Consider the following 72,089-nt stretch of genomic DNA (forward strand, 5'->3'; position numbering starts at 1 on the left):
TTTAAAAAGGTTGTTACTAGGACTTGGTTATAATTAAGTATCAACATTCATGAAACGTATTTTTCAAGTTTATTCAAGTATCTTTTAGTTATGCGTCTTTTCACACATATTTTTTTTAATTGTAAGTATATTTTTATAGTACGATATACTAAAAATTTACTTTTTTTTAAAATGTTAAATTCAACGTTACCCTCTTAATTCATATGATAGAAGCTTTTCCCGAATTTATCCTCATAATTATTTCTTAAAAGTTCACGTACATAAAAGGAGTATTTGTATACATATATAAGGTGCATTCACTTCCCACACGTTTTTTGAAGGGGCATATTAAGGTTCCAAAGAGATTTAATATAGAAAAACAATTCCAAAGAAAAATATCTATCATCAAATATTCATCTCCTGTACGTGTTTGGTTTTCTGCAATCGGTTTTCGCAAAAAAAAAAAAAAAACAACGGTGAAAGTCAAGGTTTGTGTGTTCTTCAGAATCTGAATACTAGATATCTTTTTTTTTCCGTTATAAGATAGTTTGCCGCATGATACTATGGAACAGCGCTCTCAGTTTTTTTTTTCCTCATTTTGGCATTCTTTGACATGTTCTTCTGACCTTTATAACCAGTAATGAAGCTTCAAGTTATTTGCAGGTTCATATTAGTAAGAGATGATGGTGGAAACTAATAATATCCAACGGTGGTTTAGAATGGCGTTGCTTCTCAGCTTAATCTTCTTCGGTGCCTGCTCTGACACTGCTGAGAGTGTCTCGTTTAGGTTCTCCCTACTCTTGTTTTTCTTCATTATAGTCAGCAATGTTGCTTTTTCTCTATGCTTATCTTTGTGTGACTGAAAAAACGAAAAAGGAAACATAAGATGAGAAAACGCAACTCAGAAGGAAGACATCATGAAAAACTAACTACTTATCGGCAGTCATGTTAGTGTATGGTTTCTCTGTGACATGGTGCTTTTCACTTGCATCCTTTACTTCATGGTAGAAAAAGAACATGTTTCAAGTTAGCCATGAAAAAGAGTTTCCATGCATTCTTTGACTATCTCAAATGCCTCGTTTATGTTTTCCTTTGTGTGATATTGAGTCTACACATAGATGGCCTGCATTTAATGACGCAAAATTTGATGAAAATGCAATTCACTATAACTTCTTTTAAGTCTCACCAAATGCATTATTCAAAAAGACACTTGATCATAATAGTATAGGCTGATGGTCTACCTCACAAACAACCGAATCTTCCTTTCAAAACATAACAACAATTTAAAGTTCTCGCACCTAAAATTGAAGTCTGTCATTTTTCTCATTTATATATGTCTTACTTTGCATGTTTATATCTCCATCTTCATCGCTTTTCACTCATCAATATTCTATTTTCTCTCTCTCTCTCTTTTCATCTACATTTTATATACTAAAGATGGGATGTACATAAAATAGACATGGTAACGTTTAAATTACTGTTTTTCCTCCTCTCTTTCTCCACCAAGAAACCTTATTAATTTTAATCCTATACTTAAATATAAATAGTTTGAAAAAGAACTAGATTTTAAATAAAGCTATGTTAATTATATATATTGCGATGAATTGTTTTTTTACCTGTACTCCATATAACTGAATAGATATACGTGTGTGGGGACTCGGGCAGTTTTACATTAATTGATGCGCATAGATAGGTGAAAGTAAATCATTTTTCAAAACTGAACAACTTAAGTTGCCAAAATGTCTAATAGTAACTGCCCTTGACATTAAATGTCATCTTTCTCCTCCTCCAGAACATAATGTGGCAAAAGTTTAATTAAAATTTGAATTTATTTTACTATTTAATTCATATATGAAAAAATAATGATTTTTTTAAGAATATTTTTTCAATAATTATATATATTATAATATCAATATGAAAACTTATATTATAGCGTATTAATTTTAAACTCGTTATATTATATTTACTTTTGTTTTGTTATTATAAAGATAAAAAGGAGTGTGGGAGTTTTTATTAGTTTTTCCTCGCAAATTAATATGCGAAGTTACTTTTTCTATATTTCATTCTGTTTGGAAGTAAAAGGAATGCGAGGGGAGGTTTTTAAAAATGGAAAATAAGTGAGTTTTATCCTTTTTTGCAGTTTTATTAAAAATATAAAAATAAAATAAAATGAAGATATTATTTTAAAACGAATATAAACAAAAAGTTATTATTCTTATCTGAAAAATCATATCTTCTCTTCAGTTTTTCGAGCAAGGAAGAGAAATGAAAACATTTTTAGGTGAGTTCAAATGTTCTTTTTCCCCCTATTAATCCACTCTTATTGATGTTTCAACCAATGGGCAACGTCTTCTATCCGTTTTCTTTTTAAATCAAATGATGAAAGCGATTGTGTTTTGTTTCCAATTCCAATATTTAGGTTTCCAAAAACGTTCTTTTTCATGAATTACAATCATCACTAAGCATAACATACAGGTTTTGGAAAAGGGAAAAACAATAAACCTTTTTGTATAACTAAATATCAAATTATATTATTATTATTACTATAATGTACATTTTTACATTGCTTATTTTATATATATATATATATATATAACCTTTTTATATCAATTTTTCTTTTTTAAGTTACTCATTATTTTATCATTTTCTAATAAAATAATCATAGAAAGTATTGTAAAACTATGCATTCAGTTTAGTCTCAACTCGTTCACACGGACATCTTAATTTTGTCCTTATCTATTACACATTCATTTCTTTTTATCTTTCTTCCTATCATATCACATCATTTATAAATATATCATTTTTCATTTCTCTTTGAATGTTACTAGGTGTAATTATACCCTTTTATCCTCTCTTTGAATTTTAACTTTCTTCTTTCCCTGCGATACTCCCATTTGCAGAAGAGGTTTGAAGACTACTCCTGCTGCTGTCAAGCTGAATAAATATGAAGACCAGGTGATAAATGTTCTTTTTAATGATAGAATTCTTCAGGATATTGAAAAAAAGAAGAAGGAAATAACCATTAATTGACCTGAATTTTGTGGTCAAATACTTAGGTTTTAACAGTTGAAGTCTTGAGATGATTTTCAGGTAGTGATTGAAAACGGAATAGTTTCCCTCAATTTGTCAAATCCCGAAGGTTATATTATTGGACTATACTATGACGGAACTCAGAATATACTTAATCAAAAAAATGAAGAATTTGATAGAGGGTATGTGCATATCTTACAACATTATGGTAAATAAATTACATCCCAGTTACCATCGATTTTCTTAAAATGTAAATTATGGAAAAAAAAGTTAATTTGATCCACATTAAGTCACGGCTAGTTTTAAACATATAAATAACCTGACTTACATATTTATAGGTACTTGGACGTTGTTTGGAACGAAGCAGGAAAACCTGGGATCTTTGAGAGGTATAATATTTGTATTATTTTACAAAACATTCATTGATTTTCTCTTGTATCTACAAATTTGATCAACCTCCATTCTTGTATCTTCTTAGTTATATGATATATTAATAATAAAAGAGAATATCGAACTTAAATTCACTCATTGTCACTAGTGCTCAGTCACTATTATTTGCTAGATAGCAAAAGTAATACTAAAGTAACGTATGCATGCATGCAGAATCAATGGGGCAGATTTCTCAGTAATTGAAGCAAGTGATACTGTGGTGGAGGTTTCCTTTCTAAGAACATGGAAAGCTTCCATGCAAGGCTCAAGTGTCCCCATAAACATAGACTTAAGGTATATATTGCGAAGTGGTGATTCTGGGTTTTATTCATACGCAGTATTTACTCGTCCACCAGGATTACCTGCAGTCACGGTTTATCAAATCAGAATAGTTTACAAACTCGACGAAGACAGGTAACTAGCAAACTTTTACTGTCAAACAAGTTAAAAAACATTTGCCTTTGATTTTGGAAAAATTAATTTTAGTAATTTTCATTGACTCGTAAAATACAATGTTTGATTAGTTTGAAGTTAGTATCATTTTAAAAGTGGAAGAGTAAAAAGCAATGCGTAACTTATTAACAACCAAACCAATGATGCAGGTTCCACTACATGGCCATATCTGATACAAGGCAAAGGAAGATGCCAACTGCAGAAGACAGAAAAACGGGCAAGGTGCTTTCATATCCTGAAGCTGTTCTCTTAACCCATGCAACTGACCCACAAATTCGAGGAGAGGTGATTCTTTCTTTGGTTATGCCTCTGGTTGAATTGACATTGATTTTTTCTATTTTTCTTTTTGTTTCCTATAATGTGTGTGAATCGAAGACGTGTTTGTTGGGTTTAGGTTGATGATAAATATCAATACTCGACAGAGAACAAAGATAACTCTGTTCATGGGTGGATTGCAGAGGATGATTCAGCACCAGTGGGTTTCTGGGTGATAACTCCCAGTAATGAGTTCCGCAATGCTGGGCCCGTTAAACAAGAACTCACTTCTCATGTTGGCCCAACTTCTCTTTCCGTAAGACCTGACAAATCCCTGAATCCATCAACAATTCCTTATTAGAGTTTCCTCTTGTATTAAACATGTTACAGAAAATTATAATACTATGTTAAACATGTATAATACTTATGTACTTCTGTTTTCGTTGTTGTTGTTGTTCTAACTTTGTTATTGTTTGTGTGTGCAGATGTTTACTAGCACTCATTATGCTGGCAAGAAGGTAATCATAGCATTTGATGAAGGGGAGACTTATGAAAAGGTTTTTGGGCCAACTTTTGTTTACCTTAACTCTGCTCCAAGCAAAACTCAGTTTAAGTCTCTGTGGTCAGATGCTGTAGAACAGGTCATTGTTATTACCTTTAACACTCACATATGATCATTCATTGTACGTTATTCGAGTGAAGTATTGACACAACATATTGTTGCTATTCGGTAAATTAGTTATCCAATGAAGAAAGAAAATGGCCTTATGATTTCATCGGATCAAAAGATTTCATTCCACCCAGTCAACGGGGAAAGGTGTCAGGAAAACTTCAAGTTAAAGATGGGTATATGATAATACTTTATTTGCCTTCATTTTATTGTTTGATTACATATAAACAACTTATATAGGTGAGCTGAATTCCTAATTGCTTTTTCTAATTCATCAGGGGAGGGACGGCTCAACCAGCTAAAAGTTCTTACGTTGGTCTAGCTCTACCTGGAGATGCAGGATCATGGCAAATAGAAAGCAAGGTACAATTGGTATAGGAGTCAATCAGTTTTAATTTCTTGAACTTTGAATGGCTAGTGAAACATTCAGCTGAAAAGTGACCTGTACATGATATTCACAGGGTTATCAATTCTGGACTCAAACTGACAAAGATGGAAGCTTCTCAATTACAAATATTGTACCTGGGAAGTACGCCTTGTATGCATGGGTCCCTGGTTTCATAGGAGATTACAAATATTCAATTAATGTTGGTATCACACCAGGTAACATATCTTCTTCTCTCAAGTATGCTAAGCATAGAATAATTATGCTTTTATCCAAAGATATAGACCGCAATTGATTCATGGCATGGCATTAGAATGTTGTTCACTTTTGTTGTCTTAATAAAAAGTTAGTTTTCAGTTGAAGGTACAGTAAACCTGTGCTGAGTTAATCCTTCAAGCTTTAATTGTTTAAATGTAAATTCGTTTGTGTAATTTTACATATTCACTTAATAATTTAAACTTTTGAGATGTTATGATACCTATATTAATTATAACTTTATGTAAAATGTGCTGTAGGAGACAACATCAACTTGGGTTCACTCGTATACAAACCTCCAAGAAATGGTCCTACTTTATGGGAAATTGGGATACCAGATAGGTCAGCTGCAGAGTTCTTTGTAGCAGACTATTACCCAGAGCTTGTGAACAAATTGTACCTAAAGGATAGCAAAAATGGGTTAGCCCAATACTCATTGTCAACAACAAATTTTGACACTCTATTTTCAGTTTTTCTGAAAGAATTTCTACCGTGACAGGTTTAGGCAATACGGCTTGTGGGAACGTTACACTGATTTATATCCAACAAAAGATCTTATTTTCACAGTCGGTGTTTCTGACTATCATAAGGACTGGTTTTATGCTCAAGTTACCAGGTAAATTTTTTTAACATAGAAATTTTATGGTTGTCATCATCAGTTTTCTCTTGTAAATTACACACTAATGCATGCAGGAGCACAAAAACGAGCAAATTCATGCCAACCACTTGGCTGATTCAATTCCAGCTTGAGAATATCATAAAGGGAGGAAACTACACACTGCAATTGGCCTTGGCATCGGCCACTAATTCTAAATTGGAGGTAGCAAAATTTACTTTGTCCATAATCGATCTTTGTTTTCTGCTGTGACTATGGTGTCTAACATGCTTTGAGATGGATGATCAGGTTAGGTTCAACAAGCCGAATTCAAACCCTCCAGACTTCGCAACAGAACGGCTAATTGGCGATGACAATGCCATAGCAAGGCACGGCATCCATGGATTGCATGAATTGTATAGTGTAGGTGTAGATAGTAATCAATTGGTAAGAGGAAAAAATACCATCTATTTGACACAGTCAAATGCCAAAACTCCATTTGAAGGAATTATGTATGATTATATTCGTTTGGAAAGTCCTACAACTAAAAAATAAACCTAATTGTGCCTTGACTTGTAGTTGAGCAATCTGCATTAGGATTCTCTCATCTTGTAATTTGCTGACAAGCATGCATCAATAACATCAGCTTTTACTATCGTATAGGAATCATGAAATTATAGGCAAAGAATAAAACCAGTATTTTCGTTTAATATATATATATATATATATATATATATATATATATATATATATATATATATATATATATATATATATATATATCTTTTCTTGCTTGTTGTATTTCTACGATGAAGAATATTGATATTGTAACAATTTCAAAAGGAAAATGGTATGTGGACATAAAAATTTTGACAACGATTTCACAACGCCCAGGTGTCTTCCATGCATTGGATAATTAAATTGAAAGTAAAAAAGGAAAAGGTTATGAGACGAGGGGTATTTGTGGGATTTTCATTTTAAAATTTTAACAAATGGGTTTGGCGGTTTAGGGTGGGCAATACGTGCGTTCAACCCTTCCATCTTCTCTCTAGCTCTGTCCTCCATCTTCTCCCTTTCATCTTCTATGTCGCTCTCTCCTCCATCTTAACGGTCGCTCTCTCCTCCATCTTCTCTGTCGCTCTCTCCTCCATCTTCTCTGTCGCTCTCTCCTCCATCTTCTCTGTCGCTGTCTCCTCCATTTTGAAGCGTATTGCTTGTGTATTTCCCGTCTGGTGGAGGAGGCCGTGGAGCATAGTTATTCGTCTTTGTTGGTGTAAGTAAAAATGGCCGAGCCCTGACATTGTCTTTTACATTGTGTTTTTGGTGTTTCATTAAGCTTATTGATATGACAAGTGTGGAATGTTATCTTTTTAGGTCCGTTTCAATGGAAGGGAAAAAACCAAGTGTAAGAAAAATTTAAATTTTGTGTTTATATATTATTTGATTATCGTATCAATTGTAGTTATTAATAAATTGATCATTATTTTATTGTAGTGGCGGCTTCTTATCTCGATGGAGTCATCAATCATTATTGAAATGAATCGTTTACTACGAAAGTGTCATGTGGAGCGGATTAGGATGACTCCATTTATTTGGTGTTTGAATATTGAAAGCCCTGTGGAGGTGAATTTAAAATTATTGAAGGTTATGGTTTGCAAGTGGGTAGGGCATGATCATAGTTTTAGAGTAAGTCAACAGTTGGTGCCGTTTTCAGTTATTGATGTGTTCATGAGCATAGGTTTAGAGATAGGTGGTTTAGAGATTCCATTTGATGAATCAGTAGTTGGATTGGTTGGTGAAATGTTTAATTCAAAAATCATCAGTTTGAAGGATTTGACGGACATGTTTAATGTGATTGTGCATGATAAAACCATTGAGGTTGATGTAGTATGTAGGTTATATATATTAGTCTGTTTGGTTGTTTTTTATTTTCCTAGGAAGTCAAGACATGTTTGTAACATGCCTTTTGTAGTGTTAGATGACTTAGACAGTTTGTGTCTATACGATTGGTGCACCAGTGTACATAAACATATTGTATAGAATTTAAATAAATGTAAGAAGAAAATTATGAGAGGAGGTATCTCGCAGTCACTCACTCTTAGTGGCAATGTGGCAGTGTTGCAGGTAACATGATTTGTAGTTTATTATTTTGATGTACTGTAGAACATTGTAGATTAGGTTTGATGAAATAATATTATGATATTGTAGGCTTGGGCGGTTGAAAGACTTTCTTTGCATGGTCATGCTTCACACAAGTTTTTCCCGTGCATAATGCGATGGTTCCCGTATAAATCAAGGACCGAAAAAATTGAACATGTATTCAAGACCGGAGATGTAAGTGTTTTGATATTCGTTATTTTTTATTTAAAAATGGATTGTCTTTTTTGTCAAAATTTGTTGTGTGATATTGGTGCAATTAAATATGGAGTGGTATGTACGAAAGGAAGACCGTCATCGGCCGAAAATCCGTGCAGCTTTCAACATGGATGACGGAGGGATGAGTGAAGGATCCTTGGCTGAAGGATCCAAGGTTGAGAAAGATGATGACGAAAGCTCTGATGACGGGACATGGGAAGCAGGTGCCGAGGAGAGATTGAGGAAAAACAATGAAGATATCAGAGCATTGAATGCTAAGATTGGAGTTCTTACTAGGGAGTTATTCGAAATTTGTCAAACTCCAATCTTTACTGAAGAAGATGCATGTGGCACTGATGAAGAGGTTGGTGGTGGAGTTGATGAAGCAACTGCAGTTGGAGGTGACGAGAAGCCTGAAGTTGGGGTTGATGAAGAGGCTGAAGTTGGTCGTGATTGTGGATTTGAAGAAGAAGGTGATGGTAATGCAGTTCATGACCCCCTAGGTGCATATATTGAACTAAGAGGGGAGGATAAAACCGCACATGAAGATGAGATAGTTTCAAAAACTGTTGATAACATTGTTTGTATTGAAATCGATGATGATGGTGATGAAGAAGAACGGGAGGTCGTACCATTGGTTATCCCCCCATTGCGCAGTTTTGTTGGTGATCCAAGCACCACTGTTGATGTAGACCAATTGTACAGAGCAGTTAGCGTCAGAGAGATGACCATATACAGGTATATGCTGTGAATTGTAGTTGGGGTTGACGAATCTCTATTGTTTGTGATTGACTAATATTTTTATGTTTAGGGTTGTAAGCGAGATAATTGGGCAAACCTTGAGCACGACTTCATTTTACACTTTGGCCCCGATGAAATACGTTGATAACATGGTTAGTATTGTGACATTTGTTTGTGTTTCATGTTGTAGTTTACGTTAGTAATGTGATAATTTTTTATTGTGTAGGTGGTGTTATTTGCTTGTACGATGTTTATGTACTTTGAGAAAAGAATGTGCGGTGTTGTTAAGAGGATTCATTTTAGTCCGTTATACTCGGTAAATAAAATTTCATATGGTATGATATATTTGATTGAAGAAATGAATTTTGATTGATTTTTGATTGATGATTTTGAAATTGTCCACAACACCATATTCTTACTGATTATAGGAAACGTCCACAGAATCGTCATGTTTGGACGCTTCATAACTATAACAGTTATCTGCGTTGCGATAAGTTTGGACTTGGAGACCTTGCCACAGCTGACTTTGTGAGTAACCTTTAATTTCCAATTTTTGTCCACTTTTGGTTGTAAACGTTTAACTGATATTTCTTATATTGTTTGTAGTTGTTTATGCCATTTGTCCATGATGATCATTGGTGGTGTTATTCAGTGAAATTGAGTTCATTAGAGATTTTTGTGATTGACTCATTGGGTAAGGGGATCAGAGACTGGAAAAGGATAGACACAGCAGTTGTAAGATTCCACATATTTCACATCTTTCATTGTTGATGACCGTGTGATTATGAGATAACCCTGTATTGTTTAACAATTTTTTTTTATTTGTTAAATGCTAGGCTGAAAATATGGCCCGTTTTTTCTGCATCTTGATGAATAGACCGGAAGGTAGTATTGGTCCTTTGAGTGTTAAACAAGCAAAAATCTCATCCCAACCAAACTTGTAAGTTTCTTGAATTGTATTGCTGGATTATATTGTGTTGTGATGAATACACGGGCAAAAGTAATTTGATGTGGTGGGTATATTATTTCAGACATGATTGTGGAGTCATAATGTTGAAAGCAATGGAAATTTAGGATGGAGACGACAAATACAACAGAAAAAGCATGCCTCAATATACAACTGTAAGTTGGAACTTTGTGTTTGTTAAAATTATTCAATGTGTTTGTTTGTAATGGGAAAAATGTTGGTTTCAGGAGGAGCTGCTTGGGATCAGAAAGAAATACGTATGTGATTGGATTACCACATCCTTTTTTCAACACTCTTAGTCATCCCTTGCACAACTTGTTCCCCCCACTCATGAGAGGTCACTCCACACTCCTTAGCCTTACATCAACAAACACCATCTCCCACCACTGAAACACAAGGAGCAGCCTAAGACAAGTGCAAAAGTGCCTAAAAGTCACTTTTTTTTGACAATGGTCACCTTTGTCACCCTCACTGACTACCTTAGTCGGACTTTCTGTACAAAACCTCATTTTCTCTCAGGTAATCGTTTACTAGGAGTCCGTAAACGATTACCACATCCTTTTTTCAACACTCTCAGTCATCCGTTGCACAACTTGCTCGCCCAACTCATGAGGGGTCACTCCACACTCCTTGGCCTCACATCACATCACCAACCACCATCTCCCACCACTGAAACACCAGGAGCAGCCTAAGACAAGTGCAAAAGTGCCTAAAAGTCACTCTTTTTGACAATGGTCACCTTTGTCACCCTCACTGACTACCTCAGTTGGACTTTCTGTACAAAACCTCATTTTCTCTCGAGTAATCGTTTACCAGGAGTCCGTAAACGATTACCACATCCTTTTTTCAACACTCTCAGTCATCCATTGCACAACTTGCTCGCCCAACTCATGAGGGGTCACTCCACACTCCTTGGCCTCACATCACATCACCAACCACCATCTCCCACCACTAAAACACCAGGAGCAGCCTAAGACAAGTGCAAAAGTGCCTAAAAGTCACTTTTTTTGACAATGGTCACCCCTGTCACACTGACTGACTACCTCAGTTGGACTTTCTGTACAAAACCTCATTTTCTCTCGGGTAATCGTTTATGAGGAGTCCGTAAACGATTACCACATCCTTTTTTCAACACTCTCAGTCATCCCTTGCACAACTTGCTCCCCCAACTCTTGAGGGGTCACTCCACACTCCTTGGCCTCACATCACATCACCAAGCACCATCTCCCACCATTGAAACACCAGGAGCAGCCTAAGACAAGTGCAAAAGTGCCTAAAAGTCACTTTTTTTGACAATGGTCACCCGTGTCACCCTGACTGACTACCTCAGTTGCACTTTCTGTACAAAACCTCATTTTCTCTCGGGTAATCGTTTACCAAGAGTCCGTAAACGATTACCATAGCCTTTTTTGAACACTCTCAGTCATCCCTTGCACAACTTGTTCCCCCACTCATGAGGGATCACTCCACACTCCTTAGCCTCACATCATATCACCAAACACCATTTCCCACCACTGAAACACAAGGAGCAGCCTAAGACAAGTGCAAAAGTGCCTAAAAGTCACTTTTTTTGACAATGGTCACCCTTGTCACCCTGACTGACTACCTTAGTCGGACTTTCTGTACAAAACCTCATTTTCTCTCGGGTAATCGTTTACCAGGAGTCCGTAAACGATTACCACATCCTTTTTTCAACACTCTCAGTCATCCGTTGCACAAGTTGCTCGCCCAACTCATGAGGGGTCACTCCACACTCGTTGGCCTTACATCACATCTCCAACCACCATCTCCCACCACTGAAACACCAGGAGCAGCCTAAGACAAGTGCAAAAGTGCCTAAAAGTCACTTTTTTTTACAATGGTCACCCCTGTCACACTGACTGACTACCTCAGTTGGACTTTCTGTACAAAACCTCATTTTCTCTCGGGTAATCGTTTACCAAGAGTCCGTAAACGATTACCACATCTTTTTTCAACACTCTCAGTCATCTGTTGCACAACTTGCTCGCCCAACTCATGAGGGGTCACTCCACACTCCTTGGCCTCACATCACATCACCAACCACCATCTCCCACCACTGAAACACCAGGAGCAGCCTAAGACAAGTGCAAAAGTGCCTAAAAGTCACTTTTTTTGACAATGGTCACCCCTGTCACCCTGACTGACTACCTCAGTTGGACTTTCTGTACAAAACCTCATTTTCTCTCGGATAATTGTTTACCAGGAGTCCGTAAACGATTACCACAGCCTTTTTTCAACACTCTCAGTCATCCCTTGCACAACTTTTCTCCCCCCACTCATGAGGGGTCACTCCACACTCCTTGGCCTCACATCACATCACCCCCACTCAAATTGTGATTCAAATGAACTGGTTTTGACATTGGTCACCCATGTTACCCAGAATGACCACTCAAAGACCAACATCTTACAAACAAGCCTGCAACTTAGCAAACAAAAAACTTGACCACATTCTGAAATCCACAAACCCACAACTCATAATAAGAATGGTATTCAAAAAATAAAATATGAGACCAACTCAAACAAAAACTCAAATTTTATATCATTCAACTAAATCCGATACATTACACTTTGTTTTCTTAATCTATTTACAATGATTACAATGATCATTTACTTTCCATTAATCAACTAAATACACATATCACTCATTTTTTATTCTAAGCATTACGGTTCCGGTGTATGGAGTCCTAAGTGCTCTTCCCTTGTAACGCCTTCGTGATCCAACCCTAACATACGTCTTCAAAGGTTGTTCATTTCCGTCAATGTCAGTAGGGGATACAAAACCAGTGTTCACGGATGGTTCTGTACGAGGCACACTTTGTCCAACGTCATCTTTATTTTGCCTTCTTGCCTTCTCTTCAGCCAATTGTGCCTCCAAACTTGCAACCCTCCTTTTAAGTTCTTCAATTAGAAATTCTTGGTCCTCTAAGGCACGCATAAAAGTTTCTCTTCGAATTCTTTTTTGTTTCTTATTTCCTCTTGGTTTAGCATCCTTTCTTTTTGGTGTTGGTCTGTATTCCTTCTTATCCTTGGTTGAAGCACCAGCATAAACATCATCAACAACCTGAAATTTAACCACACATTATAGATTACACAACTTTTGTCAATATATGAAAACATAACAAAACTTCCGATAACAAACCACATACCAAACCTGTCTCCATACACCGTTTTACGAACTTGTCTCCAACACTTATATTCATCCAATGCAATATTCGTGGAAATTTATCAATAGGACCTTCCGGTGGAACAAATAGCTCAAAAAACCATACCTAAGAAAAATAAATCATCTTAACTTGTAAGAAACTAAATTCACAAAACAATTTAAATAATTACATCAAAAAGTATTAATTACCTGCAGCATGTAAACACAACCATCGACGTAAACGTTTGTTGTACCTTTGCCTTTCTTCAAGCCTTCTGAAGCTTTGCACAAACTACGTAACAAAAAACGATAAACTAGACTACCCCAACAATAACTACCCAAACCACTTAAGTTGTCAATAATATTAAACATTACGGAAAACACTTTTCCGCTACGTTTTAGAAATAAAATCTCACTTATCCCTACCAAGAGGTAAAGGCTACAAAAATGAGAACAAGGGATCTTTTTCTTGTGTTTTCGCATTAGAATTTTGTATATCGAATTCAATTCCTTTGTTCCTTTGCCTATGTATTTCACACATTCAATATTTCCCATTTCTTCCTTTAAGTTAATATTTGCACCATCTGTACTCAATCCCAACCCTAAATGAAAATCATTTTCATTTATATTCAAAACTTTATTCCCAACTAAAAAACCACTACTAGAGTCGTCCCACTTACCCAATAACTCACTCAATATATTTCTACCTAGTTTAACATTCACATTGACATCTAAAAACCACACAAATGGAGTCTTCGCAATCAATGACCGATGCTCGTCTGTCAAGCGTTCGTTCAAAGTACATATATACTTTGTCGAAAAAGAGTGACGAACACTCAACTGCATAAACCAAAATAAAATCAGCAAAACTACTAAACCCAATAACCACAACAAAAGGATACGAACCCCAAACCTTAACCCAAACCAAAAAACCATGGTACGAAATGGAATGGAAAACCACTTACCTTCGTCGTTGGACAATGGTCACCGGACCTTGCCATTCCGCACAATAACTTGTACGAAAAACACCACCTTTACGAAAATGGAGGGAGACAACACCATGCACACAGAACAATCACATAGAAAGCAAAGCGAAGAGGCCCGAAACGCGACCTTCACGAGACGGGACCTTCTTTTCCAATGAAACAAAGGGATATTTTCGGATTTTCAATTAAAAGAAGGGTTACGAACTTCCATTTCGAAGGTTTTTATAAAATATTCTTTTTAAACAAACCAATGAAAATAAGACACGTGGCGTTGTCAAAAAAGTGTTAAGAAATCGTTGTTGAAATATCGCGGTCCATTTCAAAAATAGAGGTAGGTGCTTACGGGCCATTATACCATTCTCTGGTACCGTAAATATAACAACTCCACGAATAGAATAGATTTATCTATCGAGTCAATACATCATTTATATTAAGCAAATCGCTAATCATAGCAAAACACATAATATATATATATATATATATATAATATGTAATTATAGTCCTTAATGTTTAATTTTTTTTTCAAAATAAAATAGCATTAGAATATCACTTCAAAATGAGAGGCTATCACTGCATAGAATATACACCAAATAGGTATGTCTATTGTTCTTGTCTCTTAACTCCAAAACACTAACCTTGGGTCTAGTATCATGTCACCTATATATCTTAATCTATATCTTCGTCTGCTCATGTATATAATCTTGATCATAACAAAAAAAACATAACAAATAACTAAAATGAAAAGGGTAAACTAATAATAACTTCGTCTTCCCAATTTCAATTCCCCTTCTCTTCTCTCTACATTATGCACCCGCCAATTCACCATTTATCACACATTAAAAAAAGAAGAGTTTAGAGTATTTGAATAGGTATATTTTTAATTTTACAAATTAATTTTGTAAAGTTAGTTACACTTAATATTTATTTTTTAAGAGAGTACAAAAGTCATCTTAAATTTATCTTAACAGAATATTTATCTTAATAAATCTTGGTTAAATTTATTTCCTTGTTATCAAATCATTTATTAATGATTAATCTTACACTCAAGTTTATAGGTATCTCTTAATAGGTTGAAAATCTCTCATCAATTAAAAATAAATAAAATTACAATTAAATGAAAATCTCATACATTAAATTATACTTAAATTCAATCTTTCATATTTTTATTTGTTTGAATGATCTAAAATTAGCTTTCATAAAAAAATAAAATAAAAGTCCCATAATGAAACATACTTTTGAAAATAATGAAGACTATAAAAATAAAATTAGAATTTTGAATACTTTTTTTTCATGTTCAATTTCATTATCAATGAGATTTAACATGAACTGACTATTAAAAATAAAAAAAATTAAATAAGATATTTTTCTACATAATAATTTAGAATTGTTGTTCAATGGATTTAAATTACTGAATATATATATATATATATATATATATATATATATATATATATATTAATATTTTCCGTTCATGCATTTCTAAATTATTAAAGAATTAAACAGCCACAAGTACACTATCGATGTTATTTTCATTGTTCATCAGAATACCAACCAATTATTGAAAGAAAAATACATAGAATGTGAATTACATTTAGTATTATTCAGTAACATGATTCCAGTGAAGCACGTTTTCTTCAATCTAAAATGTATTCCACTTTATTAATTGGCTCAACAATGTCTAAGAACAGCAAGAAAAAAGATTGCTCAATCTTTTTCTTACCCTAAGTTCAGTCTCTGAAGGCTGAAACATATGCCAGCAAATTCTTCATTCAGGAACTTGGCTTCAACGTGTTTCCAATATCAATAACAAATCGATACTTCACATCTGATTTGAGGAGGCGTTCCATCGCAGTGTTCACATAATCCATTTCAATAACTTCGATATCAGGTTTCACATCATGTTTCGCAGCAAAGTCGATCATTTCTTGCGTCTCTTTCATCCCTCCAATTGCACTGCCACCAACCAGCTTCCTTCCTGCCAATTGTGTACAGTTATACTGAGTTTCAAAATAAAATTAAGTACATTTTCATTCTTATACAGACTAGATCCAAGGTTAGAAAAAGTGTTTATTATTACTATACTTTTAACTTAAATGTGAAGAGTTCTATATTCATCGTGGGCAGTGATATTTTTCTGCATTTTTTTCTCAATACTAAGAAAGAAGTGTGTAATTGATGGCATTATTTTTTATGCATGCTTATTACCCGTAAGTAAGGCAAATGCTGGAACCTCCAGAGGCTTCTCCGGTGAACCAATCATGACTAGTTTACCATTAGTCTTCAACAGGCCAATCAAAGGCACGAGAGAATGATTAGCAGAAACTGTGTCAATGATTCCATCAAAGGTTCCCATTACAGCCTACATAGACATTTAGTGAGGAACATTAGAAGTTGGTGAATGCTTTTACTTGCAATAAAGAAGCAACTTTATACAACATGTAACTAGTGACAAAAAACAATTTTCATGTAATTTCTTGAAGATGTCACCAAAAATTTTGAAACCCTTGTATTTTGAAGAAAAAAAAGCTAATTTTGGTTTCTAAATTGTGAGTGGTAATTACCATCATCTCATCTAGTTTATGACTAACAACAAATGAGTCAGCTCCCATATGTTCAATTGCTTCCCTCTCTTTACTGGGAGATGTACTGATCACTGTAACCTTAAGCCCAAGAGCTTTGGCAAACTTGACAGCCATGTGACCGATTCCACCAAGACCAACCACAGCAATATGAAGTCCAGGCTTGTCAAGTCCATAATATTTCAAAGGGCTATACACTGTGATTCCAGCACAAAGGAGAGGTGCAGCAGCATCAAGAGGTAGGTTATCTGGAATTCGAACCACGAAGTGTTCATCTACAACCATCGAGTCAGAGTAGCCTCCGTATGTTATGGTGCCATCAACATGCTTGCCACTGTATGTGAAAATCATTTTGGGACAATAATTCTCGAGATCTTCACTACAATTCTGACAGGATTTACAGGATCCAGCCATGCCCCCTACACCAACTCTGTCTCCAACTTTGAACTTTTTCACCTTGCTTCCCACTTCTGTCACCACACCAGCAACCTCGTGTCTGCACAAATTCCAATCAAATTTAACATGTTACATGATGAACTGACCTTCACTGGTGTTGTAAGATTCAATCTCAGGTGAAACTGCACGGCTTCGGAAGTTATCTGACTATTTTCAATTTGAGTAAACTTTTAAATCTGCCCTTCACATACTAAAGACACAAATTTATTTGTACAAGGAGAAAGGAAAAAATATAAAAAACAAAAAGAATCTTCAAAACAATTTCAGACTGTTACCTTTTTAATTGAATAAACTTGTGGCCGCGTAAGTTGGTGTTTGTTTGTGTATTTTTGTATGTTAATAAATATATATTATATTAAAAGAAATTTAGACATTGAGAAAAGAAATAATAAATATTTGTAGGTTAAATATATTTTTGTTTCTAAACTATCATGTTATTTTTGTCACTCTTTTTTTATATATACTGTGAAAACATATGTTACCTCCATGCGTTACAAAAATGAATATAAATATTTTTTGTAATATTCACTATAATTAGTTATATATTCACTATAATGGATTATATTTTTAAATTTTTAATAATATTTACCTTTTTATTTATTATAATAAAATAAATAATTAATATAATATTATTAAAAAGAAAATAAGATTTATAATTAAGTTACATTAGTCATATTTATTATAAACTTTCAATTAAATCTATTCATTTTATTTTAATTCAAAAATGAAAATAAATTATTTCTTAAAAATATTATTTATGGATTTCAAATAATAATCATCAAAAAAGTAAAAAGGGTCATACAAATAGAGTTATTTAAAAAAGGTTAAATATTAATAATAAATTAATATTTTAACACAAAATTCCTAAAAATTCATTATTTTCTTCTGGATTCAGACTTTATACACTCTTTAAAAAAAATCTTACAAATAATGACAAATCACTCTAACCCAATACACATAATTTTCACAAATGATCTAAAATCAATCCCTACAAATATCTAGGAATAATAAAAGAAAGCAAAAGGAAAAATAAAAAAAGCACATATACGTACCCAGGAACAATAGGATAGATTGAACAGTTCCACTCATTCTTTAACATATGTAAGTCTGAGTGACATATTCCACAGTACATTACTTTAATTGCAACATCTTTCTCTCCTGTTGCCCTGCAAAAATCATACATCTCATCATTTCTTCAAAACTCAATTAAAAATTAAATTATCACTCATTATTTATTTTCGCACTCAAGAAATAAAAAATTATTAAATATTTTTTCTATTATCAAATTTAACTTATATTATATATTGAAATGGTTTTTCTATCAAAACTATTGATATTTTTTTTATGATTGTTATCAGCACTTTCTATTATTGTTGCTCCCAATGAGTAGTTATAACAATAAACAAATTAAAAATTATAAAAATAAAAAATTCATTAAAACATGTTGAGATCTAGATGTTAGAGACAGAGAAAAACATATTTTAAGTCAATAATTCACAGTTTGTCCCATGATGAATTATCCTTGAAAGAATAAAAGTAATTTGAAAAGATTGAAATAAAGAATGGTAGACGGTGCATACCTTCTGGAGAAGTTGAAAGGGGAGAGAATACCAGAAATGTCCCTGGCTGCCCATCCAAATGCCTTGTTGGGATGCTCTGTCTCTGGTGATGAAGCCATTTCAATTGCAGAAGACAGAGTACTAAGAGAGTGAAAACGTTCCATGTTTTAATGCTTATTTAAAACAGCGGTTTAAAACAGCGGCTCTGAGAGAAAGCAAGAGCAGAAGCCCTATTTAACGAGGGATGCCAACTGCTGCAATTAATTGAAACTCAGATTGGACCAGAAATAAGTCAATGTGTTTAAGAGCTCTTCCCCTGCACCTCCATAATCTCATCGGTACCCCAAATTTACTTTAATAACCTTCTGAAAATCTGTAAGTACATTTCAGAGAATCTTTGACTGTGTTTGGTATTTTAAGATGAAAACCCTAACCCCCAAAAAAACTCCTCTTGCGCCTTCAAAAAGAACTTTATTGTGCCGTTCGAACACCCTTTGTCATTATTCACTTTAAAAACCCTTTGTCGTTTGAAAATTGATGAGGGCATATGTTCATATTTATGCTTTAAAATTAAATTTTTGATAAAATTCATATGTTTGAACGATTGATTTAAAGAGGATTTGTGATGATTAAAATTTTTGGGTTTGAGAATAAAAAGAGACTTAAAAAGTGATTTGTAATTGCATAAATTATTTTTGGATGCTCTAATATTTATTTGTGCAGTTGAAATTGAAACTTTATTGGTCAAAATTGCAAATTAAGGCCAAAATAAGATTTTATTTGAAATCCTAATTGGGTGAGAAAGAGGGTTGCCATGTGGCAAGCTCTCATTGGTCGCACCTTTCCTCAGTTAAAGCTGGTAAAAGTTAGTCAAACAGGGGTTTTGATGCAATTTTGGAGAATTATGAAGGGGCTAAAGTGCAAATAGGGGAAATTTCAGGGTATTTGTGCAATTTTGAAAAGTCAAAAAATCTAAAAGATAAAATTTAGTTGTTGAATTTAATTTGAGAATATCAACAGAAAATATCTTCCAAATAATTTTATCATTATCTAAATCTTTTAGTTATTTGGAAGATATAGGATATAAGATAATTGAGTTAATATCTATCAAATATTCTTTAAAACTAATCAAGCCTATATAAAGAGACCCAAGGGAGGCAGAAAAAGGGGACTTCACTTAATTCATTCATTCTCTCATACTCCTCTCACTTTTCTTTCATCTTGTATTCAACTCCATTCATGGAGAACTAAGCATCTAGGGTTATTCTGTTGTAATTCCATTATGGATTCTGAGGTTAGATTGAGTTAATGCAATTGTTTATTTTGATTATTGATTTTAAGTTGTTCTCTCTCTATGTCTTTCATCTCTTTATCAAATTAAAAGCAAAGATTTTTGCATCATAATGTGTTTGAATCTACATGCATATTGATTATGAGTTCTAGGGTTTCTAGGTTAAATTGAGAATCTACTTTGATTTAATTTAGGAACTTTCATATGATTAAATGCTTTTTACTATCAATTGAGAATGTACTTTGATTGATTAGTAATAATTTCAACTATAATCAATTGAGAATTTACTTTGATTGATTAGCTTTTAATTTAGTTAGGAGATTTAAGAATAAACATGATTAAACACAATAGAATTTGATTGAGAATGTACTTTGGTTGAATTTATTGGGAATAATCTAGTAAGGTTTTGCATTTGATTGAGAATTTACTTTGGTTAAGTGCATGATCGCCCTCAAATTAATTAAGAATGTACTTTAATTAATGAATCTATCTTGGAAAAGCAGTGAAATTAGCCTACTTCATCATAACTGCTTTTAAGTTTCTTATTTATTCTTTAAACATTCTTCAACCATTACTTTTATTCATAAGCATTGCATAACATCCATAAGAGTCAGATATTCGAAAGCAATTCCGTGTTCGTTGGGGGACAATTCGTCCTTCCTCATCGCATCAGTCGTCATCCTTCGTGATTGCATTTTATCGCGGGACTCTGTCCACTACAAAAAAGAAGGGCATTACCGAAGGCCAGAAGCCCTCGGAAACAGCCCAAAACCGTCGGTAAAAGGTAATTACCGAAGGCTTATCGACGGCCAAAGAGCCCTCGGTAAATCCCTTATCGCTAACATTTACCGAGGGCTTTCGCCCTTCGGTAATTACCGAGGGCCAAAAGCCTTCGGTAATTTCCGAAGGGCGAAAAAAAAAACAGGGCGCTGGGCTGCTGCAGAATGTGATGCTAGAGTGTTAAACATATGATTGTAAATTAAGAGATATTATACAATAAAATTAAGAGATATAAACCTCAATCTGGATTATGTATTTTACTACTGCAACTTGAAGAGAACTAAAACCAACATCAACATAGGTATATTACCTTCTTACATCATGAATTGGTGTAATGAAATTGACTGTACTTAAATGTTAAAAGGTTGGGTTGTTGTTATACCTTGTTTACATTCACGTGTTGCCCTCACTATGTCTACAGGAATGTTTGAACCAGAAGCAAAAACACCAATCATAACAAATAATTAAAATTCAACCTCAATAGTCAAGAATGATCAAGTTCAATAATGCAGAGCTAGAATGGTAGGAAATTCATTATGGATGACATGAATAAAAAAAACTCACAGATTGTATATTTTTGAACTAAAGTTAGCACTTACAACTGCCATAACCTCTTCTATCTCCTTTCTCTTTTTATTCACACACCATTACTCTACAGTTTCACAACCACACACTCTTGTCTATTCTTCTTCTGTTTTCTTCACATCACCACTACACTGTGGCTCTTCTATTGAAACACATCACCCACACCTTACAGAAATAAAATAAGAAATCCTTCCACATGCATGCTCTTCCCACATGGTCAAATAGCCAAGGATTTTTATGCAGAATATACCATCAAAACAACTAGATTTTTATGCAGGTTATACAGCAAAATAGTAAGCTATTTTTGCAGAATTTTACACCAAAACAGCAAAGATTTTATGCAGAATTTACAGCAATACAGCAATGCAGAATTTTATGCAGAATTTTACAGCAATACAGCAATGCAGAATTTTACAGCAATACAGCAATACAGCAATGCAGAATTTTATCATCATTTTAAAGATATTTAAACACTCAAACAGTTTGAAAACAGATTGTAATGTGAATTCACTGGTTCACTTCCATTTTAAAGCCAATTTTGATGGTTTAAGACATGATTCTACATATAGGCATAAAAATGATCATTTCAACAGTGCACACAACTTTAAAATGGCAAAATAAACTTGCTCAAACATTGTATATGCACAAACACAGCAAGATTCAACAAATCATAGTTACTATAGACAAATATGTATGAAAATGTCACCAAAACTGCATCAGAATTTTGTTGTGTCTTAGGCCATTTAAAATCTCCTAGCTAAGATTTTGTACCTAGATCTGGTGAATTAGGACTTCCTTTAGCTTTGTTTATGCTGTACAGTTTGATTCCAGTGTGTGTTTTCAATTCTAGTGCTAATTTTGGGTTTAAAATGCTGCATAATTGGCTATAGCAAGTGTGATTTGAAGCATCTGGTTGTTTCTGTCCATTGTGAATGTTTGAACAAGTTTATTTTACCATTTCAAACCTGTGTGCACTGTTCATTTCGTCAAATTTGAGCCTACATGCAAAATCACTTCCTAAACCATCAATTTTGCTTAAATTTGGAAGTGAATTAGTGATTTTTGAGTGTAGTGTGATTCCTTGTTGTTTCAATGTTTAAACACCTTTAAATTGATGATATAAAGTTGCTTGAATCATCACTTGAGCTTTAGAAACACTGCCACTCATTTTTGGATTTGAAAGCACACTTTTAAAACCATTTTTCTGGTGTAGTTTTCATTTTTAGTGTGTTTAATTTTGTACATTCTTTAAATTTCAATTATGGGTTGGCAAGAGCTGGTTACATGTTTGAAAATGGAATTATATGATCAAAAAAGTATAATCCAATCATAAAAATCATTTGAAAACCAAGCAATCCAGTTTTGAACCCCAAAAACCGAAAATCACAAAATCTGCACTTCTTTGGAGACTTTCATCAAACAGTTGCATTTTATCAAACACCTTACTGCACTACTTTTGGCTCTTCGTTTTTTACTTTTCTTGCGTGCTTAATCTGATCTAGTGCCTCTCCTAGGTTCCTTTTGTGTCCCTCTATTGATTCAAGGCTTAAAATCATTTGAAATCCACTTGTTTGGCCTTCAAATTGTGCTACAAAGTCTGTTACTTGAAATTAAAATCTGGTGCAGTGTAGATTTTTGCTGTGACTGGTTTAGTGTGTGGTGGGGTGTTGTGACGTTTTGGTGAGGCGTCCAAGGTCCAAAATTCTTGCTCCAAGGGGGTAGCATACTAGGTAATGGAAGGGTTGCTGAATTGGACAAAGAAGTAGCTCTAAAAGTAGCAATTTGGCTTGATTTTCAACAGCATTTCACCAACTTGGAACCACTTTTTTAGGTTCTAACAACTCAAACTTTGAGTTTTACCTAATCCTTTGCTTTTGACTAGTTTCTTAGGTTCATTTCACTACTTTATACTTGTTAGGATGTTGACTATATTAGGTGAATTGACAATTTCTCACCTTATAAGTACACTTTTTATAATCTAAATACTCAAACTTTGAGTTTTAGGTTATTCTTTGCTTTTCACCAATTCAACAACTTTGTTTGGTGAATTGAAACTTGTTAGAACTCAAATTTAACTCAAAACCAAACTGCTACTCAAAATCACCTTTCTACTTCCCAAAATTGACTCAAAATTGGTGGTTTTGAAAGTGATTTTGTGCCTAAGCCATTCTAACACTTTGCTAATCATTTTAACAGTTTTAAGTCATCAAAATACACTTATTTGAACTCTAATTATGCATAAAACATAAATGCAACTCAGATTCACTTTGCAAGTTCCAAAAATGGCTCAAATATGATGGTTTAACATACTAAATTGCATATAGGTCATTCTAACTTCATATCAATGGTTCTAACAGCTTTAATACATCAATTTGGACTTGTTTAAACTTCCAAATATCACAAAATCACAGCAGAACGAAATTTGACCTGTAATGACTCAATTAGGTACTTTTTACTACATTTTTTAAGGTTTTAAGTAGTGTCATTTTGAGTTTTAGGGAATTTTTTGCTTATGACCACTTTCCTACCATCATTTCACTACTTTAGACTTGTTAGGATGTTAACATTACTTAAAATTACTCTACTTTTGGTGAATTGGCAATTTGTCACCTTTTAAGTGAACTTTTTATGTTGAAACTACTCAAACTTTGAGTTTTAGGTACTTGTTTGCTTTTGAGTAGTTTCCTATCTTCACTTGACTAATTTAGACTTATTAGGATATTAACATTAGTTAAAATTAGTCTACTTTAGGTGAATTGCAAATTTCTCACCTTTTTAGTAGACTTTTTTAGGTTCTAACTACTCAAAATTTCAGTTTTAGGTACTTGTTTGCTTTTGAGTAGTTTCCTAGTGTCATTTCATTACTTTAGACTTGTTAGAATATTAACATTAGTTATTCTTAGTCTACTTTAGGTGAATTGCCATTTTCTCACCCTTTTAGTACACTTTTTTGGGTTCTAACTACTCAAACTTTGAGTTTTAGGTAGTTTATTGCTTTTGAGTATTTTCCTAGCTTCATTTCACAACTTTATACTTGTTAGGATGTGTAGAATACACATTCTTAGGTTACCATAGGTGAATTCCTAGTTTCTCACCTTTTTAGTACACTTTTTTAGGTTTTAAGTACCCAAATTTTGATATTTAGCTACTTCATACAATTTGACATCTTTCTTAGCTTCATTTAAGTTCTTTAAACTTGTTAGACTAAGAACATTACACATTGTTAGGTTAGTTTAGGTCAATTTCGAAATTGTCACCTATTTACAACACTTTTTAGGTTTTAAGTACTTTAATTTTGAGATTTGTGTACTACTTTGAAATTGACATGTTTCTTAGTTTCATTTAAGTACTTTAAAGTTGTTAGGATATGAAGATTGTACATTCTTAGGTTACTTTAGGTGAATTCCCATTTTTTCACCTATTTAGTACACTTTTTAGGTTTTAAGTAGCCAAATTTTGATATTTAGCTACTTGATACAATTTGACATCTTTCTTAGCTTCATTTGACTACTTTACTCTTGTTAGGATAAGAACATTGCACATTCTTAGGTTACTTTAGTGCAATTTGCAACTTTTGACCTTTCTAGTGCATCTTTCCGATTTTCATAAGCAGATTTTGATTTCTTTCCTATTTTCATTAGTTACCATAGTTTTCAATAGTCTTGTACCATTTAAAACATGTTTAGATAGTTACATTACAACTTCATCTGTTAGTTTAGAGAATTTTTCATGATTTGAGATTTCTAGCATAGTTTTAGGTTCTCAATAGTCAATTTTTGAGTTTTTGTAGAGAGGTAGGTTTTAGGTTGTTTCTTAACTTGCTTTTAACATTTAAAACTTGTTTACAAAGCTGCAATGCATTTTACTGCACTGCAATTAGTGTAGTCCTCATTTCTATACTAGTTTGAGTGTACTTTTAGGCTTTCTTTAGTGAGTTTTAGAATCTCTTAGAATTAGTGACTTTTGAAGTGCTCTTAGTTTTCTTTAGACATTTAAGACTTTATTAGGAAGTTTCTTTACAAGTTTGTTTCTGTTTTAGTTTAGTTCTTACTTTTACCTTGTTTAGCCTAGTTTTAGAGTGCTTTGGTAGGTTTTGAGTATTGAATTCTTGAAGATTTTAATTTTTAAGTTGATTTATAGCTTTCTTTAGTCATTCAAAATTTGTTTAAATGGATTTTACCTCTGTTTTTGAATGATTTTTATAGATTTATTTTTGAATTGATCTTAATAGCAGTTAAGTATCTCAAAATAAACTTTCATTCTCTTATTAAATAGTCCAAACAAATTAACAAATAGCTTTAACCCCATTACCCAAATATGATACATTCATGCATCAGTATTTAACATTCCTACATATTAACTTAGTCCTCAAAATCACATGCTCATGACCATATTACAAAAACTTCTCTGCATCTTTATTTCCTAAATATCCCTTGCAACTACAACATTTGCACTACTTGGTTACATTTAATCTTATCAGCACAATAACTAAGAGTATAACTAAATTCAATAATCACCAGCCATCATACAATATTCTAAACTCAAAAGATACAAATTTGATTTTTAGTTTCGTCCAACTCAAACCAGATTTCATCCATTAAGTTTAATCCAAACAAGAAATTAAGAGCTCTCCATACCTGGAAAATGTGTTTGCCCTCTCCGCAAAATGTTTCCTCCAAACTCCGTAACCTCACCCGTCTCGCACTCAACCCGAAATGCTTCCTAGCTTGCACTCGCACCTTTCTTTACTCTTTAGTTTCTACAATCACTTGCATTAGTCTATTTCTAACCCTCTCTTCATGATTGAACTCCAATAGAGCCTCCCAACCCACCACGTTGCGATATACAGCCCAAAACCACACTGGCAGCTGGGACAGGGATGACTGCAAATCACTCCTCCAAGGTTTCGTGCTTAGGATTGATGCAAAGGACAAGGGTTTTGTGGGCGAAGGGTTTTGAGCAAAGGGGGAAGGGGGTTTTCGTGGCCAGCTTTGAGAGGAGACGAAGATTATTACTTTGGTGCAAAATGAATTTGAGAATGGGAATATCTTATTTTTGGCCCTAATTAATCGAATACATTACCGGCGGCTCACAAGCCTTCGGAAAACGTTATTTACCGACGGTCTAAAGGCCTTCGGTAATTAACGCATTTCTTGTAGTGGTCGTGGTTTCACTGGGAACTCTGTCTCTGCATTTCGAAGTCCCTCACCATGTTTATGGGTCGCGGTCATCTGTCCTGAGGTTTGTTTCGGTTGGTTTGTTGTTGGTTGTCGTCGCCTTCGGTGGTGTGTGTGGTGGTATTGGACTTCCTCTCCGCAGCTTTGATTTGTGCAAGTTAGTCTTTGATTCTCTCCTCCTATCCATTGTCGTTTGCAATGTTGTTGTGTGTAAATATAGATTGCAGTAGAAATTAGATTGAACTATATAACTGAACTTAGAAATAGGATTAAAGATTGTTGGAATGGATTAAAGATTCATCTTCTTCCTCAACCCAAAAGGGGCAAAATCACCAATGATGAAGCTTGAAGACCCAAGGAGGAGTGGGAGAGCTTCCCAACACCCCAAACAGTCTCCAAGGGCCTCTCCCAATCTCTAAGTGAAGAATGAAGTGTAGGAGGAGAACAATGCCCAAAAAATCGCGAGACCCATGTTTAAATAACCCATTTTGACACATTAGCGTCGTCATCGGTCAGCGGTAGCCTGGCGGCAACCTAGTGGCAGCATTCCAAAGAGAAAACCACCTAGCTACCGCTCAGCGGCACTGCAACGCCAGCATTCCAGTTACAGAGAGCCCAACGGCAGCCTAGCGACAACATTCCAGAGAGTAGAGCGCTCAGCCGTAGCCCAGCGGTAGCACTTTTGACAGCATTCTAAAATTCAAGTTCTTGTGCGATTCCAAATGCGTCCAACATGGGTATTTGCTTCAAATTAATCTTTTATTGTCCCAAAACATGTTCCCTTGAATTCTTGCTTTTTTTCCTTCACTAGAATTACTTCGTATTCATTTATTTCACACACTTAAACAAAGAGATTAAAGGTAAAAACAAGCACATAATAACTAAAACACAAGAGAATTGGAAAATACACTAAACTTGAGGATAAAAACAAGGTAAAAGTTATGAAAGAGTTGATTTATTCACAAAATATACACACAAAAACACATAAAATCAACTGTTATCAGTTCACTTAGAACCCAGTTCACCCGGGTTGAACCCGTGGTGAGTCGGGATGGCTCACCAACCCACCTAATTTAAATTAATTATTTATTAATTTATGTTTCAATATTATTAGTTAACACTTTTTTTATTATGTTATAGATGTGGATAAAGAAAAATATATTTCTAAGAGAGAAAAATATTATGGATTTATCTATTCAAGACTCTGATATTATAAATGGATAAATGACACAAAAATGATCAACTTTAGAAACTTATATGTTCGCTTTTTGTGCTTGTTTTTGGATTACATTTGGATTGTTTGATACTTTTTTATTTTGAATTGTCTTTGGAGTTTAACATTGTTTTAGAGTAAAATTTATATAGATTTGAAAAAAAAATTGTAATCTGAGGAAAATAATTGAAAAAAACCACTCAAAACTAAATCCAGGAAACCCTAGGGATCCATGTTCAACTTTATGTACAACTCTCCAAAATGCCTCTGGTAATCGATTACCAAAGACATTTTAGGTGGTAATCAATTACCAGAGACATTTTGAAAAGTTGTATAGAAAGTTGAACGTGGTTCCCCATCCAAGGTAGTTGGGCTCCCTAGGGTTGTTTGGACTTGGTTTTTGAGTGATATTTTCAATTTTTTTTTCCTTGTATAAGTGAGTTTCCTTATCATTGGTAGTGTTTAGTTCATAACTTAGGCACTAATGCTCACGATTTTGAACCACCTTTGTTCAAACCACCTATTTGGGCTTTGACCTCTAATATTGAATAAACTAATTGTTAAAATAGAATGACTTAGTTTCTCACACCAAGAGGGGAGGGGTGAATTGGTGAGGTTTAAAATATAAACTTTCAAAATCTATTTCACAAAATAAGATGCTTTTATGCTTTTCTTGAATCACAAGTTAAAAGATATGCAATGCAGCAGTAAACTTAATTGAATATACTGACAGCTTAATCGACTTAATAAAAGAGTGTAGGGATCAGAGAATTCAAACGTTGATTTTTATACTGGTTCGGCCAACCTGCCTACATCCAGTGTCCTTCCAACCATGAGAAGCAAATGCACTATAAAGGTCAAGGTTTTTACAACAAGGTTTTTACAGAGACCTCACGTCAAAAGTGCAAAACACCTCTTTAATCGTCTAATCTAAATATAGGCAACAAACAAACGAGACCAGCAGCAAGAACACCATCTTCTGCTGTCTATCCCTTTGAGGCACCCTAAAAGTCAAGAACATTGTTCTTCTTCCTGCAAACACCACAGGGAGTCCAAGCCAATCTTCAAAGATTGCAAACCCTGATCGCGCAGAATACACCCAGTTGTGTAGATTGATCAGAAGTTCAAATCAGCAAGCCTTGCTTCTCAAGAAACCTCAAGTCTTTGATCACCATGGTCAATCTTGGTTCTTGAAGCTTTTCCTTTCTCTATAAGATCACACAACGTTCTGTAAAAGATATGAAAGTGTCAAATGCACAAAAATTCTTACAGAATTCAAATCAGCGTCAATTTATAGTAATACACACATCAGACGAATTTTAATCAATTTTGCTACTAATGTAGTTGAATACATCTTGCAATTATAACAGACTAACATCAGTCAAGCTCATTAATTGAATGCACATTTAATACAGTCGACTCACAATAAATGTTTGGTCAATATATTTAAAAATATGACAGTTAAAACAATTACGTCAAGCATTCAACCAATTTTCAAAATAACAACCAAATTAGTCGAATACAAATTGCATGCAGTCAATTAAGAAAACTCACTTAGCACATTTTTGAAAACTTTTCTCTTCAAAATAACTCACAGCACACTTGATAAAAGTTTGTGCAAACACACGAGTTTTAATTGATTCATCCCATAATGTAATCGACTTAAAACTGTTGTTTTGCTACACATTAAAGTTCAACCAAAGTCCTTGTGGTTTTCCATTTCCAAAAAGTTATGTCATGCGTACACATATAAAATCACATATTAAACACAGTGACATGCAATGAACAACACAATCATGTTCACAAATATGCTTATACAGATTTATCACAGTAAGCAAATGCATATAACATGTAAGCACAAAACATGTAACACAGAATACTCATGTGTTATTAATTATGTGTTGTCATCATCAAAAACACAGATATCACTGATATTGTGGTTTCAGCTAAACCAGTACTCCCCTTATCAACAATCTCAACACTAATGTGTCTTTTGATGCATTAAACACCACCAATGGTGAGGAAACTCACTCATCCAACCCAAAAAATTAAAAAAATCACTCAAAAATAAAGTCTAGGGGCAACCTTGGGCAGCCTAGTTCTTCTGGCTGGGGAGCGACGTTCAACTTTCGCTACAACTCCCCAAAATGCCTCTGTTGTTTTGAGTGATTTTTCAATTTTTTAGGTTGGATGAGTGAGTTTCCTCATCATTGGTGGTGTTTAGTACATCAAAAGACACCTTGGTTCATTCAATTGTGGAGGCTAAATCTTAGATAGGTGGTTTGAACAAAGGTTGGTCAAAAGCTTGAACATTGGTGACCAACTTAGGCTTTGGTAATCGATTATAGGATCCTTGTAATTGATTACCACAGGCATTTTGGGGAGTTGTACAAAATCTTGAACGTGGCTCCTCGGGTATGGGAACTAGGCTCCCTAGGGTTGTCTGGATTGTGTTTTTGGGTGATTTTTTCAATTTTTTGATTTGGGTGAGTGGTTTTCGTGGTTTTTGATAGTCTTTAGTGCGTGAAAAGCATCTTATTCCTTTAAATTATCGACATGATAGATTACAAGAGGCTCGTAATTGATTACTAGTGTGTTGAATTACATGTGTTGCAACAACATAACAACAAAAATACGATTGTGGACCAAAATTGCAAATTTTTAAATATCATATCCAATGAGTACTTTTGATCCAACATCTGTAATCATAATATTTTGTATATAAAACCTAATGAATAACTTATGTACAACATAAATGTCAACCCCAAAATTAAGGTACAAGTTTATTACAATTTATATAACAACACAATCGTACAACCATAATATATATAAACTTGAACAATAATATATACACATTGAAATTGAGACAAGAGCATCACAATGACATCTATTTATACAAACTTCAACCATAATATATACAAACTTGAACAATAATATATGTTCTCTTGTTCTCGACCTCAAAGACGTGATCATCTCCTTCCTTCAACCCATATTATTTACAAAATTCCTTCCACCATTTTCCAAACTTTGACAAATTACGTGATGTGGAAAGCAACACTTTGCACTTAAACCCATCTTTATGTCCAAGTATGAGAACCTCCGCCAATTTAAAGATAATGAGAATGTGTGCTTTATTATCATAACAAAGGCAAAAGAAAGGAACAAGTTTTCAATACACTAGTGCAACCAAGGGATACGACAATGGTTTTGGGGTTATGACACTAGTAAAAAATTGGGTTTTTACAGCGCACATTATGCCACGGTTCACTGGAAACCGCAACATAATGGTGCGCGGTGGAAGTTTTGTAAATAAATCGAACAAATATGCCGCGGTTCAGAGCGGAACCGCGGCATATACTCCAGTCAACCATCCCCTTTGACGCCACGTCTGAATAAAAAATTAAATAACAGAGTATATGCCGCGGGTTTCTGGACAACCGCGGCATATACCCCTGCCAATTTATTGCAGGGGCTGACTGAGTCAGAGAATTTCAGAAGTTACAAGGGTATATGTCGCGGTTGCTCTGAGGAACCGCGGCATATACCGCAGTAACTTCTGAACTTCTCCGTCAGTCAGAGAATTTCAGAAGTTACAGGGGTATATGCCACGGTTTCTCAGAGCAAACCGCGGCATATACCCCATGTCATCTACTGATATTCCCAAAAGGCAGTTGGGAGACAGTTGTGTTCAGCACGTTACAAGGGTATAGGCCGCGGTTCTCAGAGTAACCGCGAACTATTCTCCTACCTGAAATAAATTTAAATGAATTTGAAATATTTAGAGGAATATACCGCGGTTGCCCGCTGAACCGCTGCATATACTTTAAAAATAATTTCAAAAATGCCATTAAGGTAATTTTTTAAATCAGTATAGGTCGCGGTTCCTTGTGAAACCGCGGCATATAACCATCTTATACCGCGGTTAAGTAGCGAACCGCGGTAGATTCCCCAGTCAGAGTTAAAAAATAAAACTTTGGAACAGTGTCGTCTTCTTGTTCGCGCAGTTTCGCGTTTTCTTCTCCCTCCCGCGACCACCCATCTCAGGCCGTCGTTTTTGCACCGTTTAAACTCAAAATTGTTCGGTCATTTCTCGTTTTTGACGATAAGAAAGAGTTTTAGCCGATCAAAATCGTTTGAAACGCCTGTCATTCCTCTCCGCTGCCATTTCCCTTTGTTGCACCAAGCTTTTTCGCCGCCCCTGTTCCAGGTATTTATGCCCTTTTTCATTCTTAACATGATTTCTTCATTAGTTTTTGCATAATAACAATTGCTATAGTTTTGGTAATGTATGAAATTACTATAGTTTTGGTAATGTATGGTATAGTTTTTGCTAAAATTTTGGTAATGCATGAAATTGCTATAGTTTTGATAATGTATGGTATAGTTTTTGCTATAGTTTTTTTTTTTTTTTGTATTATTTTTTTTTTTTTTTTATTTTTTTTTGTATGGTATTTTTTGCTATAGTTTTGGTAATGTGTGTTGTAGTTCTTGCATTATTTATAAACCTTAAAATATTATTCACTAAGTTTCAATGATATGTATGAAATTCCAAGTTTGATTTTTAGTAGCTTATCTTTTTATGTAATATTTAGGAATATGGATCGAAATTGGATTAATTTACCACGTATTAGTGCTGAGTATGAGAGAGGTGTAGAGGAATTTATACAATTTGCGCAACGTAATGAGGGGAGAAGTGATGATGAAGTGAAGTTTAGATGTCCTTGTGTGAACTGTTTGAATGGGAGAAAGTTGAACGCAACTCAAATTAGAGAACATCTTATATGTGATGGTTTTCTAAGATGCTATACAACATGGATATGGCACGGCGAAGAAATGCATTTTCCCACTGACTCTCAAACTGTAAATGTTACTGATTCCACCATGGAAGAAGATCGACCGGATGAAGACAAATTGGAGGACATGATCCGCGATGTTGGAGCAGAAAATTTTGCCAAAGCTCATGTGTATGAGACGATGTCCGACTGATGCGGAAGACATCCTTTGTATGTACGGTTCAACTAAGTTCACACGTTTGTCAGCGGTGTTAAGGCTCATGAATTTAAGGCGAGCAATGGATGGAGCTGATAAGAGTTTTACAGAACTGTTGATCGTTGTTGAATGAAATGTTGCCAGATGGAAATACCTGTACCTACTCGTAATTATGATGCAAGAAAATTCTTTGTCCGAATGGGTATGGAGTATAAAAGGATACATGCATTGTCCGAATGACTTGCATTTAGTATAGGAATGAGAATTGAATTTTTGACTAAAGTGTCCAAAATGTGGCTTATCACGATACAAGTCGAAAAACAAGGTGAAGATAAGTGGTCAGATAGAAAAAGAATGGATTCTGCTTTGAAAGTAGTTTGGTACCTTCCACTAGTGCCCAGACTTAAGCGTTTGTTTGCGAATCCCAAAGATGCTAAAAACCTAGATGGCATGCAGATGAGAGAAAAATTGATGGGCTGCTTCGTCATCCAGCTGATTCAAAGCAATGGAAAAATATTGATCGACAATTCCCCGAATTTGGTAAAGAGTGTATAAATCTTAGGCTTGGTTTAGCCACTGATGGAATGAACCCATTTGGTAATCTGAGTACCAATCACAGTTGTTGGCCAGTTATATTGATAATTTACAACTTATCTCCTGCATTGTGCATGAAGAGGAAGTACATGATGTTGTCTATGATGATATCTGGTCCAAAGCAGCCTGGAAATGACATAGATGTTTATCTAAGCCCACTAGTTGAAGACTTGAAGGTTTTGTGGGTTGATGGGGTTGAAATATTTGATGCATTCGCTTCAGAGACTTTTATGATGCGTGCAATGTTATTTTGCACCATTAATGACTTCCCTGCTTATGGTAATTTGTCAGGATACAGTGTCAAGGGTCATAAAGTGTGTCCTATATGTGAAGAAAACACTGCAGCTCATCAATTGAAACATGGAAGAAAGACGGTGTATCTGCGTCATCGGAGATTTCTAAAACGTAATCATCCATATCGAAGGTTAAAAAAAACATTCAATGGAGATCAAGAGAGGGACGAAGCACCAAATCCACTTACTGGCCTTCAAGTTCTTGAAAAAGTTAATAAAATACATCATGTATTTGGGAAAACATCGAAGAAGTCATCGAGGTGAGGGCTGAATTCCAGATGCTATACCAGCAGCAGTTTCAGAGCATGCGCCCGGTGCCGTCTCCTATAGAGGAACATGTTATCCTCCCCCTCCCACAGGTAAACTTAATAAACATTTATGTGCAATTATTTCTATCTTTTGTATAATCTAACATTTACTCTGACAGGGAGAAGCGCGAAAGGAAGTTGTTCCGCATCAGCCATCCCAGAGGATGACATGGACGATGGTAGTCCATGTCTGCTATACATTTTAGAGGATACTGAGATGGTGCTGGTAGCTCGTGGAACAGAGTTTAGGTCAGCGACTGTATGTCATGGTATGCAACTATTAGAGGATGAGGTGAAGGTCTCAGTGGATGAAATGATCATACCAGATGCCTCGGTTCCTCTGTCCACGGAAGAGATTTTCACTGTGGAACAAGCATATAAGTCGTTTATTACTTGGCCTAAATTTTTTGTTAAACCAGTTTCTGACCCCTCGGTATGAAATTCTTCTTTACACTTCTCAATTTTAAAGGTTTTTGATGTCAAAACTTATCTTATCTTTTCATGTAACAACAGACGCAGGCACAAGAGAAGATTCCTCTATCTGAGGATGACCCTCTTTCTTCATTGCATCTACTTGCTGACATCCTTGATGATAAGCCTTTGGAGGTTGAGTATGATGCTAATGTATTTGGGACAGGCTCTGAGGTCCCAATATACCTTAATAGCCAAGATGTCCGTGAGCTTGCGTCGGGAACACAAGAGTTGAATATTTCAATTATTCAACTTTGGACGATGTAAGTCTATGACCAATTATTTATATATAAAATTGATTTATATATCAAGTATCCTTATATCAAAGTTAATTTTTGATTTCAGGTATATGTCTGGGGTCAGTAACAAGTTGGGGCGTTCTGATGATTATGGATTCATTGATCCCCAATCAATTCATGAATCAGATGATTTTGATCAGATCAACATGAATCTGATAAGAAGTTTTGGAAGGGGCAAGAAAATATACTTTTTGCCTTATATATCCGGGTAAGTGAACTTTGTTAACATAATAATGTTCCATATGTGATTTTAATATTTAATAGTTACGTTATTATGAATTTCAGGCGCCATTGGCAACTTCTTGTTATGTCTATGCAATACAACTATGCTTTGTGGTTCTGTTCATTGCACAGGCCTCCTCCCACACAACTCAGACAAGCAATTGATTGATTGGTAAGAACCTCAATGTTTGGACTTTCTTTGTTATATAAATGAATGCTAAAACCTTTTTTTATATACAGTTATATTCCAGCAAGTATAATGATGGGTGGGAGATCAATTGTTAATAGTAGAAAGATTGCTTGCATTTCTCTCAAGGTTTGACATATGCTAAAGCCATACTTTGTTATAATTGTTTTATTTTAATGTTATTCACTAACTATTATCAACTGTGATGATATATTGTAGTGTAACAGACAAAATGGGTCATATGAGTGCGGATACTATGTAACATCACAAGTCGCTGGGAAACGGTAATATTTAACTTTAACAAATTTTGATTTTTTCCCAAATGTTGAATTCATATACACTAATTAATATGAATTGTCTTTTGCAGAGATTCAAGACTACTACACCAGTTCCTGAGAAGTCACTATTATTCATTAGGAACGCTGCTGCGAAGTATATAATTAGATTATACAATAGCTCTTAGATTTAAACATTGCATTTGATTAGATTGAATTTTCTTAGACTTTGTACTTTATTTGATGTTGAAATACATTTGAACATGTGTTTGTTATGTTCAAATTGAATTTGTGTACATGTTTTTATATGCAGGTCTGTTTTTGTGGTAGTGGATATCACAAAAACAGACCTGCAATTTTAAAAAACTGCAGGGGAATATGCCGCGGTTGTAACCACAACCGCGACATATAGTGTTTCTTTTTTTTGTAAAATGAGACATATGGCCGCGGTTAGTGCTAAAACCGCGGCATATACTACAGTCTTTTGCCGCGGTTGAACCGCGGCATATAGTGGACAAAATTTTTTTTTTTTTAAAAAAATGGATTTAGGCAGCGGTTCCTTGGACAACCGCGGCATATTCCGCAACCTATATACCGCGGTCATAACCGCGGCCTAAAGTCTCTGACTTACTACCGCGGCTAAATATGTCGCGGTTCGTAAACCGCGACGTATAGTGAAAAATAACCGCGGTAAAATCCCCTCGCTGCACTAGTGTGACACCAATTATAAAATTGAGGTATATTAAGGAGAGATAAAAAGGTGAGACTTTTGGCCTCAGGTCAAAAACCGATGTAAAAAAAGTTACGATTTTGCTCCCTAAGGTTTTCTAGGTTGTATGGTGTATGAAGAACAAACCAACAAACAAAAATATGAAAAACCTAAAACGAAACTAACCTTGAAGGTGAGTTTGGTGGTGAAACGAAACGAAACAAACGTCACACAAAGCGCCTATCCAAATAGTACCTATGCATAAAACCAATCGGTCAAAACGAGAGAAAATCATACTTAAGTACTTAATCAACGTAAAATGAAAGAAATAGAAGAAGCGTTGAGGATGGTTGCAAAAATGAAAGATGTAGAGAGGAGAGCGACAACGAAGAGAAGGGTGGCGCAACAGAGTAAAGAAAACGAAGAAGAAATATGGAACATGCTCTATTACTTTGAGAAATTTAATCCTAGAAACGCATATTATTACCTCGATTATTTTATTAACAGAAGCAATAAGAGCTCTATGACCTCAGATATATTAAGAACCGCTGCCTAAAGTCTCTCAAAAAAATAAAAAAAAATAATATCTTTAGTTATTTTATGTCTCGATTCGCAACATAACCGAAGCAGAAGGACTCTATGATCTTTGTTTTCTAGACAACTGAGATCATAAACCTACTTCAAAAATGAGTCAATGGAAAAGTAAAATTTGCAGTGGGATTTGATCTCGGTTATTTATAGAACCGAAGTCATAGACCCATTTAGGCTTCAGTTCCTTTTGAACCGAGATATATATGTTGGCGATAATTACAAAAATGTCAAACGCAAGTTAATATCCATATTTTTTTACTAGTGATACACCAAAGACCAATAATAAAACGCTAAATAGAGTGGAACAAACACAAAACTTAGCCACTAACATGGCGACAACGATGGAGGAAAGAGGAGTTTTCGCAAAACAACAAAAGCGCTTTCGAAAGATCAAACAAAATCACCAAGACGATGAGTGACAATGGTCGAGGAATTGAAAGAGCAGACCACCTAGACACCAATACCACCTCGACACGTAACATTGTAAAAAATTTGTCAAAATTTTGTTGTTAACCTTTCACGATCCATGTCTAAAAGTGTTTTCTTGCAAATTAAAAAAAACAACTCCACGTTCACGCAAAAAATTTTCCCTTTAAAATGTAATGCAATTGCAAACACACATATAGATAAATTCTCAAACTAAAACTCAATACTACAAACACACATGACACTAAGAACAAAAACATAAAAGATCCAACTCAGTCTTTGTCTCATACCCTACGTTTAGTCTCTGAAATCTAAAACACTCATGCATATTCTTTATTCAGGAACTTGGCTTCAACGTTTTTCCAATATCAATAACAAATCGATACTTCACATCTGCTTTAAGGAGGCGTTCCATCGCAGTGTTCACATAATCCATTTCAATAACTTCGATATCAGGTTTCACATCATGCTTCGCAGCAAAATCTATCATTTCTTGCGTCTCTTTCATCCCTCCAATTGCACTGCCACCAACCAGCTTCCTCCCTGCCAATTGTGTACAGTTATACCGACTTTCAAAATTCAATTTAACCATCAAATCACACTAGATCGAAGGTAGAATAATTTGTTTATTATTTACTTTAAACTTAAATATGAAGAGTTCTATATTCATTGTGGCCAGTGATATTTTTCTGCATTTTTCTCTCAATACTAAGAATAACAAACATGATCACGATTCAAAACCCGCATGTGAGTAATTGGTAGCATTAATTTTAATGCAAGCTTACCCGTAAGTAAGGAAAATGCTGGAACCTCAAGAGGTTTCTCTGGAGCACCAACCATGATTAATTTACCATGAGTCTTCAACAGGCCAATCAAAGGCACGAGAGAATGGTTTGCAGAAACTGTGTCAATGATTCCATCAAAGGTTCCCATTACAGCCTACACAGATATTTAGTGAGGAACATTAGAAGTTGGTGAATGCTTTCACTTACAACAAATAAGCAACTTTAAGGCACACACAACATGTAACTAGTGACAAAAACAATTTGCATGTAATTTCTTAAAAATGTCACCAAAACTTTCGTAACCCTAGCTAGCATTTCGAAGTAAAAAAAAAAAACTAATTTTCGTTACTAAATTTTGTGAGTAATAATAATTACCATCATCTCATCTTGTTCACGGCTAACAACAAATGCATCAGCTCCCATGTGTTCGATGGCTTCCTTCTTTTTGTTGGGAGAGGTACTAATTACTGTGACCTTAAGTCCAAGAGCTTTGGCAAACTTGACGGCCATGTGACCAAGTCCACCAAGACCAACCACACCAATATGAAGTCCAGGCTTATCAAGTTCATAATATTTGAGAGGGCTATACACTGTGATTCCAGCACAAAGAAGAGGAGCAGCAACATCAAGAGGTATGTTATCTGGAATACGAACCACAAAGTGTTCATCTGAAACCATTGAATCGGAGTAGCCTCCGTATGTTATGGTGCCATCAACATACTTGGCACTGTATGTGAGAATCATTTTGGGGCAGTAATTCTCATGATCTTCACTACAGTTCTGACAGGAGCTACAGGATCCAACCATGCACCCCACACCAACTCTGTCTCCAACTTTGAACTTTTGCACCTTGCTTCCCACCTCTGTCACCACACCAGCAATCTCGTGTCTACACAAATTCCAATCAAATTTCACATGATGAATTGACCTTCACTTACATTTGGAACAGCTTATAATACTTCAAAAAATAAATAAAATTTTGTACTGTTGTAAGACTCAATTTCAGGTGAAGAAGGAAAGGATTGCAAGGCGTTGGAAATTGTCTTACTATTTTCAATCAGAGTAAACTTTTAAATCAGTCCTTCACATACTAAAGACACAACAAACTTATTATACAAGAAGAAAGAAAAAAAAAATGAAAAACAGAAAGAATGTTCAAACATTTTTGAGAAAGATTTGTCTTACGTGTAACTTTTAAAATTGAAGATTTTGAGTGGAAGTCTGTATAAAATTAATTATATGCTCAATATAATTGATTATACTTTTAACTTTTTTATTAATATTTACATTTTTATTTATTATAATAAAATATATAATGAATATAATTTTTTTAAAAAGAAAGTAAGATTGTTTTTAAGTTACATTAATTATACTTATTATAAACTTTTCAATTTAAATTTATTCGTTTTATCTTAATTCAAACAACTTGTTTGGTTGAGTGAAAAAAGATAGATTAAAGTAAAAGGCTTAATTTTATTAATATATGTAATTGATTTAGTTGAATTATAGATGATTGATAAGTTATCCTATTAATTTAATGTCTAAGTTATTGTTGGGTGTATTAAACCATAAATTTTTGGCTAAAAAAATTAAAATAATTTATTTCTTAAAAACATTAATCATTTAAAAAGGTTATTCATAGATTTCCAATAATAATTATCAAAAAAGTAAAAAAATGTCAGATAAATAGAGTTATTTAAAAAAAGGTTAAATATCAGTAATAATAAATTAATATTTTAAAAAACAATTCCTAAAAATTAAATATTTTCGTCTGGATTCAGACTTAATACACTCTTTAAAAAAAATCTTACAAATAATGACAAATCACTCTCACCCAATCCACATCAATTTCAAAAATTAACTAAAATGAATCCCTACAAATATCTAGGAAAAATAAAAGTCAGCAAAAGGAAAAGAAAAGGACATATACGTACCCAGGAACAATAGGATAGATTGAACAGTTCCACTCATTCTTTAACATATGTAAGTCTGAGTGACATATTCCACAGTACATTACTTTAATTGCAACATCTTTCTCTCCTGTTGCCCTGCAAAAATTATACATCTCAACATTTCTTCAAAAAACTCAATTTTAAAATTAAATTATCGCTCAAGATGCTTATTTATTTTCGCACTCAAGAAATAAAAAATTATTAAATATTTTTTCTATTATCAAATTTAACTTATATTATATATTGGGTTAGACTTCCAAAAAGTCCAATCTTAAAAAAAATCATATCCCTAATACCATGTTATATTTGTTATATTCAAGAAGAGAGTAGAAAAATTCCTTGCACATTTTCAAGGTGCAATCTAATAAAATCATGATTCCAATTTCGTTTATACCGATTAGACTAAAAATTGGACACCGGGTTTATGGTATATTGTTCTTCTTTTGTCACGGTAGGACCGTGGAATAGAAATTTAGAAATATGTGGTTAGATAAATTATAAGTTTTACAACATTACTCTATTTTACGATTTTTTTGTTTTTTAAATTTGAAAACTTTATAACACTTCTTTATATGATTCTTTATATTTATATATAATATTAGTAAAGCTTAATTGATTTATGTCATTGTGTTTTTACTTTTCACATTGAAAAGAAATTCTAAATTAAAATTAATGGTGTCTCTTATTATTAGGATTTTTTTTTCTTGTTGTTTCTAATAAATTGTTAGAAGTTTGGGAAATCCTTTACTTTAATACTTTTGATTTGTGTTCTTATTTCCTTCATCATTATATTTAAATCCTATCTCTGTAATTATTTTATTTTAATTTCTGAAAAAAAAACTACTATATATATGTAAACCATTTGCATTTTAGTCCTTATTGAATATTTTGGAAAAAAACAAATTGAAGATGAATAAAATGTAATGAGAATTAGAACAGTACAAAAACTAAAAGGAAAAAAAATAACAATAGTCAATTGATGAATTGTGGTTGAAAATAAAAGAAAAATGAATGAACAAAAGTAATTTGAGAAGATAATACCTTCTGGAGAAATTGAAAGGGGAGAGAATGCCAGAAGTGTCCCTTGCTGCCCATCCAAATGCTTTGATGGGATGCTCTGTCTCTGCTTCTGAAACCATTTCAATTGCAGAATAGAGAGAGTAATAAGAGAGTTAAAAGAGTGGCTGAGAGAAAAAATGAGGACAACAGCAATAGCAGAAGCCATATTTAACGAGTGATTCCAATTCTCAACATGTGGATATTCTTTCTAACTCATATTAGACTTTGTCAATCATCTCAGAAATAACTTTAATAATTAATATACAATTAATATTTCTATTTAATGTGTTTAATAATCAAGTATCTGTTTCGTTGTTTTTTTTATTTTTTAAACATATATTTAAATATAATGATACAGGAAATAAAACCACATATCAAAAGTATTAAAGTAAAGAATTTCCCAAACTTGTAACAATTTATTAGAAACAACAATCAAATGGAGCAGTTTTTAATTTTCTTTAGAACAGAAGGAAAGTTTAAAAAACGAAAGCTTAAAAAATTAGATATTGATGTTATTTCTGTTGAGCACGTTTTTTTTTATGACATAAAAAAACAGAAATGATAAACGATAAATGTGTTTACACATATATAAATCATTATTTATTTATATAATTTATGTCAGTTACTTTTTTAAGTTTTAATATTTTAATTTGGTTTCTTAGTAAAATAAAATATTAATTGTTATAACATATAGGTCTTTAATCATAATTAATTAATTAAATCCTTTTATAAAATTAATTAATAAAATATAATTATTCTAACGCATTCAATAATTTATTATATATATATATATATATATGGGTTTATATATATACGCTCAGTTTTTTAGTTGATATATGTATATCTCATATAGTATAGATTCTCAGTTTTAAGGTTAAGGTTATTTGAATAATTTTCATTCTCAAAATTTAAAAAGAAAAACAAGAAACCTCGAATCCTTACTCACCGCTCTCATCCCTCATTCTTCTCAGCTCTTTCTCTCTCATCTCTCTCACTCTAACATTCTATCGCTCATCCCTACAGTAGTTCCAACTGAAAAAAATCAGAAACATTCATCTAACCCTATCCATCTTGCTCACTTATCAAATTTGTTTCTCTCTCATCTCCATCCTCTCTCTCTAACTCACACAAAGTAACTCGCGACACTGCAATTGGTTACTCTTGCTCTGTTCGGTCATTTGTTTTCCACTTTAATAAAAAAAATAATTGATGATATTGATATTGATTTTTGATTGGAGGGTTGTGTTATATCTTTTCCCTTCTGATTATTATTAAATTTCGTTTTTAAATTTTAGAATTAGTAGTTTATCTCTATGGAGATTTGATACTTGAACTATTAAGTAGTCTAGAAATATTTTTCAGAAGAGAAAAACCCTTATGTGGAAAGGGGATTTTGGAAGGGATAAGTGATTGTCTAGAAAATGGATTTCGAAAGTGAGCTCTTAAAAATAATTCTAAAAACATATTTTTCGTTGGAATATACTTTTCACCTTTCTTTGTATAACCAATCTTAAACACAACAAAAAAATGAAGCTCCTACACATAGTACTAAATGATTTAACATGAAGAAATTATTGAAGAGAGAAAATTATTGTTATTGGCTTTGTCCCCTTATTCAATAAAGAGACCATTGCTCGTTCCTTTTCGAATGTTTCATATTGATAAGCATGTTTTCATTTCATTTTTGTCCCCTTACGCATCTTCTTTATTTGAACAGATTACAGAATATTGAATAGTTTCCAAGAAGAACTACATTAATATACCAATTAACTAAAATTCAACCAGAAATTGGTAAACTAGTCATAATGAACATGTTACCTCTCAGTTTGACCAAAAAATTATTTTTCAAAGTAAATGACATTATGTAAGTTTATTTTAAACATTTCACATCTCTAACTTGTTTATTCAATATTAACATGATGTTGTCATTCTCCTTTATCATTTGCCACAAGAGTGAAATTAAGAAAAACAAACTAATTTCAAATTGGAATTTAAACTTAATAAATTTGTTACCATCACGCTCATGGTTTAATTTCTACTCCTTTCATTTATATGATTTTATAAAAATTATAAACATGATGTTGTCATTATGATTTATTATAAACATGATGTTGTCATTATGATTTATCATTTGCCGCATAAGTAAAATTAAGAAAAACAAAAGGTACTGACTTTCAAATTGAAATTTAAACTTAATAATTTGTTACCATCACGTTGATAGTTTAACTTATACTCCTTTCATTTCTATGATTTTATCAAAATTGGTATTTAAAAACTAAATTCTTTGCAACTATTATGGGTTGATGCTATCGTCTTTTCATGAGAGATTTCTTTTTTTTTTGGTTTTGAAATTATTGTAAACTTTAGTTTTTAACAAATTTAATAACAATCAGAAGGGAAAAGCCCTCCAATCAAAAATCAACATCAAATCATCAATTATTTTGTTATTAAAGTGGAAAACAAAGACAAATTGGATAAGTGGAGAAAGTGAATTAAGATTAGGTGACTGTTTCTGATTTTTTTTAGTTGGAGCTATTGTAGGAATGATAGAGAGAATGTTGAAGTGTGAGAGATGAAAGAGAAATGGTGGAGAGGTATGAGGGATGAGAGAAAGATGATAAGGGTTTTGGAGTTTCTTGTTTTTTTTAATTTTGGAAATGAAAATTATTCAAATATCCTTTACCTTAAAACTTAGAATCCATATGAGAGTATTTTTGTCTACTAAAACCCGATACACTTTACTAAAATGTACCAACTAAAAAAATATCTTACTTATTTATGTTACCAAACCCATATATATATATATATATATATATATATATATATATATATATATATATATATATATATATATATATATATATATATATATATATGATCAAGATTTTGAGTTACGTTTCGATCAAGCTTTTCTTTTTCTCTTACGTTTACTCTTTTAAAATTAAATATTATTTTTCAAAATGTAATTAACTTTCAATTTCTTTGTAAATTTTGGTATATTTAGTTTATTTTTTAATAAAAATGTTGAGTATTCAAAATCTTTGTACTTTTTTAATTCAATTTTTGTTGTCTAATTTCTAAATTAACTAGATGATGAGGTTTTTGAACTGTCATTTCACTTTTTTTTAACATGTTAAAAATTATGAGATGTTATAATTAATATAAAACATAATACACTTAATATAAAATATGATAAGTTATTTTTATTATTTTAATTAAAATTATGTTAGACCAAACTATCATATTTTGATTATTCTACGTCTTTACCAACCGTGATCAAAAGACTGTTATCAATCTTAATCAAAAGCGTATTGTCGTCTCTTACCATTAGAAGATGAAGTAAGATAACAATTACATTATTTAATTAATGAAAAAAATTAAACCGTAAGAATTTAATTGAGAAATATAAAATTTTAAAAATAATTAAAATATTTATTAAAATTTTAGTTAAAAATATTTAAATTTATAAGAAACTCAAAACTTAATTAATTTATTATTATTATATATAGAAATAACTATATTGAATAATAAGTTAAGAATCATTTTAAATGATACTTAAAAAGAACTTTTAAAATCGATAAAATGAATATTATTAATTGTATACTATTTAGAAAAATATTAAATGCATATGATATTAGTAAATATATAACAATTAAAATTATTAATGGTACCTTAAATATATTAACTGAATAAAAGGTTTAGTGATTATTCCCAAAAAACGTAAATATTTACTGTTATGATATGAAATCATTTATGTAATATTTTAAAAATGAAATTATAAAACTCCTAGAATGTTAGGTAGATATGTTATTGTATTCAAATGTCTGCGTCTACTTTTTAGTTAGATATGTTGTTTATTTAAAAGAATTTATCCAATAAGTATTAATTAAGTTTCATTTTTTTTAGAAATTGATTTTTATTTAATTTTTAATCTAAGTTATTATTCAGTTTATTTTTTTATAAGTTTTTTAATTTAAAGTTTCTTTTTTTTAATTTGAATTGTATAAGAGATTTTAAAAAATTAAAAATAATATAATAATATATAAAAATAAATTAAAGATAATAAAAGCATGTATTAAAATATAAGTATAATAATGGAAAAAGGGAGTAGAAATTATAAGTTAAAACTAAAATAAAACACTTTCATATTCTTCTGAAAGGCCCCTGTATACGTAAAGGTCAAATTAACTTATAAATTAGTCAAATAAATACTTCCTGACTACTTTTGTTTTTTAAACAATAAGTCTAAGTATTCTTTTAAAACAATATACACAAGTGTTATTATACAATATCAGTAAAAAGAGTTTTTGAACTATCTAAAATAAATATTGTTTATTTATCTTAAAATTAATATTAAGGAATGAACATAGTTATCAAAATTTTAAACAGATGATATTTTATAGTGTAGAAATTTCTTGAATAGAATGAATATATTCAGATTTTGTATATTAAATTATATATATGATTGAGTTTATTAGGACTTTAGTAAGGATTTAATTTTTATTAGGTATGAAATTATCTTATATATTTTTGAGTAAAATTAATATATCGTTTGAATATAAAAAATAAATGGAGTAAGAAATGAAAAAAAAAAGTTTTAATAGTGTACTTTTTTGTAACAATTTTTTTTTTGGAGAGAAAATATTTGTAGAATATAGAATAAATTTGATATTTTAATTATTATGGGCAGACTTTTTTCATATACAATAAATTATTTATATTGTATTTTGAATTGAAAAATTAATTATTGCGGAATTTAAGAAAAAATAATTAATCATATTTTGTATTTGATTTTTTATTTGTTTTAAAAAATAAAATTATATTTAAAAAAAATATTTGCTGTTTATTGTATTTAAATTTTGTTGTTGATGCTAATGTGAAATTATTGGTATATATAATGTGAAATTATTTTTTTAAACTTCCTTTCTCAGCAGGAAATAAAAAGTAAATACCCGAGTTACCCTTTAATTTAAATTTAAAAAATGATTCTAGAAGATCTAGTTTTTATAAGACAATAAGATTTTAATTACAATTATAAGAAGGACGATGTCTAAATCATTACACATTAGAGTTGGAAAATTACTATGACTAAAGAAGCCCGGCATGTCCCACCAAGATATTATTATAGGTATTATGATGAAAGAGAAAGTTGAATGCAGCAAAATAAATTAAGAATGGCAATGATGTTTACGGAAGAATTGTGAAGTGTGATCTCACCACTCCTATTTTTCCCATTACTGTAGCAGCAGCCGGTTGATGAGTAACCAAGTGCCTGACTGAGCGAGAAAGTTGAATTTTCTCAATGAGCGACGGCGGCCTCGTCTACCCTTCCAGGAGACCGTTTCGTCCAATAACAAAACACCAGCTTCACTAAAACATTTCTGTCACTTTCCACCTTTGAATTAGCATTTCCTAAGATATTAATTCTAGTCTCCATTTTCAAAACTTGTTGCTCAGGGAATTGACAAAAATAAATAAATTTCACGTCCGTCCTCCGCTAAAGTCTTACTCGGTGACTTCACTGCGTGGGTCAGTTATGGTTTCACGTTTCGGCCTAATAAATTTATATATATTCATGCGTTAAAAACCTTATTATATATATCCTCAGCTCCTCAGTTAGTTCTTCACAAAAAGTTGCCATTCTTTTCCAGTTTCATTAATTCTATCAGTCCCTTTTCTCTTGCAAAATTTGAACATGTCGAACGTGTTAGCAGGCAGTGAAAAGGGAGAAGTTTCTGCATATGGGTGGGCAGCTAGAGACGATTCGGGAATTCTCTCCCCATTCCACTTTACAAGAAGGTATAATATGTCTTAATTGAAATTGCATGCTCTTCAAAGAAAACCCCATTTGCAAAAGGACTGATTTTTTGTTTTCTTGAACAAAATTAACAGGGCAAACGGTGATAATGATATCACACTCGAAATACTCTACTGTGGGATTTGCCACACGGACCTCCACTTCGCGAGGAACGACTTTGGGATGTCGATCTATCCAATGGTTCCTGGGTATACTATTTTCTCCAGAAAGATCTCCTTTTAATCGTTAAAAACTGCGACTTTTTGCTTAGTTACTCATAAAACTTTTGTCTTACTATGTGGAATAAAGTATATACTGAAACGAGCATACGTTGTTTTAGGCATGAGATTGTGGGTAAAGTGACAAAGGTGGGTAGCAAAGTCACAAAATTCAGTGTTGGAGACATAGCTGGTGTGGGTGGCTCTGTGGGTTCGTGCGGCTCGTGTTCGGAGTGCAGCGAGGGATTCTATGTGTATTGTCCAAAGATGATTTTAACCTACAGTGCACGCTGCCATGATGGAACAGTAACCCAAGGTGGATACTCTGATAATCTGGTGGTTGATCAGAACTTTGCGGTGCTAATCCCGAAGTCCATGCCACTGGCTAGTACAGCCCCCTTGTTGTGTGCTGGAATCACAGTCTACAGCCCGTTGAAGTATCACGGGCTTACTCAGCCCGGGTTGCACTTGGGTGTGGTGGGCCTGGGAGGCCTAGGTCACGTGGCTGTGAAGTTTGCCAAGGCTTTTGGCATGCGTGTCACTGTGATAAGTACATCTCCCAGCAAGAAAAAGGAAGCATTGGAGAGGTTTGGTGCAGATGCATTCTTGGTTAGTCGAGACCAACAACAGTTGCAGGTAACACTCACACACCAATTTGCTTGGTTTAATCTACTGATATAATGTATATGCATGCATGCATGACATGATCAAAATCTGAATACTGAATTTCTGTGGTGGGGGTGATTTTAGGATGCCGTGGGAACCATGGACGCCATTATTGACACTGTTTCAGCTAATCACTCCATCCAACCACTGATTGGTTTATTGAAAACAAGAGGAAAGTTGATTTTGTTGGGTGGACCAGCCAAACCTCTTGAGGTTTTAGCTATGCCTTTGCTTTTGGGTGAGTCTTGTTATAACACTTCCACAATTGTTTTATATGTATCATGTAGAGGAAAATGAGTAACAGTATGAAAATGTGTTGAATTATATATAGGGAGAAAGATGATTGCTGGAAGTGCAGGAGGTGGGAGAGAAGAGATTCAAGAGATGATTAATTTTGCAGCAAAACACAATATTACAGCAGATGTGGAAGTCATTTCAATGGAGTACGTGAACACTGCTATGGAGAGACTAGAAAAGAATGATGTTAAATATCGCTTTGTCATTGATGTGGCAAACACCATATAAGCTGCATGTTCAAAGAACCACAGAAGAAGCAAGCCATAGCAATATACTTAATACTGTTATAATCTCACGCGTTACTAAAATTGTAGGGAATTATTGAATGATATTTTCCAAACACAGTTCAAAGTTTGATCTTGTTAATCAAACTTATTTAATGATCTAGTTTAGATGATACGATTTGATATATTCAAATATAAAATTACTTTATAATTGTACTCTTTTAGTTGAAAAATAAAATAATGTACCTGCTCACAACTCATTGTCATACATTTTTATCATTAAAATTTTTCTCTTTTATATTAATTGTCAAGTGTTAAGGTATAATTTTTGTAATATAAACACTCTTTAGGAATCGGTTGAAAACAGGAAAAATTCATACAACCTCCTCCTGCAACTACTTTTTAATGAGAAAATCATTATTTTGATACCTGACAAATTTTTACACATTTAATATTTGTTATTTTATCCTTTAATGTTTCTTTTTCTGTAATAATATAAAAGTCTTTTCAATGACCAAAACATTCTTAAAAAGTAAGTTGTCTAGTGCAAGTAGTTTCAAAAAACCATTTTCCTTTTACTAATTATATATATACATATATTCTTTGTGAACAAGTACTTTTTAAGATATTACAGAAATTTAAATAAATTATTTTCCTTTTTAATCCAAAACCAGCAAAGAAATCCTCATACTCAATTTATTACTATTAAATATAATAACTATCTGTATATTAATTACTACTAAAATAACATTATACGGATTAAAATAATTTTACTGTATTTAGAATTGAAAGCCTCCAATACTTTACTCTTTTTTATATTTTTATGTAAATTTTAATAATAAAATGAATAATATTTTATTAACTAGCTAGTTCTTCTTTAAGGCCTTGTTCACTTGAGTAGATTTGAGGGAGAGTAATTGAGGAGATTTGAAAGAATTTGAAAATAATTTTTTTTGTTGATTATTTGAATGAATTTGGAGGTAAATGAAATTGGATTTGGAAGTAAATTCATATGTAGGTGTCCTCGATCGTGTCACACGTCTATATATATATACATATATATATATATAATATCTGTATCATATATGAAATATTTATTTTTAACTGAAAACATCTGGTGACTGAGATTGCTTGCACTTTCTTCTATAGATATATTAAAGAATTTTGTCGTCCATCAACCTAATAAAAGGTATAAGCTCTAAGAGATTTGATAAAGCTATGAGAAATAAAAGTGGAGGCTTGTTGGATGAATAAGATTTGTATTTGTATTGTGAAAATTGTTGAAAATTATTTTTAAACGTTTTAAAATTTGATGGTCCCCAATTTCAAGATGATCCAAAAGTTTAGGGTGAAAAGTTGCACTTGAATTGTTTTCTTAGCAGTAGAAGAAAAAGAAGTATACCGACACCATTGATGATAATAAATTTCTTGTTGTAATATGAGAGACATTGTCAATGCACATGGGATACTTTTGAAAAAATGGAAGGCTCTGAAAGCTAATATAACATGTTTTCCCTTTATCTTGACGAAAATGTCAAAGGTGGGAGAATTCAAATGCTTGATATTATTATTAGTACTATGTTTCCATTATCTCTCAAATCTATATTTTACAACTCTTTGGTGGAGATATCCATTTGCAATATTGACATAATCAATAGCAATAAAGTCAACTCTACTGGTTTCCTTCATGATGATTAATTGATTGTAAATCCATAATTGCTTTTCAACGTTGGACAAATAACGACGATTTTGTTAAAAAAAATTATTCATACTATGATAATAGTCTTATTTTCATTCAACCTTAACACAAAAAAAAAAAAAGTGTAAATTCAACCTTGAACCAAATACAAATAATAAAAATTAAAAACAAATATCAACTAACTTAAAATAAAATTTATTTAATTTATCTCTATTTTATATCAACAAAAAAAATAATAATGTACTTAAATAAATGGAAAATCAAAACTACTTATCCTTGTTTTATCTCTATCAAAATCAAACTAAATATTACTAAACTCAAAACTAATAAAATAAGATTTAAACAAAATTATTAATAAATCCCGTAAAATTTAAGTTTATCCCAACAAAACTACTCCGTAAACTTAAATTTATCATCCTTTATTTGGCTTTCCATGTGTATCATCTTTCTCTTTTCTGTTTTCATCTAGTTTAAGAACACTAGATGCTTCCTCGTTCTTGTCAACTATTGCCTTCTTCAGCTCCTCAAGTTTAACCTTCTATTTATTCATCATCTCATTAGTTTCATCTAGAAGTCTCTCTACTTGTTGGATCTCTTCATCTTTTTGTCTTAGTTTCTTCTTCAGGTTTTCCATCTCCATGTTTTCTGCTTCATCATTGTTGGAACCAAGCTCTCCAACTCCACACTCTCTACATTTGAGCTCTTTGCTATCAAAAAAATTCCACACTCTTCTTCCACATCTTTAGTAAGGAGTTTTGTCTACCTCTTTGTCTCAGTTTGACAATACTTTGCAATGTGGTTAGCCTAACACTTCCTCAATCTACAGTCGTTTGCATAATGGTCATGCTTGCCACAGTTAAAACACTTCAATCTTGACCGATCTCCTCGACCTTTCCCTTATCCTCGGTCACGCCAACTCTGCTGACTGGTTTGTTCTTCACTATCAACCTAAAATTACCTCGGCTACGTCCACCTCGTCCTCGACCTTCAAGACCTCGGCTCTGAGTATTTCAAGTTTCATTTGAGTCCAAATGTGCTTGTAGTGCTTGATCATTGGGTTCCCTCTTTTTCTTCTTCTTCCTCAGTTCGTGGGCCTTTAATACCCAACTAACTCCTTCACAGTGAGAGTTGACAGATCCTTTATCTCTTCAAAATCATCCGTCAAATTTTTCAAGATCTTTTTCGCAGTCGATTAGGAGGAACATCTTCACCGTTCATTTCAATTTGGTTAGCCATCTTCTACACTCAAGCTATAAACTCAACAACTTCCTCATTTTCATCCATCTCCATATGTTCAAACTCTCTTTTGAGAGCTTGTACTTGAACTTGCCTCACACAAATATCTCCTTTGTAAGCCACCTCCAGAACTTCCCAGACTTCTTTTGTTGACTTTGCATTAGGTATTTTCTCGAACTCTGATTCATCCACTACATTGTACAGAAAGTATAAAGTTGATTTGTCTTTCACCCGAGTCCTTTTCAATGCAGCAATCTGGGTCATTGTCGGATGCTTATCCTTTGTGCGTTCATTGTACCTGTCCTCCACTATGTCCCATACATCTTAGGATGCAAGAAGAACTTTAATCTACAAATACCAATTGTCGTAATTGATCTTTTCTGATAATTGTGACACTCTTTCTCTGTTGACTACCTTTGTCAACTTTCTCACAGAAAACCCAAGCACTCAATTTTTCTCTCACAGTGTTTGATTCTTCTCTCTCTCCTTTTTTTCTCTCAGTGCTCAGAACATAAAGCTCTTATACCACTTTGTTAAAATGAGTGACCCACACTATGATAATACTCTTCAATTCACTACGGTTATTTTCATTGAACCTTAACACCCTTTAAGTAGGAGAAAATTGGACCTTGAACCAAGTACAAATAATAAAAACTAAAAATAAAATATTAATTGACTCAAAATAAAATCTACTTAATATATCTCTATCTTATATCAACAAAATAAAATAATATTGCACCTAAATAAATGGAAAATCAAAAACTATCTATCCTTATTCTATCTCTATCAAAATCAAACTAAATATTACTAAATCCAAAACTAATAAAATAAGATTTAAACAAAGTTATTAATAAACTCCTAAAATTTAAGTTTATCCCAACATATTTGGGGGTAACAATTCATCGTCTTTGGAAATAACGATGGTCTAAAATCGTCATCATATGACCATTTAATTTTCATTTTTATAAGACATTCATATTTCGTGTCCTAATTTTTCACTACTTCCTTGTAGTTGTCTGTCACTTACCCTTGTCGCTGCTCAATTTGAAGACTTCCTTTTTTGTTGTTATCGTCATTCACAAGCCATTGTAGGTCACTTCCACCATTAAAACAATTGTTCAAGAGTATACTTTGTGCCTATTTTCTATACGCCTTTTTCCTTTGTCGTTGTTTGCGACCACCTTCCTGGCCTCCAGTGCCAACGTTCGTGATCACCCTGTTTGTCATTATGGTTATGTTGACCAACATTATCCTCATTCCCTCTTGTTTGTTACTCTTCTTTTTCAAAGTCAATATACATTATTAATATCTTACAAAATGTGTTAGTGTAAAATTATATTGAATAAGTTTATTGTTAGGAGTTATTATAAATGTTTTTTTAATATTTTGGTAATAAGTATGAATTGTTAGATAACTTTTCTTTAATTTAAGTACTATGGGAATTAATGAGTATGAATTGTTATTTGAAATATATGTTAAACGTGTTGGGATTAAGTCCGGATGTGCATGACCTTTAACAAACATTGAGAAAAACGTGAAATGCTATCGAAATGTGTTATTCAATTATAAGTGAATCTTCTCGAATTGGATAGGGTCATACCTTTTTATGAAAAAATGTGAGATTTGAATGCATTGATAGAAAACTAATTTCGATCATGTATTTATAGAACATATATATGAATTGGGATTGGATTAATTTGTCACGTATAAGTGATGATTACAAAAGAAGGGTTGGTGAGTTTTTACGGTTCGCTTAACGCAATGTTGGTAGTGTAGAAAATAGAGTAAGGATGAGATTTCCTTGTGTGAATTGTTTAAAAGGGAGAACATCTTTTATAATATACAACATGGATGTGACATGGTGAATTAGTAGACATTCCAAGTGTGATTGAAACACATGAATCTGTTGATTGGACAATGGACGGTAAATTGAAGATCACGGTCTGTGATGTTGGAGTACAAACCTTTGTTGAAGCGGTGTGTGAAAATATGACTATTAATGTAGAGAACCCATTATATCCTAGTTCAACTAACTTGACATGATTATCAATAGTATTAAGGTTAATGAATTTAAAGGCATTAAATGGGTAGACTAATGAAAGCTTCACAAAATTGATTTAGTTGTTGAAGGAAATGTTTCTTAAAAGTAATATACTACTTGATTGAATGTATGAGGTAATGAAGATCCTTTTTCTAATGGGTATGGAACACCAAAATATTCATTCATGTTCTAATGATTGTATTTTGTATAGAAAAAAAGTTTGCAGAGTCGAGAATTTGTCCCAAGTGTGGTTTGTCACATTATATAAGGTCAAAGATGGTGATAAGGAGAATAGTAATGAGATCATAAAGCACAACCCTCCTTTGAATGCATTTTGATATCCATCAATAATTCTAAGGTTTAAATGTATGTTTTTGAATCCAAGTGATGCTAGAAACCTTACATGGCATGTTGATGAGTGGAAATGTGTGGACTACTTCATTATACTACAAATTTTATGCAATCAAAGAACATTGATAAATAATTTCATGCACTCAAAAATGAATCAAGGAATTTTAGAGTTGGACTAGTTATAGATGGAATGAATCCTAATGAAAATTTTAGTATTAATCATAGTTCATGGCTTGTTTTGTTAGTATGGTGAAAGAAAATGTGAAAGTCCATGTACAAGTAGAGTTGCATTCATGAAGAAACTTGACAACAATTTGTACAAACTCGAGAAAGTGAGAAATGTGAGATTAGTAACATCACATATATTCTTTTTATTACTATTTCGTTACATATAATACTAAGTAAATTTCATTTAAATGTTTATAGGGTATTCAGAAAAAAGCACAGGAGATCCAAGCATATAATGAGACTCCTCATTTTCTCGTGGTGGTTATTAAAAGTAGAGTAGAAGATGATCAAAGAAAAGCTTAAAGTACATTATGTATCTAGCAATGACGATGGTAGTGCATATTCAAATTAACCTCCATCTCACCATCTTGCCATGACAAATGAAAGTAGGTTCATCTTAAAAGGTCAGGAACATGGACTTATGAAGAATCACAACTAGTAATTGAGCGGATTGTAAGTATACATGTTTCAATAGTTTAATTTAAAACTTATTATTCAATTTAAAGTCTTCTAATTATGTATGATTCCTTCTTGTAGGATTCTTTAGTTGAGTAGTAGACCCATGGTGTTTTCAATCCCATTGGTCGAGAGGTAATGTTGTTCTTGAATGACCTTAACAATGTTCGTACTATTGGATACAGTGTGAGGATTCGATGTTACTTTGGAGCCTCATTACAATTCCAATCTCATTCATCCTTTAGTGTTCTTACGGAGGAGTACTTGTAGTAAATGAAAGTTAACTTGGTTGAACAACTATGAGAGGAGATGAGAGAAGAACGAGAGCATATAAGAAAAATATTGGAAGAAATATGACAAGAGCAACAAGCGATGATGGAAGAATTTGAAAAGCGGCTAGAAAGCTTACTACTTTCGTAAAAGCACCCCATTGTAGTACAACTTGACCTTTCTCTTAGTGTAAGAGTCAACACTAAAAGGAGTTGCTCAATTGCAACTGAAATGAGGATTGAAATTAGCTTCAGTTGTCGATGGTGAGTTTTAAACGTTGGTTAATTATGTATCTCCCCCCCCCCCCCAATTAGTGGTCCGCAAGCATTGCAAACATCGATCAGTTGGCCTAAACATCTCATTAGGATTAAACCACACAATGAATCGACTTGTATCACCACTAATATTGTTACACATATTGTATATATTATCCTAACTAATGTCATGTTTGCTTTGTGTGTAGCAACATGAAACAGAGTTGCACGTGGCTAAAAAAAATTGTCTCTTGAGGATCCACTAGTCACATTGACGGAGGTTGCTACAACCATAGGGATAAAGTCAATGGAGATTTCTTGGGATACTACTGTTTTTGGCAAGGATAACGAGCTTCCATTGTACATATACAAATATGATTCAATTAAGATCTTAGTAGGCAATGAGGAGTTCAATATACTTGTTTTATAGTTATGGATGATGTACGTAAACTTTTAAAATCATTCTTATTTGTACTGATGAACACCTCATATCAGTTTAGGACGTTAGGACGTTAGGGCTTGCTTCAAGAGCAGGGAGTTTATCACCATAGAGCTTGACAACATGGAGCTTGGCAACATGGAGCTTGGCAACATGGAGCTTGGGAGCAGAAAGCTCGATAGCAAAGCTAGATAGCATGGAAGCTCGACAACATAGAGCTTGGTAGAATGGAGCTCGGTAGCATGGCAACTTAGAGACGGAGCAAGGTCGCCTCTCATGGAAGGGCATGTTAACTGATTTGAATTCTACCCTTTTCATGCCTCTTCTCTTGGTTGAGCTCTCATTTTGAAGGTCCTAGCCATGCTTTCATCACTTACCTTAGTGATAACGGTTGAAAATACCGTTATCTGTTATGCAATTTTGATATTAAATCAACCCTTTTTGGACTTAGAAGCTTACTTGAACTCATGTTTTTAGTTTAGTTTTGTGAATAAGTAAGTAGAGGGTATACTTGATGATATTATCACTGAATTCCTTTGATTTTGTAGGGTTATTGGTATGATTTGGAAGAAGAGCAAAAGTATCAAGGAGTTGGAATTCAAGAGGGACAGTAAAAGCATCAGAGAAGTAGCACAAAGGTCACGCAGGGCGTCTGGCGCCCCATTAAGGGCGCTGAGCACCAACTTTTGTGTCGTATACCGCTTGGGTACCCTCTAAGGGGCGTTGAGCGCCAGTTTTCTGTAGTTTCGCCCGGTTACCCCCACTTAGGGCGCTGAGTGTTGCCGACGTTGGCCCATGATCCAATTCAACTGTATATAAGGACTTGGACATCCTAGAGGGAGTATCTTTTGACATAATGGACACAAATTCAGATTTTTCCAACTCTCTGGAGGCAGAAGTGGATGCGGAAGCTCTCCTCTTTGGTTTTTAGGGTTTATCTTTCATTCTCATTCCATTGTTCATCTAGTTTCTCCATGACAAGGGGAAACTAAATTGAAATTGTTGGGGGATGATGTAACCTTGTGACTCTCATGTATTTGAATTGGTTTTAATTGATATATGCTTCTTTCATTAATTGTTAGGGTTATTCTTCTTTGCTTTATGCTTGTTATGTTTAACTCATTCATGACAAGATTATTGGTTTTCGTGATATGGACACATATGAGGAAATCTAGATCTAGAGAATTTCTCCCAAAAGCAGTATTGCTCAGGGATAGGGATATGAGTTTTGGTCATCTTAAGCTTCTAACCGTAATGCAGAATTAATTATTAGAGATGCAAGGGATTGTGGTCTAGTAATTAAGGATAGACTTTCTTCGCCGAGGGATCGGGTTTTAAGTAATTTAGAAAGTGATGTTAACAATTGAATGAAGAAGATGAATTCTTATATGCATGAGAGTAAACTAGGTGAAATCTAAACCCCAACAACATACTCATTTCATATTTTCAATATCATTCATTCACCTTTGTGTTTCTCTTCAATTGATCAAAAGTGCATTCATATTTACTTTCTTATTTTTGCATTCAAAACCTTAAAATTGTTTTTCAAAGTCTTAACTAGTTAAGTAATTGCATGACTGTTTAGTGTCGTGAGTCTCTTGGGAAACGATACTTGATCTTACCAATTATTATTACTTGATACGATTCGATAGTGGAGATTTTTAAGGGATGTGAGACTTGGAATGCTTCCTAAGTTGTCCAGCAACGTCCCTAGTGTATCTTAATCCCACGTCTCTTAAATCTTCCATTCCTAAAGGGTTTATAAGCTTCCTAGCAAGTCTAGAATTCAAAAGCTACAAACTATGCATGATTACTTGCACTACAAGCAACAAAAGGAGAAAGCTTATTTATTCTACTCTTTTTGTGCTTTTTTTGTCACTCATAAACTCTTCATTGTTGCCCCATCTATGATCATATCAGATAACGAGCTTCCATTGTACATATAAAAATATGATTTAATCGAGATCTCAGTAGCTAAATCTATCGAATAGGGTGAAATGCCAATGTCAAATTGATGGAAATGCGGAAACAAAATAAGCCACACCACTTGAGGAGGTTTCTAGATAAGTGAGGAAGATTTGTCGCTTTGAATAGTGAAATTCAAATATAAGGATTAAACTTCTGAAATATGTCTTTACAACCAATACAACTCCCTATTTATAGCTTAAGGGTAAGTTGTCGCAAAATTAGGTCAAACTAAACATGGATTAACTCTTAATTACAACCCTTAATCAAAGAAAACACAAAAGCTAGATAACATGAAAGCTCAGTAGAAAAGCAACCCAACACCCCAACAACATAGAAGCTCAATAGCATGGTTATAAAGCAACACAAAAGCTTGGCAACACGAAAGCTCGACAAAATATAGCTCGATAGCATGAAGCTCGATAACATGGACCTTGGTAGCATGGAGCTTCGAGAGCAGGGATTTTAGCACCATAGAGCTTGGCAACATGGAGCTTGGTAGCAGAAAGCTCGATATCAAAGCTATATAGCATGAAAGCTCGACAACATAAAGCTTAGTAGAATGGAGCAAGGCCGCCTCTCAAGTCAGAGATAGATCAAGGTCGCCTCTCAAGTCAGAGACAGAGCAAGGCCGCCTCTCATGGAAGGGTATGTTGATTGATTTGAATTCTACCCTTTTCATGCCTCTTCTCTTGGTTGAGCTCTCATTTTGAAGGTCCTAGTCGTGCTTTCATCACTTACCTTAATAAATTTGGGTATCAAATTTAGGTATCTTCTCATTTTGTATCAAATTTAGGTACTTACATTCTTTCTGTTTGGAAGCAGGAAAGGATGACACATAAGGGTTTATAGACCCTCATTTCATGACCCCAAACGAGTAACAAGAGGCCAAAGACAAAATAGTACATCATTAATTCTATAATGCAATGAAAGAAACAAGTTTACCTTGTTTCATATATAGATAAGTAAATATATCCTTATTTTTAATTTCATAACTTATAGTTTTTGCATTTTAATGTTTGAACTAACTTTCAATGCAATCATTATTGGCACATGCTTGTTCTATTAGTATCAAAGTGTACTGTGTGACACCCGGGCACTGACGAGGGCGGGGAATGATCAGTGCAAGAGACACGAAGTGCAAGGGGCACAAACAAGGAGCGGCTCCTGGCAGGCTTCCAGTGGAAGGGACACATGGATGAATCGAACATACACCGGAATGAGAGGGATCTAAAGAGTGTATAGGTATGGGACTATACAGTTGAAGGATAGCTTAAAGGGATTGATTTGGCTACTCATACCACCAAAATCCATTTGCTTTTCGGTAGCCTAACCCATAAGAACTCTATGGTTAAGCGTGCTTAGCCTGGAGCAATTTAGGGATGAGTGATCTTCTGGGAAGTTTTCCCGAAAAGTGTGCGAGTGAGGACAAAGCACATTGGAAAGCCTAGTGGTGATGTGTGGGGGTAGTCAATATTCTCTGTAAGTTGTTGGGACGTTACAAGGGGTATCAGAGCCTAGCCTCTCCCAATACGGTGTGGTTCAAGGACGAACCATGCGGAAGCTGGTGGGCATGTGACACCTGGGCACTAACGAGGGCGGAGAGTGATCGCCGGTGCAAGGGACACAAACAAGGAGCGAAGTTGAAGGATATCTTAAAGGGATTGATTTGGCTACTCATATCACCAAAATACATTTGTTTTTCGGTAGCCTAACCCATAAGAACTCTATTTTGCTCTTTGTATAAACGGTCTCCCCCTCATAGAGACATATGTCTATTTTAAGAAATGCCTACATTGACCTTGAATACAATGTCATGTTTTTTAACATTGAATGTTTTTATTTTAGTGCTTTTAGTAGATATTATATATTGAGTGGTGGATCAACTATCACAACTCAAAATGTCACATGGATTTCCTTACAAGTATTTATAAGATATTATTCATTTACTTTTTGTATTATTTAATTTATCTAAATATTTCTACTATGGGTGTAATGCAATTAACAAACTAGGAGCTATGAGTGACGATCATTGTGCAACCCGGTTATCAAAGTGATTGGCATGAGATAATATGTTATATATAACTCATTATTAACTTTCATATGCATTAATTTTAACTTCTAGTCACTTTTACAAAAGAGTGTTACTCCCACCACCACCACCAATTGCTCCCTACACCACCCCATACCCAATTTACCCTTGATATAAAACGGATATCAACATCCGTTTCACCATCCCATACCCAATTTTATTCAACGGATGTGGCGACATCCGTGGACGACGGATGTGGCGACATCCGTGGACGACGGATGTGGCGACATCCGTGGACGACGGATGTGGCGACATCCGTGGACGACGGATGTGGCGACATCCGTGGACGACGGATGTGGCGACATCCGTGGACGACGGATGTGGCGACATCCGTTTAAGTATTTTATTTTTTAGTTTCTTAAAATTTATATTTTAATTAATTTATAAATTACTTTAATTTTTTATTTTTTTATAATATATTACAAAAATTAATTTTATTTTATTTAATTAAATAATTATTATTAATTTAATGAAATAATAATTATATATTAATTTAAAATATATAAATTAATAAACTACAAAAAACTACGGATGGCACATCCGTTTCATTTATAATATTTATATTATAATAATTAATTAATTAAATAATAACATATAAATTAAATTAATAATAATTATTTTATTATATAAAATAAAATAAATTTATATATAATTATATAATAAATTTAAAATAAAATAAAATAATATTTATATATTAATTTAAAATATATAAATTAATAGACTAAAAAAACTACCGATGTGACACGTTTGTTTAACTAATAACAATATAAAAGGTATTATAATAATTAATTAAATAATAATATATAAATTAAATTAATGATAATTATTTTATTAAATAAAATAAAATTAATTTATATATAATTATATAATAAATTTAAGATAAAATTAAATAATATTTATAGATTAATTTAAAATATATAAATTAATAAAATAGGAAAAAAAACTGCAATGTGGTACATACATTTAACTAATAATAATATTAAAAATATTATAATAATTAATTAAATAATAATATATAAATTAAATTAATAATTATTATTTTATTAAATAAAATAAAATTAATTTATATATATTTATATAATAAATTTAAAATAAAATTAAATATTAATTTAAAATATATAAATTAATAAACTGAGAAGAAAAAACTACGGATGTGGTCACATCCGTTTATTTAATAATATAAAAAATGATAAATTAATAAACGAAAAATTTAAAAAAAACTTGAACGAATGTAGCATATCCGGTAACGGATGTCACATATCCGTTGAAGTATTTTTTCTTTAACGAATGTCGACATCCGTTGAAGAAAAAATGTGGGGGTATAGGATATTTTAAAATATAAATGATAGTTTTGGAATTTTCAAAAAATGTGGTGGTGTAGAGAGCAATGTGGGGTGGTGTAGGGAGTAACCCTCTTTACAAAATTTCAAAATACCCAAGTCCATTGGATTCAAAAGCATTACCTTATATTCAACAACCATGGACAATATTTTCTTCGTTTAATCATTCCAACAAGCCATATTTTTGGGTCAAAGTCACAAATCAATCCCTCAATTTTCTTTTGTGTTAATTGACTATCTATTTTTTAAAAATTGATGCAATCATGTCCTTTCCGTTAGTACAACACTAACATGTTAAAGAGGATGTCACGTGTCAGATTGTAGTTTTTTTATTCTTTTAAATATTTTTTAATTAATTTTATTTTTTATATATTTTTTTAAATTGTCACATGTCAAATGTGTCATGTGACAATGATAGTATGATGTGATAATGATAGTGTCACATATCATTATCATGTTACGTGTCATTACACTAGTCACAATTTAGTCCGTGTATTTTTATTTTTATCTTAATTCAATCTTCTTTTTAAAATTAAATAATTTTGTCTCTCTAGATATTAAAACAAAATTTAATTTCTATATAATGTTGTAGAAATATGTTTATTAAAAATTATATTTTATTAAATATTTTTATTAAGTTTAAGTTTATTTATATTTTATATTAATTTAATTATATAAATGTTAATTATATTCTTTAAATATATAAGTTAAAAAAATCATGCTGTGTATATTTGAAATTTTTCACCCAAAACAATATACAAAATAGTTGCTATTTTTTCAAAAAAATTATACAAGAAAATTTGTAATCTTCGTCAAAAAATTATATAGATATTTGCATTTTTGTAAGAAAAATTATATACTGAACAATAATGTTTTGTTAATTATTCGTATATATAGGTCATGTTAAATTTATTGTACGTTTGTATTTTTACTCTGATTTGTGATTGTATTTTGGCTTGAAAATGTTATTTTCTATTACATGATCCCAATATAAAAAATAAAAACATAAATGAATTTTCATAGTACTCTATGAAAAACAGGGGAAATGGTGGTATTGATATCACCCTTGACATACTCTATTATGAGATTTGTCACTCGAGCCTCCACACGAACTTGGAATGTCTGTCTATCTGGGTATTATTTATAATCTAATACATAAAAAGCATCTAACTAGTTAATTTAGAAGCTTTGTGATTAGGAAGCCATAAGCACAATGAATGCAATTATTGACACAATTTCAGCTATTATTTATTTTATCCAATTACTAATTAGTTGACTAAGAATACATATATTTAAAGATTTAAAAAATAATTCTAATATATTATTTTAGATATTAGTATAATATATATATATCTTTTTTTATTATAAATATTATATATTATTTCAAAAAATAATTCAAATAATAGTTAAATTATAATTAATAGAATATTTAATATATTTTAACAATACAATTATAATTAATAGAATATTTGATATATTTTAACCACACCTTCTAGGTAGGTATTACCTTTGATGTGATTGTAATTTAAAATTTAGTTGGATAGAGAAATAAGTATATCTATTTACCTACTTTCTAGATTTTGAACTTTTCATAACCTTACTAAAGAAATTATTATAATGTCATAGATTATTATTGGATGGGCCGAGTCAAAACTTTTTAAAGTCAAACTTTTTTAAACGATTTAACAATCTAATTATATGGTAACGTAAACTAAAATATTAAATCAATACTAATCAGTTATTGCCTAGGAATGGAATATCTCTCTACCTTTTAGTAGAATAAGTTCCATGTTCTGTGCTGAGTTGTCTATATTGAAGTGTCGTCCTCTGTTTTTGATAGCACATAATTTTATTACGGAGTTGTTGTATATTTTTTGTTTTATTTTTAGGTTTTAACTCTCTTTTTTTATTAGTAATCAATTTCATTAATTAGTAATAAATATTTTAATTATAATTTTATATTTTAAAAACATTTTATCTTTATTTACTATTTTTGATCATAAATTTTTAATAGACATTTTTTTTTATTCCACTCGTATTATATAGATACTACATTTTCAATTACTTCAAATAATTTTGTACTCCACTAATATATTTTTTTAAAAAATTTTAGAAATTGAGGCATGTTGAAAATTTATTAAAAATAAACAATATGAATTTGAGTTTTGTAATTTGACTTCTAAATATGATTAGAGTTCATAATAGACCAATAATTTTTTCAGAGTTTGCAAAATTAGGACTTAAGTTAAAAGTCTATTTAAGGTACAAGAAAATACTATATATTGATAAAATTTTATCGACAGAAATTCTTTTATAAACTACCCAAGTGCAATCATAGCATATTGTCACTTTTTTTCTCTTACAATGTTTCACGTATACTAGAATGGCAAAAACTTCAAGGGCTTGGTTTTAGAGTGTTTCCTATGTCAATCACAAATCTGTATTTTACATCTGCTTTGAGGAGACGGTCCATTGCAGTGTTGACATAATGAATAGGAATGACCTCAATGATAGGTTTTACGTTGTGTTTAGCAGCAAAGTCGATCATCTCTTGGGTCTCCTTTATTCCTCCAATCAAACTTCCGGCTACTATCTTTCTCCCTAGCAAACCAAGTACTTATTTACATCAAAATGCTGATTAAACTTTGATATATATGTGAATACGCAGACGCATATGCATCTGTATTTTGTACTAAATCACTTGCTTACCATTAAGTAAAGGAAAGATTGGCAGCTCCAGAGGCTTCTCCGGTGCACCCAGCATTACAAGCTTTCCATGAGACTTCAGCAAACCAATCAGAGGTAACAAAAGATGAACGCCCGAAACTGTGTCGATAATACCATCCAAAGTACCCTTTGCAGCCTACAAAATAATCAGAATTACTTAATTCAAAGAATGTGTATTTTCATAATATTCTAAATGGATGCTGTAATACATATACATATATATATATATAGACATACATACCTGCATCTGATCTTGGTCACGGCTTATCAGAAAAGAGTCAGCTCCAAGATGTTGTATTGCTTCCTCCTTTTTGTAAGGTGAAGTACTTATTACTGTGACGTTGGCCCCAAAAGCTTTGGCAAATTTTACAGCCATATGGCCTAGTCCACCGAGACCAACCACACCCACATGCAGACCAGGTTTGTCTAGTGCAAAATATCTGAGAGGGCTATAAACTGTGATGCCAGCACAAAGGAGAGGTGCAGCAGCATCAAGTGGTAGGCCATCAGGAATTCGAACCACAAAGTGTTCGTCTGCAACCATTGAATCAGAGTAACCTCCATATGTGATGCTACCATCTTTATATTTGGCACCATACGTGAGAGTATATTGTGGACAATAATTCTCAAGATTGTCAGAACAGTTCTGACAGCTGCGGCAGGAATCAACCAAGCATCCCACACCCACCTTGTCCCCAACTTTGAACTTTTCTACTTTGCTTCCCACTTCTGTCACTACACCAGTCACCTCATGCCTGCACCATTTTACATTATTAGAACAAAACTGAATCTGTTACCTAATATAACAAAAGCCTTAATATATCAATGACTGAAATCAAGTGTCTCACTACATAAATTATAGAGTCCTTTAGCATGTCTTAAAGTATATACCCTGGGACTAGTGGATAGGTGGAAGTGCCCCATTCGTTTTTTGCGTTGTGGAGATCAGAGTGACATATCCCACAATACAACACTTTGAATGCAACGTCTTTTTCACCAGTTTCCCTGAAAAATAAATTGCAAAACAAAAACTGAATCTGTTAGTTAAGTGGGTGGCAATTTAACTTTGTTCTTAACATTTTATGTGTTTATTAGAGAACCTTCTGGAGAAATCGAAAGGGGAGAAAAAACCAGAAGGGTCCCTAACTGCCCATCCGAATGCTTTTCTGGGATGCTCAAGTTCAGCTTGTGCAGCCATTTCAATCTGTTACAGTATTTGATCAGAAAATAAGTGCAATGAATGGAGCAGTGAGAAGAAAGAGGTATTTATAAGTGCATTCATGACGAAGGTTGTGACATTGACGTATTTGGTAACGTATGTCTAACGTATCTGGTGACGTTGTTTCTTGATCTATAAGCTTGACATGTAGTGAAGGCGGCGTTGTGGTCATTGTGTTCGAAGTGAAAAGGCATAAAGAAATGGATCCTCGTTTACTAAAAAGGTCTTTACGAAACTTTGATCACTTTTGAAAATGAATACGAGAAATTGAGAGTATTTGAGAATAAATATGTATTGTTTTTTTTTTAAATTTGAAAATGAAAAAGAATAAATTTAAAAATAAAGTGTGTGAAAAATTTGATTAATATGATAAATTTAAAAAATATTAATACATAGAAAATGAAGATTATCAAATCCTTCTAATGTTATAAGTAATTTAAATTTATATTTATGAGTTACATATGAATCCGTCACACAAACTCAACTTCACATTTGTGGTTCATCTTCAATCAAAAATTGTGGTTTATCTCCATTTTCATCATTATGGAGATTGTAAATAATAGAATATTAAGAGCTCGACAATACACCTACATTTGACAACACACTTCCTATCAATGAACACAAAATTATGGATCCATGAATCACCCATACAGATAACTTACCTCAAACAACTCAAAACACTTATCTCTCCACCACATCCAAAGAAAATGAACTCAACTTCTCAACGTCTAAAAATTTATACATTATATGGGAATCTCTGTCTAATCGCGTAACCAACTATGCACGTAAACAAACCAAGCTGAAGATAAAATGTATTTTCATAAATAATACCTAAAATTAGCATGATTAAAGAAAAATTCAAAAATCATTCCATTTTACAAAAACTTCAAATTTTCTCACTTCCAAATACGTAAATATAATTTCATTCTCAAATTCTTCTTTCCCAATATTTATAAATAAATAGTTTTTCACCCGAAAATAACACCATAAAACCACGTGGTTTTTCTACTCTACGTTATAACTCATTTTATTAATTTCTTATTCAATGACTGAATTTATATTGTAATTAAATAACTTAATTTAATATATTATCGTTATTAAAAAACGTTATCTCCTTGTAAATGGTGAACCGTGTCAAACCATCTTTCCTCTAAAGAAATATTGTTCTATTATATTCTTTTACAAGATAAACAGTATAACATTAGCTATTCTCTGCAGTATAATTAATTTATGTTTTTCATCTTTAAATTATTTTAAATCAATAAATTAATATATAATTAATACAATAAATTTAATAAGTAAGTATTTAAATCAATAAATTTAATTAATGTAGTTACTTTTAGGTTGACCTGTACTTTAATCTTTCAAATTCAATTTTTAACGAAAATACTTAGTTCTAATAGTAATTATTATATAAATTAAAATATCTATAAAAACTATTTAAAATCTTAAAACATCATCTAAATAAAAAGTTATTATTAACTATATTATAATTTAAAGGGGTTTGCTAACGTGCGTAGGCCTGTTTTTCAGTTGGTACATTTTAACAATGTGTACCGGATTTTAGTAGACAAAAATATCCTTATATATCATGAATTCTAAGTTTTAAGGTTAAGGGTATTTTAATAATTTTCATTCTCAAAACTAAAAAAAAAATCCCTCAAACCCTTACTCACCTCTCTCATTCCTCTCAACCCTTTCTCTTTCTCTTTCTCACTCCAATCTTTTCTCTGTCAGTGCCTACTGTAGCCCCAATTGAAAAAAATCAGAAACACTTGCTGTTAAACAATTTTACAAAAAAATGATTTTATAATGAGTTTTCATCTTATAATTTTTGTCTTATCTAATTTTATTCAATTTTCACAAGCATAAAGGAATTGGTAATTGATTGGAAAAAATCAGAAATACTCGCTGTTAAACAATTTCTTACAAAAAATGATTTTATAATGAGTTTTTATTTTATAATTTTTGTCTTATCTAATTTTATCTAATTTTCACAAGCATAATGACATCAAAGGAACTGGTAATTGGCCTGGAAAAAAATCAGAAACACTCCGTTATTAAACAATTTCTTACAAAAAATGACTTTATAATGAGTTTTCATTTTATAATTTTGTCATATATAATTTTATCTAATTTTCACAAACATAATGACATCCGAAAGAATTGGTAATTGGCCTGGAGGGTTTTTTTTAAAGATGATGATTCAACAAATACAGATGATGAAATTAGAGAGGTTATTGAAGATGGTGAAATTGAAGAGATATATGTCAATGACTACAGTAGGAATGACAGACAAAAAGTTGGAGTGAGAGAGATGAAAGAGAAAGGATTGAGAGGAAGGAGAGAGGTGAGTAAGGGTTTGGGGGTTTCTTTTTTTTTTTTTAAGTTTTGAGAATGAAAATTATTAAAATACCATTAACCTTAAAACTTGGAATCCATAATATATAAAGGTATTTTTGTCTACTAAAATCCGGTACACATTGCTAAAATGTACCAACTGAAAAACAGGCGTACGCGCGTTAGCAAACCCCTAATTTAAATACATAATTCATACATATTTTTAACCAAAATTTAATTTTAAAATCAAATCATTTAAAAAAAATTTAGAAAAAAAAAAGATAAAAAACAAGTCATTGAAAAGTTAAAGTGAAAAAAGCCAACTTTTCACGTATTAAAGTGTTCGACTTTTCTCATCTAAGGTATCACATACAATTCAGTCATCAAATTTAAGTTCTCATAGTTATATATTTTTAAGAAATTCACCTATCCAATCAAGTACCCCTTGACCTAGCCAATTGGACGTCGTGCTTCCAGTTTATCTACCACACATTCTGCACCAAACACCATCTTTGAATTTTATTACAATTTACTATAACATACTTTCATATAATAAAATAATTCTATATTTATATAAGTATATTTGTTTCGGTGAGATTTGTCTGAGGGTCGGTTGCCTTCCACTTGTGTGCTCCGCTTGTACGCTTCCAGTTTAGACCGCTCTGTTGTCGCTTTGGACCGGAGGAGGAGGTACCTACAAAAGGCACTCCGACGTTCAAGTTAGGAACGGTTTTATGAACTGTTTGTTACAATTAAATATTGAAGTCCTAATAGGACATAAATAACGCATATTGTAGTATGAGTTCCCTGTCCCTCAAGCCTAAACTTTTATTTATAGAGTTTAAAGGAATTTGACCAATTAATTTACCTCTTAATGGTCATTAATGCAAACCTTAATTGTCTAACGACAGCCGTTACCACATTTATTTATGCATTAAATCTGCTCAACAACTGTCGAGACCGAACGACAAGAGACTTGCCGAGACCAACTGACTGAGAAGCTGATAGACCAATACCGATCGGTTGCGTGCAAGTCCATAGTAACAATATTGTTTCTTATTTTTAATTAATGAATATAAGGACCCAAACAATTTTTTTGTCTTCAAATAAAATATCAATTTCAACTACGAAGGACAGTTGGGGTAACCTGTTAGACGTGGTTTCTTATTATTTATGTCTAGATGAATATATCTCTCAATTTAGATAGTTGATTAAAAGTAATTGAATATTTATCACTAAAATATAACTACAATGTTTCCTGAACATAGTTATAATATAATAATTTTTCATCGTTTAAATTACTTTTTAAGTCACATTTATTGCCAAAAACATCACCCATTTACTTTTTATAATTAAAATTTCACAGTAACCAAACTCATTATTCCCACTTCAACGTTGCCTCTATCTATTTCTATGGTTAAGAATGATATCTTGCTTTTTAATTTTAATTATAAATTTTTCTACACTTTATGAGCTCCAAATGCAAGAAGCATCTTCATGTGGAAGAGAGTTGTTTCCTACACCATCATGAATTACTCCCTGCACCTCCTCGTTCCTTTTTTTTTTGTCCTTCGTCACCACAAACTACTCCCTATACCTCTCCAATGGTCCCTATATGAAAGCAACCCCACACCCCACCACTTTCACACGGAAATCAACTCTTGTTTTCTTCTTCACCCCCACCGCATCCCACATCCATTGACGGATGATGTCTAGATTCGTTGTGATATAAAAGTAATACCATTTGACCTAACTCCACTCTCTTCCATTTCATGGAAAAGCTATATTGCCTCTTCTCCATAACCATGCACAGCAAACCCTAGTATAATCGATGTCCAAGAAACAATGCTGCTGGCCACTGGCATATTCTGAAAGACCAACCTAGCCATAGCTACATTCCCACATTTGAAGTAGGTATCTATGAGAGCATTATTCACAGAACCAACATAAAGAAACCCAGCTTTCTCCAGAAACGCATGTAAAATCATCCCAAACTCAAACGCCCCAGCCTGTGCACAAGCAGACAGCACCCCGGTGAGGCTCACTTCATTTGTCCCAATTCCCTCGCGCAGCAACTCCTTGAAAAACCCAAAGCCTCGTCAAAACAACCATTATGAGCAAACCTAATAATCATACTGCTCCAAGAAACCTCATCTCTGAGAGGCATATCCGTTCAACTTTTCAGGCTTTCTTTCATTTTTCTTTTACAAACAGTTTATTTGTAAATAAATAATAATACAGAAAATATTAAATTAAAATAAATATACAAAAATTAACCACCTAAATATAATCAAATTAATAACCTAAACAAATAAGAAAGAGAGAAAACGAGAGAAACAAAGAAAGGGAGAGTGGGGGTGGGGTTGCAGAGAAAAAGAGAAAGAAAGTGAGAGTATGTTGTTGAGTGAAAGTGAAAATGTGAGAGTATTGTTCTTGAGTGAAAGTGAAAATGAGAGGTAGGAAAGGGATTAGGGTTTTAACATCAAAAGTTAAAAAGGTAAATAGTAAATGTAAAAAAAAGGATAATTTTGGAATGAAAAAATTGGGAAGGTGCGGAGGTGGTGGATGGAGCAACTCTTCGTGTCGAAATGGGTTATCCGTAACGTTCTTGTCCATTTAAAAGGTGCTCTTGGACCTAATCAGGTATTTCTTTTAGCACCTCCATCTTTTCTCCGGGCACCTCAATAAATGTGGGAAAAGTCTAAATTCTCTTTAAGTTTGAAATCTATTTCTCGTTATTATGCAATTTAAAACTTAAAATATAGTATAACAATTTAAAAATGTATTAAAAATTGTATCATATGTACTGTATTTCCATATATGTACTATGAATTATACAATTTAAAATGAATTACATACTACACAATTTAAAATATGATTATGAATCGCATAAAAAAATGTATTTTAGACCACCCAATTAAGATTATGATTATAGATTGTTAATTCTAGAATGTATATTTTAAATTATACAATCATGTTAAAAGAGTTTGGAATGAATCAGATGTTACTGGCAAATATTCACTAAAAGTCTTTAAAAAAAAAAATATGTCAGAGTTGAATTGAAATAATACTATGTTTTGAAGTTAGTCATGTGACCAAAATATATAGAATAAGGGAAAGGTAATTTAATAGATGGAATGTGTAATGATGTTAATGATATAAAATAATGGTAGGGTGACACATTTATATTTATATAATATGCGTTATAAGGATAAATTGGTAAAAAAAAAATTTATGTATTTAAAAAAAAATAAAGAAAAATAGTCAAAATAAATGTAAAAAATCTGTATGTGTTCTCGATTATATATATTTAGAATGAAAAATGGTACTTTTACACATATTTTTTATATTTTTTTTATATTATCTTTTCTTACTTTTTATTTCTTTTTTTAAAAATACAAAAATTCATTTTTTTATAACTATTCTACCGTTGTAACATGTATCAAATAAATATAAATATATATCATTTTAAATATATGTTAATGTGTAGTGATAGACCACTCTTTGATTTTATTTGTGACTCTCTCAAATTTTATTTACCCTTATAGACATGTTTTCATGTTTCTTTTTTACATATAAAGATGATGTATGAGCTAGTTTTATAAATTGTATTTTTTTTTTATTTCTTTTGAAAATAGTGGTGTGAAAATTTTAGGAAAACAGATATAAAATAAGTAAATGTAAGGGAAATCGTGGTTAGGATATTAAACTTTTTTTGTCTTTTTCTTAATAAAATTTTTTAAAATGTGTATTTGTTAACTGAAAATGATGTATTATAAGTTTAAAGTTATTTATTTCTTATTACTTAACATATTGTTTTTCTTTTTCTGTCGTACTTGAAACATGAATTAAAAATATTAGATATGTGATTATTTTATTATTATTGTACTTTATTTTGTTAAATATATTTATGTTTACTGCTAATATTAGTGGTGATACTAAATAGTCCTTTACTATTCACAGCTAAAAGAACAAAAAAAACAATCGAAAATAAAAAAAGAAAAATTACTCAAAGAACTTCATGTAAAATGCTTATTATTAAAACATATATATTATAAAAATTGAAAGCATATAAAATACCAAGTAAACAATAGTAATAATAATCAGTCAGCACAAACTCTGTTATTAATCACTAGGTTCTAAATTAAAATTAAAATTTATAACTGTATTACTTATTAAAATTCTGTTTAATCAATAATTTAAATTTAAAATCTTGAATACGTTCTAAGAAATACATTCACGTAAAAGACATCTAAACTAAAAACAATCAACTCTGATAATCTTTAAACAAGATAAAAAAGAAATCAGAGAAGAATGAAGTGATTAATATTGAATTAATTATACATAGAAGAAGAATGCAGAAGTTCACGAGTCCAAATGTATGTATGAATGCATCATAAATAATGAAGAGATGTAGCAGGGAGGGTAGAAGCTTGGCATGCATGAGCATATGAAAGGTGAAGAAGGTAAGAGAAGTATTCAGTAATAGGGACATAGTAGCACTGAGAGCTACCATGCTGCTGGATCATCGGTTTTCACAGAAATTAATTAATTATTTTAATTTATTATTGTTAAGATCTACGAATCAAAGACGGCTTCGTATTCAGCCACTTGCAGCAGCAGCAGCAGCAGCATGCAGAATCGTCAGTTTGCAGTGCAGATAGATAGGTAGATAATATTGCTCATCATACTGCATTACCAGGAGCTGTATACGTAGCTGTCTACAACAACCATACATTGAAGAGGGTATTTTACCTTTTTCTATATATTATTATTATTATTATAATATAACAATATTAATGTTTTCTTTTATGACATTCAGATTCAGTCAACCCCGTGTTTCGTATCAGAAGTGATAGCGATTGTTCATTTGACGAACCTTAATACTTGGCGTAGGGAAACTATGCTTCTGAATTTTGTCGTTAACATTAACTTCCATCGATATGATAAATGAAAAAGTACCGAACGAATCAATGGTATTGTGTTGGTACTACTTCCTCTTTATTATTTACTACTACTACCACTGCTGCTTCTTCTTTTCCTTTCTGCATTTATTTGGATTCTACATCTAAATAGATAAATCTTAATACACATCACTTCTCACTCATAAATTCAAACCACAGAATTTTTCCCTCTTTATGCAACACATCCATTCCAATTACTTTTT

The 72,089-nt window shown here is 32.5% G+C and overlaps 5 protein-coding genes across 5 annotated transcripts; 2 read left to right on the forward strand and 3 right to left on the reverse strand.

The window, feature by feature from the left end:
- Nucleotides 1–8,118: 8,118 nt before the first annotated feature.
- On the forward strand, nucleotides 8,119–10,091 carry LOC148196114 (uncharacterized). Its single transcript, XM_088095372.1, has 7 exons — nucleotides 8,119–8,175; nucleotides 8,260–8,385; nucleotides 8,468–9,144; nucleotides 9,218–9,299; nucleotides 9,374–9,482; nucleotides 9,800–9,882; nucleotides 9,984–10,091. Exons 1-7 carry the CDS (start codon nucleotides 8,119–8,121, stop codon nucleotides 10,089–10,091), a joined length of 1,242 nt encoding a protein of 413 aa, XP_087951498.1.
- Nucleotides 10,092–15,773: 5,682 nt separating this feature from the next.
- LOC124832703 (putative mannitol dehydrogenase) lies at nucleotides 15,774–19,353 on the reverse strand. The gene is made up of 5 exons (XM_047306975.2): nucleotides 18,879–19,353; nucleotides 18,351–18,464; nucleotides 16,825–17,338; nucleotides 16,469–16,622; nucleotides 15,774–16,238 (listed from the first exon to the last, which is right to left on the reverse strand). The coding sequence occupies exons 1-5, from the start codon at nucleotides 19,019–19,021 to the stop codon at nucleotides 16,033–16,035; spliced, it is 1,131 nt and encodes a 376-aa protein (XP_047162931.1). The 5' UTR covers nucleotides 19,022–19,353; the 3' UTR covers nucleotides 15,774–16,032.
- An 18,086-nt stretch (nucleotides 19,354–37,439) lies between these two features.
- On the reverse strand, nucleotides 37,440–41,185 carry LOC148196115 (putative mannitol dehydrogenase). Its single transcript, XM_088094726.1, has 5 exons — nucleotides 41,046–41,185; nucleotides 39,987–40,100; nucleotides 38,428–38,941; nucleotides 38,053–38,206; nucleotides 37,440–37,810 (listed from the first exon to the last, which is right to left on the reverse strand). Exons 1-5 carry the CDS (start codon nucleotides 41,141–41,143, stop codon nucleotides 37,605–37,607), a joined length of 1,086 nt encoding a protein of 361 aa, XP_087950852.1. The 5' UTR covers nucleotides 41,144–41,185; the 3' UTR covers nucleotides 37,440–37,604.
- A 5,483-nt stretch (nucleotides 41,186–46,668) lies between these two features.
- LOC148196116 (putative mannitol dehydrogenase) lies at nucleotides 46,669–48,563 on the forward strand. The gene is made up of 5 exons (XM_088094727.1): nucleotides 46,669–46,862; nucleotides 46,956–47,069; nucleotides 47,201–47,714; nucleotides 47,829–47,982; nucleotides 48,076–48,563. Exons 1-5 carry the CDS (start codon nucleotides 46,759–46,761, stop codon nucleotides 48,267–48,269), a joined length of 1,080 nt encoding a protein of 359 aa, XP_087950853.1. The 5' UTR covers nucleotides 46,669–46,758; the 3' UTR covers nucleotides 48,270–48,563.
- A 14,312-nt stretch (nucleotides 48,564–62,875) lies between these two features.
- On the reverse strand, nucleotides 62,876–64,582 carry LOC148196117 (putative mannitol dehydrogenase). The gene is made up of 5 exons (XM_088094725.1): nucleotides 64,464–64,582; nucleotides 64,255–64,368; nucleotides 63,605–64,118; nucleotides 63,346–63,499; nucleotides 62,876–63,237 (listed from the first exon to the last, which is right to left on the reverse strand). The coding sequence occupies exons 1-5, from the start codon at nucleotides 64,559–64,561 to the stop codon at nucleotides 63,032–63,034; spliced, it is 1,086 nt and encodes a 361-aa protein (XP_087950851.1). The 5' UTR covers nucleotides 64,562–64,582; the 3' UTR covers nucleotides 62,876–63,031.
- Nucleotides 64,583–72,089: the final 7,507 nt, after the last annotated feature.

Source organism: Vigna umbellata, chromosome 7 (genome assembly GCF_029865625.1).
Source record: "Vigna umbellata cultivar VRB3 chromosome 7, Vumbellata_1.0, whole genome shotgun sequence".
In the NCBI taxonomy this organism is placed as follows: domain Eukaryota; kingdom Viridiplantae; phylum Streptophyta; class Magnoliopsida; order Fabales; family Fabaceae; genus Vigna; species Vigna umbellata.

Excerpts from the sequence above, each read along its gene's own strand:
- LOC148196114 (XM_088095372.1), top strand. The coding sequence starts at position 8,119 with ATGAGAGGAGGTATCTCGCAGTCACTCACTCTTAGTGGCAATGTGGCA. Across the intron at positions 9,145-9,217 it reads AGAGAGATGACCATATACAG|GGTTGTAAGCGAGATAATTG; the intron begins GTATATGCTGTG and ends TTTTATGTTTAG. Across the intron at positions 9,883-9,983 it reads AAAGGATAGACACAGCAGTT|GCTGAAAATATGGCCCGTTT; the intron begins GTAAGATTCCAC and ends GTTAAATGCTAG.
- LOC124832703 (XM_047306975.2), bottom strand. The coding sequence starts at position 19,021 with ATGGAACGTTTTCACTCTCTTAGTACTCTGTCTTCTGCAATTGAAATG. Across the intron at positions 17,339-18,350 it reads ATCTATCCTATTGTTCCTGG|ACACGAGGTTGCTGGTGTGG; the intron begins GTACGTATATGT and ends GAATTTGTGCAG. Across the intron at positions 16,239-16,468 it reads AGCATTTGCCTTACTTACGG|GAAGGAAGCTGGTTGGTGGC; the intron begins GTAATAAGCATG and ends CACAATTGGCAG.
- LOC148196115 (XM_088094726.1), bottom strand. The coding sequence starts at position 41,143 with ATGGTTTCAGAAGCAGAGACAGAGCATCCCATCAAAGCATTTGGATGG. Across the intron at positions 38,942-39,986 it reads ATCTATCCTATTGTTCCTGG|ACACGAGATTGCTGGTGTGG; the intron begins GTACGTATATGT and ends GAATTTGTGTAG. Across the intron at positions 37,811-38,052 it reads AGCATTTTCCTTACTTACGG|GGAGGAAGCTGGTTGGTGGC; the intron begins GTAAGCTTGCAT and ends CACAATTGGCAG.
- LOC148196116 (XM_088094727.1), top strand. The coding sequence starts at position 46,759 with ATGTCGAACGTGTTAGCAGGCAGTGAAAAGGGAGAAGTTTCTGCATAT. Across the intron at positions 47,715-47,828 it reads GAGACCAACAACAGTTGCAG|GATGCCGTGGGAACCATGGA; the intron begins GTAACACTCACA and ends GGGTGATTTTAG. Across the intron at positions 47,983-48,075 it reads AGCTATGCCTTTGCTTTTGG|GGAGAAAGATGATTGCTGGA; the intron begins GTGAGTCTTGTT and ends AATTATATATAG.
- LOC148196117 (XM_088094725.1), bottom strand. The coding sequence starts at position 64,561 with ATGGCTGCACAAGCTGAACTTGAGCATCCCAGAAAAGCATTCGGATGG. Across the intron at positions 63,500-63,604 it reads GTGACCAAGATCAGATGCAG|GCTGCAAAGGGTACTTTGGA; the intron begins GTATGTATGTCT and ends ATTATTTTGTAG. Across the intron at positions 63,238-63,345 it reads AATCTTTCCTTTACTTAATG|GGAGAAAGATAGTAGCCGGA; the intron begins GTAAGCAAGTGA and ends TTGGTTTGCTAG.